Source organism: Paramormyrops kingsleyae, chromosome 25, assembly GCF_048594095.1.
Source record: "Paramormyrops kingsleyae isolate MSU_618 chromosome 25, PKINGS_0.4, whole genome shotgun sequence".
In the NCBI taxonomy this organism is placed as follows: Eukaryota; Metazoa; Chordata; class Actinopteri; order Osteoglossiformes; family Mormyridae; genus Paramormyrops; species Paramormyrops kingsleyae.
This window is the reverse complement of record NC_132821.1, coordinates 30,224,041-30,296,129: the sequence shown is the minus strand read 5'-3', so window position 1 is coordinate 30,296,129 and position 72,089 is coordinate 30,224,041. Positions and strand designations below refer to the sequence as shown.

The 72,089-nt window shown below is 43.3% G+C and overlaps 3 protein-coding genes and 1 long non-coding RNA gene across 7 annotated transcripts in view; all 4 read right to left on the bottom strand.

The window, feature by feature from the left end:
* LOC111853145 (uncharacterized) overlaps positions 1-19,300 on the bottom strand; it is a 23,189-nt gene extending 3,889 nt beyond the window's left edge. The window contains exons 1-5 of one of the 3 annotated variants that reach the window (XM_072707616.1): positions 19,259-19,300; positions 18,685-19,062; positions 16,778-16,899; positions 9,648-9,716; positions 4,541-4,692 (exon numbers count right to left, since the gene is read on the bottom strand). In XM_072707616.1, coding sequence (XP_072563717.1) covers positions 4,669-4,692; positions 9,648-9,716; positions 16,778-16,899; positions 18,685-19,062; positions 19,259-19,295 — 630 coding nt within the window. In that variant the 5' untranslated portion in view covers positions 19,296-19,300 and the 3' untranslated portion in view covers positions 4,541-4,668. Of the gene's footprint in view, positions 1-4,540; positions 4,693-9,501; positions 9,717-14,684; positions 15,429-16,777; positions 16,900-18,684; positions 19,063-19,258 lie in introns of those variants that run through there. The other 2 variants (XM_023829779.2, XM_072707617.1) reach the window with 2 other exon arrangements.
* A 19,548-nt stretch (positions 19,301-38,848) lies between these two features.
* On the bottom strand, positions 38,849-41,650 carry LOC140582960 (uncharacterized). The gene is made up of 5 exons (XM_072707475.1): positions 41,282-41,650; positions 40,713-41,093; positions 39,566-39,709; positions 39,325-39,377; positions 38,849-39,000 (listed from the first exon to the last, which is right to left on the bottom strand). Exons 1-5 carry the CDS (start codon positions 41,316-41,318, stop codon positions 38,932-38,934), a joined length of 684 nt encoding a protein of 227 aa, XP_072563576.1. The 5' UTR covers positions 41,319-41,650; the 3' UTR covers positions 38,849-38,931.
* A 5,126-nt stretch (positions 41,651-46,776) lies between these two features.
* On the bottom strand, positions 46,777-54,693 carry LOC140577627 (uncharacterized). Its single transcript, XR_011985871.1, has 6 exons — positions 54,565-54,693; positions 53,459-53,619; positions 52,970-53,326; positions 47,406-47,549; positions 47,186-47,238; positions 46,777-46,876 (listed from the first exon to the last, which is right to left on the bottom strand). It is a non-coding gene; the product is annotated as an uncharacterized lncRNA (long non-coding RNA).
* Positions 54,694-57,633: 2,940 nt separating this feature from the next.
* On the bottom strand, positions 57,634-69,169 carry LOC140577654 (uncharacterized). 2 transcript variants are annotated; one of them, XM_072707681.1, is made up of 5 exons: positions 69,120-69,169; positions 68,543-68,923; positions 65,733-65,876; positions 65,512-65,564; positions 57,634-57,828 (listed from the first exon to the last, which is right to left on the bottom strand). In XM_072707681.1, the coding sequence occupies exons 1-5, from the start codon at positions 69,154-69,156 to the stop codon at positions 57,703-57,705; spliced, it is 741 nt and encodes a 246-aa protein (XP_072563782.1). In that variant the 5' UTR covers positions 69,157-69,169; the 3' UTR covers positions 57,634-57,702. The 2 variants fall into 2 exon arrangements, with proteins under 2 accessions (XP_072563782.1, XP_072563780.1); XM_072707679.1 differs by lacking the exon at positions 57,634-57,828 and adding an exon at positions 65,209-65,348.
* Between the last annotated feature and the right edge of the window lie 2,920 nt (positions 69,170-72,089).

The window sequence follows — 72,089 nt, the reverse complement described above, 5'->3', positions numbered from 1 at the left end:
TCACAGGTACCAGAAAACAGGACAGTACTGACAACTCTGTAGGATAAGGGATCCTTTTCTTTGTCTTATTTGGAGTTCATACCTTATCCTCCCTTTTGTGACATAAAAGAATGCAAACCTTCCATACTTTGAAAAACCTCAAAATTGATTTATTTTAGGAGAAGAAGTCCTGACGTTGCTCATTAATACTTCTAAGGACATGCCAACCCATAGCCACTGCTGCCCCAAAATATACATTTTCTCTGGAGGTTCTGTGGAGTAATTATGACTGAATTTTGACCATAACATCAAAAACTAGCTGGCTAACATTTGATTATATTAAGAGAAGGTTTACAGAAGACACACATGCAGAGACTCTCATTGACCTGCTCTACGGCATCTCTTGCAACCGCGCTGGAATCCTACATTGAATTTAGACATTGATGGCATGGCTAGCATACACAATTAGCCTAATATGAATCCAAGCGCATGCATTAAGCGAAGTGTTGCATAGCTATGAGGCTTGGCACAGAGTCCTTCTTCGCATTGCAGGATATAAACGTGACGGTCGCGGCACTTAACGGGCCGTAATTTCACATTTGCGTTTCCTACATGCCTAACGGCCGAACGACGGGAGGCAAGCTGTGGTCGATCCATGCCGAATTCGGCGGCTCAGGCTGGTATGAGTCTGAACAGCGTCGCCCATCAGACTGCAGGGATGTAACTTAATTAGTTGAATTCAGAAATTGGAAAAGGCCTCCTGGCTGAGAGCCCTGTAAGTCCCCCGATGGTTTTCTTTGCTCCTGCACTTGATGTTAGTTATCCTATGTGGTCACTCCCACCAGATGCTTTTTGGCAAATTCTAGCCAAAAGTCTATAAAGATAATGCACTCATATGTGACGCAGAGCTTTTATGATTTACCTTAAGCCCAGTGCTTACATCGGGGTGCATGTTTCTGTCCCTTAATTGTTATCCCTAAAGTAATTAAGTAGAAGATAAATATATTGATTAACTTTATTATCTCCAAGGCATTCATTGTGTGTTAGCTTGTGTTAGCAGTCATTAATCAGACTGTAGTTAAGACACATTGTCTTATATCTGCAAGACTCGAGGAACATCAAGGTGTGGCTTCGACGTTTCAAATAAACTGATAAACTAATAAACTATGCATCCCCACTAACTGACCTTGAAAAAATATTTTTAACATTCCATTATGAAATGACTAATCTTGCGTCTTCAGTGTGAGTCTAAAAGCTTTATTTAGTTGAGTAAATGTCTTCCTAGCGATGCTATTTCTGTCTGTTATTTTTCTGACACTTAAATCTTTGCTCTTCGTTGATTGGAGGATATTTGGGGGAAAAAAAGCAAAACTCACTCTCCCTATAAATACGTAAGAAGAATCTATAGCTCATAGCTACCCGCGTGTGGGAAGATGGGAGCAGCAGACCTACAAAAATGTCTGAAATGCCACCCTTAAAAAAGACAGGGCAGCTTAATGGGTCACCAGCCTCACTCCTTGGTACTTGACTGTCCATCGAAACACGGTGTCTCCAGTCATAGCTGGCTAACGAACCCACACGACTGGCAGCATGCTCAGCATTGTCTAAATAGCGTCTTTAGTCAAAATATCGAAGTGTGTTAAAAAGGGAATGTGGATCTTCAACCAAGGACTCTGAAGACAGCACAGTGTCACCATGGATGAGAAGAAACTGCAGACACCAGTCAAACATCTGCGCGAAACTCTCCGGGCTCCTGCATGACTGGTAAACAGTACAACCCTTCAAGAAAAGCCATGAGGAATCTGGAGCTCTGTTTGCGCAGCAGATACCAATGACTCCAGGCTCATTTTAGACACAGAATACAAAAATGTAAGCCAGAATAGGGGTGCACAAAAGATGCACCCCATTTTGGATCCCTTCCTTATATTTCAGGGTTCCCCCAAATTACAGTTGTGCCCCTACTGCCCCTGTAGCTTCCTCGAGTATAGAAGGTTTATCGTGGCTGTCTGAATAAAAAGTGCTGGATTGCTGGAGGGCAGAGGTGGAAAGTTCAGATCCAGAAAAGCACAAATCCAGACCAAGGTTTTGTTTCAACCAGCCAGTTCAGCATAAAGAGTCACCGTCACAGAGAACGCACCTGGTTGGTTGGAACAAAACCTTGGTCTGGATTTGTACTTTCTGCACCAGAAGTTTCTACACGTAATTCCTCAGCCAGATAGTCTAGTGTTTGTTATAGTCAGAGTAGATATTGGTTAAAGTTGTTCCCCTTGGTTTTTAAATCTACTAACGTTAGAGACAGGGTGACGTGCTACGCTGTAGAAAAAACAACCAACATCTACCCGTGTTGCCATCTCGATGAATCAAAAAAGAGTGTCGTGATAGAGACAGTACGCTGGCTGGGATGTGCATCTTCAGCTTTGTACGCACGCCCTAACGCGCGATGTTCGTCGTCCCTTTAATGCTGACAGGGGTGGTCTGTTTTGTTGCAGGTCAGCCCAAGCAACCAGATGAGGATGAGAGCACCCCACAACAGGGTCAGCCCACTCTCTGAAGGGAAAAAATACTATAAATATAGAAAATGTACCTGGGGAGGAATGGGTAAGGAGCGAAAATGACAGTATCCAAAGAAGGAAGACAGGAGCCACTAAAGTAGTGCTATTTTAATATAAAAATAAGTGCCTTCTAGTTGATATGCTTCAGTGTTTTTTTAACCTAAGGCATGTAGTGAAAGCTTGTCAGTATCTCACATAGGTTATAAGAACACGTTTAATTTTAAATGCTTCTCAAAAATGATATATCACCTGTGGAGTGGAACTGCACATGGGGCTTAGATTCAGCATATTATTACATTAAGTGTGTGTAAGTGTGTGTGCGTCTGTGGTGCTGTAACCTGAGAAGCTCGCCTGTCCCATCAGTCGCACACCTCATTGCCGTTTGCCACGACATCAGGGTAGGTTTTAAATATTCGTGTGTGACGTTTCAAAAATGGCGACCTGAAAATGTGTGATTCGACCCATCTTATCATTTATATTGCCATTAAGCAGGAGCGGATATGGTCCGAGTGCGGTATTATGATGACAGAGTTCTCTAATTTTATATCTTAAGATGCCCGCTAGGATCACATCATTGAAGAACTTCTCTTGTTGTTTTTGCTTCATGTTGTCTATCCTCCATGTCATTGCTAGTGCGTCGGGGGGTTAGGGTTAGGGTTAGGGTTAGGCTGCTGCTACTTCGGCCTTTCAGGGAACGAGTTCCTCAGCGGTGCATCAGGGGCTCCGGAACCAAGGTGCAGCCAAAGACGTTCCGTGGCTGTGGAGGCTGGTGACATGCGCTCCTCTATTTGTGTTCCGTGTCACTGCGTTTCTTCGAGAAGCTGCGTTGGGGCTCCACCACTTCTGCTGTCACTGGAGGCAGTGTGAAGCTAAATAAGGCAGTGTGTTGTTAAACCCGCCTTGATGCTTCACTGCCGAGTAACGCAGTGATCATCTGCAGTCAATGTCTTCTGCAGGCAGACTTCAGGCATCCAGTGGACTTCATCAGCTTGCAGCAACAGGAAGGAGTGTCCTGCCAAGATTATAAACCGTGAGCTGCTCCGACGACTGCTCACTGCGGTGATGTCGGCTGATCTGGGGCAGCAGTAGACGTCACTCACTGCGAGATTACTCGCGGCTCCGTGTGAATTGTTTGTTGACATGTCGCTCGCACTTCGTGTCACCAGCTGTGTGTTCTGCTAGGCTGCCACATGGCGCGTAGATATCCAAGTAATCTGAACATATCAAATATTTATTTTCGGATCAATTTTGATATACCGTCTCAGGCTACAGCCAAGGTTTTCTCTGAACCCCTCAGGGTCTCTGAGAACTAAACAAACCACAGAAGCACCACCTATCCATCTTGCATAACCGGTGATCCCATACAGGGTGGCAGTCAGCCTGAAGCTCGTCCCAGAATGCTTAGGGGTTGGCGCTGGAGACCCTGAACAGCGTGCACTATACCATCATAATATGATCATATGCATCATTTACCATGCAATAGGAATATAGATTAAATATCTGAGATGCTGCAGAAACCTGTACATTTTACATAATGAGGTATTTCATACTTAGTGCCCCTGGAGTCTGTTCTAGGAAACAGGAGATTCCCTACGCAGGATGGGAGTCTGTCACACACATAGAGATACACAGATGTGCACGCAGTTTTGAGTCTGCAATTCCCCTTGACTTTTGGGCTGCAGGGGAAAACTACAATGGCCAGCATTCAAACTTACTAACAAAGTGTTTATCACATTTATTGCAGTGGTTGTAATTGATGTCGATTTTAGCGAAATCCTAAAAATCTGAGGCTGTCGCGCACACGAAACGCTGTGGGCCGCCGTCTCTCTCCGTCTCCGCACCGTCGTGTGACATTTTGACGTTTCCTTTATATGCCGCAGTGTGCAGTGCTGCCCTTTGCTTGAGCCAGACGTTGACATTTGAGCCCTCCACCCCCCCCCACGCCGAAAGAGATTAGCCACGCCCCCATCTTCATTATACCCGCCCGCTTTCCCACCTTCTTGACTTACCTCCGTGCTCCAAAGCTGCATCCCAGTCTCCACCGAGCCGACCTCGGAGTAAACAGCTTTCCTGCTCTCCCAAGACCCTTTCCGAGCTTATCCGGGATTTTAATAACAGCCTTGTTCCTCAAAGGAGCTTATAGGTGGAAATCTTTGACGTGCTGCTGGTGCAAGAAAAAGTAAATAATGCGCCGTCCAATCGCCCATCCAGAGGTGGCTGAAGGCCAGGAGAAAGCAGGTCTTCGAAAAACAAAGATCAGCCAGAAAGCGATTAGGGCTGCAACAATTAGCGAGCATCAATGAGCACTTTCACTGTCTGCAGAGTGCTTAAAACACCACAACTCACCACAAATCACAAGTACCCATAGTATTATGTAATAGTCAATGGTTTTATAGTGGCGTCTGCATTATGTACTCTGTGTACCGTGCTACGTGCACTTTTTCATTTTGTGTCTTCGTTTGATGAAGGCAGGGCACAGCACATTAAGGGAGAATTATTAAAATAGTCATTCCCTATGTAGCCAAGGAATTTCACCTCGGCAATCCGGTTTCATCCAGCATAGATACAAGCTCCTTTAAGAGTTAATAGTGCTGCAGAAGGGGGCATTGCATTGTTGGAGGCTAGTGTGGTGTGTTTTGGTCATAAAAGACAGATGTCTGTGTCTGGGGGGGGGGGAGGTTGTGCAAAACTTTGTGGGGAAAGTGAAGTGTCAGACACCTTAGCTATTGCAGGAATGTGTGCGTTCGCACTGTGTGTGTGGGGGGGGGGGGGAGGCAGGGAGTGTGGGGGGGGGGGGGGGGGGATGTGCATACTTGGCCACTGGTCTGACACAGGAATTTCTTGTTTATGTGTAAAGCACCCAGACTTAAAGGGGAGAGAAATCCCTTTAAGAGAACAGCTCTTGTTTATCCTGGGTCAGCCTCCTGGCACAATCCCCGGTCAGTCTGGAAGTTTTCTCTCTTGTGTTTATTTATACATTTATTACACATTGTTTCCTTTATTAGTCATTCTTAACAAGTAAAACAGACAGATAAGTAAATATTGAAAGTCCACACCCATGTTGAAGCCCCCCCCCCCCCCACCCCCCAAGCACACTGCTCAAGATGATCCATCGCTTCATGGAGTAGATAAAAGAGGGCGGCTGCATTCCTCTGACTCTCTGTGTGGCGAGGAGCCAATCACTGAGCAGGACAGTGTGTCATTAGCCAATATGGTACAGCCTGTGCTAATGTGGGCGGGGCAGAGAGGGATCACATCCCTTCATTGGCTCACAAGCTAGGAAATGAGTTTCCTCATGTTGACCAAGCAGCGAGCCAGCAACAGGCACCCTGGGCTCCGGCGACATTTAGCCGAAATGTGAGGTGGCTTCTGGACGCGAGGCGAAGAGCGGCGGTAATTGCCCCCACAGGATCCTGACATTTCGGCGGGTAATGCCAGCCCTTTGGACCCAGTGTCCCAGCAGTGTCCTGAATGATGAGTGCCAGGGTGCCCCCTGCTGACCAAGCTGTCAGTGCACTGAGCCTTGGGGGAACTACAGGACACAGCTGGTTGGTCTCCATGGCTACTGGAAGCAGGGAGTCAGCGGTGATGTCACTCTCAAAGAAAACTATTCCTGTTTTGATTTTACACAATGTGACAGGATCGATTGACCTACACATTTCGTTTAATTCGATTTTTATCCACGTGTTATATGGATGATCCCAGGTGAGATTGAGCTTGTAGACAAAGTTGATCTTTAGATGTTTCATAATTAATGGGGCTGATTAACATCTCCAGAGTGAAATATCCAGATGAGAGGGTGCCACTGCTTCCTCACTGCTCCAAGAGCCCGTGTGTTTACAGTTTTCATGCTGTCCCTGTGTGTCCAGAAGTTTCCTCTGTGACACATGTGAGCTGGTGTTGAGCGGTGATAGAAGGAAACCCGATTCTCCAACCTACCGTGACCCTGCATTCGACAAGCAGCTACAGAAAGTGTATAGAGCCCCACGTGAAAGGATGGAACCGTGCCTACGGGGTTCAGACAGTTTTCTGAGGTTCGTGCATTAAGGATGATCACTCTTTAGTAACAGTATTGGGCCTTCCACGTGCGTCAATGTGTGCTGACAGGAAAATCCCCCGCAGGGACGCCACTCACTACGAAGGACAATGTTTTCAGAAGGAGCGCAGAAGAGATTACTCCACCAATGCCGCTTACTTCACAAGACGCTCGTGTTCTTACAGTACGTATCTGCGAAGGTCACATGTTGCGTACGTCAACAAATAAAATGGACGACAGTAATAGTACATGGATGGATTCGATATTGCAATTACTTAAGTGTAACTTCTTGGAGTTTGTCTTTTTACATAATTCAGCTTTGCCTCCCGGAGCAAACTAACGTAGCATTCGAGCCCTACACGGGACGACTCGCTCGGTCGCCAATTTTCATCTGTGCGATTTTATCGTTTCAAGAGATTAAAGGCCGCATTCAGCAGATGGACGGCGGCCAGCGTGTACATAAGCCATGACATCTGCTTCTGCTCTCACACGGGCATTGACGCGAGGGGGGGGCTGTTTATCTCTCCGGGGGAAAGCCAGCTGGACCAAAACCACCCCCTTCGGGGGAATCTGAACTCTAGCAAAGGTTTCTCATTGCAACTTGCCCCCCCCCTTGGTTGACAGATCTCTCTTTTTCCATCTCTTTTCTGTACTCCTCCGGAAGTGACTAATCGTAACTTGTGCAATACCAATCGCTAATAAGCTACTTTCTGATATTTATTAAGCCTGAAATTAAAGCGTGAAATTAAAGCCCGAATCCCAGGCTGTGTGACCGATGGGAGCTGTCCTGTCTCCGGGGGAAACGACAGCAGATGGTGCCCATTTCATTGCATGATGCAGCCGTAATTTAAGTGAAAAATTAAAGCCCTCCTTCACTCGCTAATCGTGGTAAATTGCTAATGAAGTGAATTATATACCGCAGAAGCTAAAATGGTCAAATTGTCATCAGGGTGTAATTGTAGATTCCAACCATAAACAGTCACAGAATAAAGTATTTGCTCTGCTGAATTTAGCTGGGCTTTTTGTGGCCTGAAATTGTATGTGGAAGGAAAGGGAGAGAGAAGAAAATACTTCATCCATTCCTCCCCAGACTTTAAAGTATAGTTGGTAACACTTTGCTTGAATCTGTCATCTGTAATGCATTAGATATGTTCATAATGCCTTATAATGGTCAGTATAAGAATTAATAAGTATTACAGCATCCTCTATTGACAGTCATAATGCATTATAGTGTTGATTATACTTCATAAGCGCCAGTGAAGCTCTAATCTATAATGCATTGTAGATACCTTCATGATGCATTACAAAGCATCCTTAATTCTTATACCCACCAAGATAATGCATTGCTGATGTTTTGAAATGCATTATGAAGGTGTCTATAATGCATTACAGATGACAGCTTCAAGTTCAGTGTTATGCAATTCATAATGTATAATATACATAGCTATAATGTGTTATGCCTTTTTACAAGTAGTTCTAACCATGTTTATAATGCTTTATTAATACATTATAATGTGTTATGAATGTATTTGTAGATTCTTATAATCATGGCATTCAAAGAAAGTGTTACCGAATAGTTAATTCGGTTTACTTTAGTAAACTACCAGGGCTAACTTGAATAAGTTAAACATCTAGGCCAGATTCAGGATAACTTTGGTAAGCTACAAGGCCTGATGTGAATAATTATGATGTTTACCATCAGAGCAAAGCTTGGCGAGCTCAGTGAGATCACCTGAAGATCTCTGGTAGGCATTACACTTTACAATTAGAATAAGCAACAGCTCACTTGGCCTTAAAAACATTGAGGAACATTGTGAAAAATGCCCATATATCTGAATTCACTTCCGTCTTTATAACAAGGGGCTGATTGGACTGATTCAGTGTTTCACAATGAGGGCCCTTAAACCAGATTTCTCTCAAAGAATCACTCACATCTGAGGATAAAAGACGTTTTGTGTCCTTTAGAGCTGGAGAATGAACCATTCATCCTTTGATTTGGACCAGGAAGTATTGCTGATTATAAATGAATTTTCAGGAGGAGAATCAGCATAATTCAGTGCCTCAGTTTCCATGTTAGTACTTATGATAATCTCATTTTTCACAAGCAGCTTTCGGGCTGTTTTCACAGCTAAAGTTCTGCAACATCATTGTTTGGTCTGCATTGTCAGTTTAACATTTTCATCTCGTTCAGTAATAAACTGGTTACTTTGTTACACAGACTTAACACAAAGGAGTCAGGCCAAACACAGAACCACGGCTGGGCCCTGGTTCCTATTACATTCCCGCAAATTATTTTCCAGAAATATTACTCATTTACCAGTTTCATTTTCCCTCATACTGCCAAATCATTCAGCTTCCTGAAACACTCCACTATTCATATCAGACAGTGCCTGAGTCAGACAGTGCCTGTCAACAGGGACGTCTTTAATTTCACGGCAGTCGAATCGTCTGTTGCTAACTCACGCTAACACGTGATGACTGCAAGTGCATCGTGACATGCTAACGAGCGCAGACGACCAGGATGCTCATCTATGGGCCGATCTGTACAAACAACCCAGTCTGACTCACGTCCAGGCAGCACGGGACAAGGATGAAATAACTTGACTGATTGATCTAGCTAAATAGGAATGCCCGACTTAGCCCCCAACTAAAAGGTTTTGCTGTGATTTGTTCCAAAATCGTTGTTTGTTTAGTTGTTTTGTATTGATCGAACAAACAAACACAAAGGCATCAATTAGAACACTCGTGAGTTCATCCTGTGCGAGGCAGCATTCACCAGACTGTGTGCTAAACCGTCCTTTTTTCCCCAGAACTCTCACCCCGCTCACTCTGCCATGGCACGGGGGGGGGGGGCACCCCCTCTGTCTCCCAGCACCGTGGGCTGCGACAGAGCAGCTCCCCATTTAGAATGAACCCTTCCGCCGGTGCTGTCCCTGTGTCTGGGTACACGCGTGTAGGTCTGTGCATGTCTGTCAACCCGTGTCGGCCACAATGCAGACACTCAGAAGGAGACAATAACAGTCATTGGTGTTAACAGGCAGATGCAAACAAAAACGGCTGAACAGATAGTCGAATTTAACCTGCGGCCGGAACGCTGCTGTACTTTCTGCGTGGATGTAGAGATTCCTGCCAGCTGCCGCCCCCAAGCTCTGAAACATAAAAGGAATCACTGAGCTGAATGCCGGGTTTGGACTGACGGCCCCTGTTTAGCCTTTGTGCTAAAGTGCTGTGGTGGCCGCAGATTAATGTCTGCAATATGCAGGACTAAATAGTGCATAAATAATCAAAGGTGACCCCTCCCCCATTCTGCACATGTGCTGTTCTCCCTGCATCGTGTGGGTTTCCTCTGGGTTCTGTAGCTTCTTCCCACAGTTAATGACAGGCAGTCAACAGGTGAACCGTAGTCTCCGAAATGCCTGCGGTGTTTGTGTGAGTCGCCTGCCCGAACTGGCGTGTCATCTTCTTACAATAAATCACACCCTATGGTGCCTGGCATGCCTCCAGCCATAGGATGGACATAGGCTGCATGAAAAATAATTTCCTGCTGCTGGTGCCCTCTAGTGGCAGCTATCTGCATTGCTCTTTGCATGCTGTCAGTCATTGTTGATAAGATAATCCAAAAGGGCTAACCATTAGCACTGTGTAAAATGCGGTGTTTCGTGCTGTCTCAGTACTCTGGAGAAGTGGTTCTCAGTTGACAGCCTCATGATCCACATTTTACCTTGGTCATTAAGTCATGACTCAAATGTTTAAAACTTCGAACAAGATTTATTTCAGAAAACAAAGTAGTGCAGCTATAGTTCACCCCATATTGAGGGTCACATGGGGTCTGGAGCCTATGGACACAAGGCAAGGGACGACCCAGGATGGGCCACCAACCCACGGTTGGGCACACTCACACACCATTCACACTTATGGGCAATTTAACCTCAGCATGTTTTTTGGACTGTTGGGGGGGACATCGGAGCACCTGGAGGAAACCCCACAATGACACGGGAAGAACATGCAATCTCCACACACAGAGAGCCATGGCAGAGACTCGAACCCAGGTCCCAGAGGTTTGACAAAATGTTTTTTTTAAGCATACAGTCTGCGACCCAATGAAACCCCCCCCCCCTCCTCCACCAGTGTCTCCCATCACCTTGGGAACCCCTGCTCTACAGAAATAGAAACTACTAGATTGCTGCAAAAGCTAATTTTAGGGCAGGTCGTGTAGTAATGGGACGTAATACAGTGATATTTCCTAAGGGCATCATGTCTGCGAATAAGTGCTGAGATAATAGATGACTGCACATGGTGGAATGGCTACATCTGCTGGTCTTGGCCAGAAATTGAATTCCTCATCCTCGTCTTGCACAGGATCATGGGGAGACATATAACCAGGCCCAGGAAGCGTGGGGGTGCCCTGGATGAGATGTGGGAGCAGACCAATGAGAACAGACCCACGCAGTATGCAATTACCTCACACACCGGGGGGTCTGAAACACGGTGACACTATTTTCAACATCAGTCGGGGGGAATAATAGCAGTGAGTGGCCGAACGATTTTGGCACAAACTGGTGTTTAGATCAACTGGTTAAGATCACCGTGGCTGATTGGACTTAGCAGGCCTCGGCTGGGTTACCATGGTAATAAGACATTATGCCCAACATCCAATCTCCCTGTCAAATGGATGCTAAGTCATTTCCTCCAACATTCACAGCATTTGCCATTAAAGTATGGGAACTAGAGTCGGGCTCGGAATTTCTCAAAGCAACTGCATTTCGTCTGGTGATTATCTGGATAAAATCTGACTATTTTCTGTTATTAAAAACTGCGTCTATGAGCCAAAGTATAAATATTTATGAGCTTAGGTTTAATATAGATTCTACCCAAGCAGTCAATTACAGGTCTGGATTTTCCGCCCAACCGTTGGAAATTCCTTCACTGAGCACAGATTGAAATGATTATTTCAAAAATCATTTTGCCTAGTTTTGGCACCAGAACTTCACGGAAGACGGGAACCTTACTGCAGTGCCGGATGGGCTCACAGCTTCTGCCAGTTTGCTTCAGATAAAAGCGGACCGAACCGAAATGCGTAACACATGTGGGCTCCTTCGGAGACGGCCAGACCTGGTATGTTTTCACAGTAACCCACTGGTTAGGTAGCTTTTAATTACACTGTAGTAATGATGAGCTGCAATGCCTAATACCGTCATCGGCTGGTTTGTGATGGACTGGCATCCCGTCCAGGTTGTACCCCACCCCAGCCTTGTTCCCCGTGTTGCCATGAGACCCTGATCAGGATAACAGCTTTTGGCCTCCATCATGCCTGAAGAAGGGGCCAAATTCCCCCAGTTCCCCCAGTGCCGTTGAGCAGAGATGTTTGGGTAAAAAAACACAGTCCTAGTTGAAACCTGGCACGGGCTGAGCCGTGAGGTTTGTGGAGGACAAAGGTGACGGACTTCCACGTTCAGATTAAGGGAGGGACGTGAAGATGAAATGATACCTCTCAAAAACACATGATTACCCCCCTGCCACGGGTCTTCTGTGCCTCAATGGACAATAGAAGCTAAGAATTTGTACACTGAGCCTTCTGTAGAGTAAAGGGTGAAAATCAGCACAGTCCATTTTGGTCTATTTTGAGATGTTCTTTTGAAGTCGCTCGATGCAGACAGCTCACCTAACTATCACGTTGTGCAAACACAAGGAGACGCTCCCCGTCTCGCTGTCCCTTATGGTTTCCTCCCAAATATCCCTTCGGACCATGAGCTATAATTGACCTACTCTGGTCCTCGTGCCATAATTAGCACAATGTAATTATGGTTCACCGCTGGAATGGGAGGTGTGGTTTGTTGTGGCCCCCGCTCTCCCATTCACTGTTGCAGCGGCAGCCTCCACGATGAATTAAGCGGGGGTCCTAAGGGCCGTTGTTCGACTTCTACACCAGCTGGCTCTTTGCTGCCCCCTGCAGGAAGCATAAAATCGGCTGTCGACAATGATGTGGCTTCCGATCGAACCAACACACAAAGCCAGGAACCTGTTATGTTACTTAAAAGCTGGAACTGCCTAAAGCTCATGCAGTGTACTGGTGGATCCTGCAGATCAAAGATCCAATTCAATAAATGCCTTCCACACAGACAGAAAACAGAAAGTCATACAGACAAGAGAATATCACGGCACACTCCAGAGTCCCAGATATGCCTTTTAAATATTTTTGCCAGTTTATATAAGAAAACACAGTATGACATAGCAAGTTCCTCCCAGAAAAAATATTATATTCCACTAGCTTACACTTCCATGTTTTAGTAGAATGTTGATAGATGACATAACATTTAATAGCTCATTTCATGCTTTCCAACGGCCTGTTCTGTCACCCTAAGTCACCAGATTAGGGAAACCTTACTGAAGTTCGGGTTAGGCTTAGAAAGGTTAGGGTTAGGGTTAGGCTTAGAAAGGTTAGGATTAGGCTTAGAAGGGTTAGGGTTAGGCTTAGAAAGGTTATGGCTTTCAGACAGCAACCCCGTATAACGGAAAACCACAGTTTACATTGATTTAAAATATGTTCACACTAATCTTCTCTTCCACACTATTACAGAAAGATGTATCCATTTATTCATTTTGCGTACCATCTTGTCCTATTCAGGGTCGCGGGGGGTCTGGACCCTATGCTGGAAGCTACAAGCACGAGGCAGGAAATAACCCAGAATGGGGAGCCAACTCATCGCAGGGTGTCACACCATTCACCCACAGTACAGGCAATCTGGTGACTTCTGTTATTGGTTCACTTCTTTATGTCTAGAAATCTGGTTTATTAAATTGAAATATCGAGTATAAGAGGTGGACATAGCAGCGATGTGTGGATCAACATCTTGCCACGTAAAAGTAAGGCTTGTATGAAATGTACAAAAGTCAATGCTGCCACCTAGTGGATATATTAGTAATTTTACGTTAATTCCTGGTGTTAAGATATTGGGACTAACCAAGACATAAACCCTCCTTTGTTACACTGTCTCAATAGCCTTGTGACTTCTGATAAGATACTGGTAATGAAATGTTTTATAATGAAAATATTTTATGTTGTATTTTTGTACTGGTTCATCTTAAAATCTATTTTTTAAGTTACTTAAAAAAAAGTTTCCAATATTCCCGCAGTGCAGTCTGTTTGCAGTGATCAGCAATGTCTTCAAGACCTTCCCCTTCCCCGCCAAGTGTCACCATACATACTCTCTCACTCCTAGCAGTCCTGCCCTAACGGGCCAGGTGTGAGGCCCCATGTTTTCGGTAATATTACACCAAGTCACATGCAGAAGCTGCATACTACTGAGACCATCCCATAGGTCATCAGTACCGTGTGCTTGTTCTCTACAGTGGGTTGTGGGTTTGCTGCCAGTGCCCTGATAAAGTGTAGTAAGGGTGTGGCCATGGGGGAAAATGACCAATCAGAAGCTGAGGGGGAACACCTGTGGAACATCTGACTAAAATGAAATAATAAAGATTCAGAAGCACTGTTCTATTATATTATAAATAAAAATAAACAGTTGCCATGTTTTAAAAGGAGGGCAGCAAAGCAATGCGAGATTCCGAATGATCTGCGCATGGTCACGTGAGTTATTCTACCAAGAATGTGTTTGCACTTCCCTTTATTGTTGTTAAAACTTGTAGCGCCCATTCAGAAGTTTTTGTGGCTTAGGTTGTTTGAGATGTACTCTGTTAGTGTTCAGGCAGATATAACCCTCATGACTGCAAGGTCAAAGCAGTGATGTCACTCTGGGAGACGCTTAGCTCTTAGCGAATAGACAGAATGATAACTTATCCACAACTCTGTAAGTAGGAGAGAGTTTGTGTCCGAATGGCCGGGTTTGGGACGGAAGCTGACATACGGAACACTGTAGTCCGGTTCTCTAAGAATTGCAGCCACATTTCTTGGTATTGTTTACGATGGTTTGGAGATGAGGGACAGGATACACAGGTCAGCTAGCAGAACGTGGGCTGGAGAGTGGGAGGTGATGCTGCAAAACCACAGCGACTTCCTTTATGTTGCTGGTCTGCAGACATCTGCTCATGGCTCAAGCCATTAACGTCAAAAAACAATGATGATCTGTGTTTAAAAAAACGATTTAAGCAAAGGGCCTTTTTATTAACTAGAAATGCTTTATTAATCCATGTCGGATAATTTGCTTTGTCCCATTTTGTTCTTCATAAGACATACATACAGATGAAAGTAAGCTTTGGCTGGGGGGTGGGGGGTGGCACAGTAAAGGGGCAGCCCCCGTGCAGAACCCAAGGAGCCGTGGGTTAGGGGTCTTGCTCAAGGACCAATGGACATGTGACTATTCTGCCTCCAATCAATTATAATTTAATGTCAAATCAAATAATAATTTAATGTCTGTGATATTTGAACCGCTTACGTGTCAAAATGAACAGTGTGTGGTTAAGATGCAAGCAACACTGAATTTTTAAGTGTTTTCAAGTCTTATTATGAGTATTACGAGTTATGAGGAAAATATTTTCCATCACGCCATAGAACAGTGACGATCTGGACCGAAAAATTATTCAGCCAAAGGGGTTTTTCAGAATCAAACAAAAGTAACATTTTATTGCTTAATAATCATCCAAAATAAAGCTGTATACTCAATTTCGAATTCAACCAGACTTCAACGTGTACATGAAAATTGAAAAAAAAAAAAGTGAATCCCTTTTGTGTTGAAATGAAGTCATGTAGGGGTGTGTGGTTTAGGTGTGTAAGTGAGTCTTGGAGGGTGGGGTTATCGGGATCACATGACCTGTGGAGGTGTAGCTGAGGTCAGAGGTCACAGTGGGCTGTAATTGACCTCTGTGTAAATGCCAAGCAGTTGTCCTCCATCACTTCTGGCCTGCGCCTATGATACAGTATCACAGATTAATAAGACATGTATGACGCATGATGTCATGTGACTTTGTCATGTGATGTAAATGGAAGATCGGTGACAGCCAATCAGACACTGAAGTACCAGCAGGAAGCCGCTGTCGCTTCTCCACTGTCTTATGAAGGGCTAAAATAACAATGCAGTTTTTTTTATCATGGTTTGCCCTGTGTTGTGTTTATGGTTTTATATGAGGTTATGCAATAATACAGAGGCAGTGTGTTAGTTTAGTTTGATTTGAGACATAAACACAGATGCACACTAACCCAAAGTGTGTGCCCGTATGACTATTGGACTATTGCATGACTGGGATGTTATGCAGAAATGTGGGGGAAAGAGATGTGGTAGATCAGTAGATCTCTAAATACCGATATCTCATGCATTGGAAAATGTGATCTCCTTAATTTGACGTATTTTCTTCTTTTTGCTTTGGCTATCCTGTCATTTTTTAACTTGTCTTTAAGTCATTTTTCAATAGACGATATACAAAATATTGGTGCACAGGATATGGAAATTTTGATCAGTGTCTATATATAGATGTATAAGATCACCGGTACAAATTATTGGTCTCTGAGTAACAGCAAACCTCTGAGTAACCAGGGGGGCAGGGGGGGGTTGCTGGCGGTGAAATGTACTGAGCTTCCTAGTGTAGATTAGCCCAGTGAAAAACCACAACAACTTCCTTTATATTACTGGCCTGCAGGCGACAGCTCGAGGCTCATAGAAGTGATAGAAGTGAACTGACTTTATTTGCAGTTTTAGGTCTTGCAGAAACAAAGATGGATCTGCAAGCCAGGTTTAATTATTATAAACATGTTACAGGCCGGAACTTTGAGACTTCTTATGAATGGGGAATTGGGTCCACAAAATCCCTCCACTACAGAAAATGACTGATCCAATGTAATCATTTCCATTATTTTAATAGTTGTGTCTTTAGTTGTGGTGCTGCTACCTTTCAATATTGATAAAGTTGAAGTGTCAGCCAAGACCGATGCTGATACTTTGATTTTTTTTTTTTTACAAATATTGGCCAATACAGTATGTGCATTTCTACTACATATGCTGGCAAAAAAAACATACAGAACAAACAGCATCATTCTCCATCGTTTTGGTGTGGTGGTGTAGTTTTGTCGCTTATGAAGTTACATATGAAGTGTCACATGCAAAATATTGTGCCTATTTTACATAAAGGTCGCAGGTCCTCTTGTGCAGGGAAAGCAACATGAAAGTGGCCAGAAAGTACAAAAGTTCCCGATAGAGGCAGCGCAGGAACTCAGAACCTGAAGTTCCGGAACTTGTGCCTATTGATGCCCCAGGTTACTCACCCTCTGTGTATTTTTTCCCAGCCAGTACACGCATGCAGAGATGAGGATGCAGAGCAGAGCTACCGATAGGGTGACCATAGGGATAAACCCAGTTTCCTGGTTGGTGGCACATGTGGGCCCACCTGGAGGGAGGTTGGAGAAGCACATTACCCTTGATCTGTGCTTTACCACACAAACCCCATCACAGCATGGTGATGGGAATCACTGGGGGGCGCTGTTGAGCTGGAGGAGAAGCAGGATTAAGCTATGGGCGAACGCTGGTATAAATCTCTATGACGTAAATTTATGACGTCACAGTGTAACTTCAGGGTCTTACAAATGGCTTTCCTGCCTTTTCCAGACGAATAGGTACAACAAAGTTATTCATGAAATGATACTGATCGTGGCATTTGGGATGACTTGGGGCTTCCTTTGATGGCAATAGCCAGAGTTACTAAGATCTTCACCGGACAATGCTGGTCCAAATCAGGACAAAATATTTAAAAAGATTATTTCAGTGATTCATCTACTTGGCTTTTGCTAACTTTGGGGGTCCAATAAATTTGATAATTTCATGTTTGATTGCCGTGCACACAACCTGAGGAATGTGCACAGACATAAGGTCTGGCCAAATGTGAAAAGATGTTGAGCATTGACATGCTTTTAGGAGTTCCGTACTTTCTAGCTATTTTATATTTAAAAGTATTTAAAAGGAAATTAAAGGGATGATCATTACGATTCAAGACATAGTTGATTCCTTTCATATTGGGAACATCAATGCACCTGCTTATTTGTGCAATTATCCAATCAGCCAATCGTGTAGCAGCAGTGCATATGCATAAAATCATGCAGGAACAGCTCAGGGGCTTCGGTTAATGCTCACATCAAACATCAGAATCGGACCTCAGTGATTCTGACCGCGTATATTTAGTTTTAGTATTTCTGTAACTGCTGATCTTCATGGATCTCCAGGCACTGCAGTCTCAGGTTTGCTCAGAATGGTGCGAAAAACAAAAAGCATCCAGTGAGCCACAGTCCTGTCGACAGAAACAACTTGTTGTCGGGAGTCGGTGGAGAATGGCCAGACCGGTTTGAGCCGAAATACTTGGGGCTAGGTTTAAAATACTCGAGGTTATAGCCCTGAGTACTCAGACCAAACGACACCTATGGATTGAGCTGACAGAAATGCCATGGTAACAGAGATAACCATTCTGTACAACTGCGGTGAGCAGAAAAGCATTTCAGAATGAAGAATACGTTGAACCTTGAGGTGGATGGGCTACAACAGTAGAAGACCATGTCAGGTTCCATTCCTGTCAGCCAAAAACAGAAAAGTGGAGATGCAGAGGGCAGAGGCTCACCAAAAATGGACAGTTCGAAGATGCGGAAAATACAGCAAGGTCTGATGAATCCTGATTTTTGCTGAGGCTCACAGATGGTGGGTCAACCGCATGAATCCATGGACCCAACCTACATTGGCCAACATGGACCCAACGGTCCAAGCTGCTGGTGGTGTAATAATGTCAGGAATGCTTTCTTGACACACTTTGGGCCGGTTAGCACCAATAAATTATCACAGCCTATCTGAGCATCGTTGCTGAACATGCGATCGTTGCTGAACATGCCCATCCCTTCATGCCTACAATCGCCCCTCTTCTAACGGCTACTTTCGGCATAATACCTCATTATGCCACAAAGCAAAAGTCACTGAAATTAATGTCATGAACATGACAATGAGTTCACTGTTCTCCAAGGGCCTCCTGAGTCACCTTTGTACACATTTGGCGGTTAGGTAGAATATGAGATACATAGAATACTTGCACAGCGGACAGTTCTTCATCGATTCCAAATTATCAGGGCTACCTTCCCAGTCTAGAGCGACACATCCACATTACTGCAAGTATGAAGAATAATGTCAGCACTCTTACCTTCAGTCATAAGTCTAATGCTCATATTTCCAAAATGGTACATATCATCAGTATAGATGTGTTCTTTAGATCCAGTGAAATCTTTGAGATATTTTGTGGAACAATAGTAAAGTCCCAGGTCAGACTCTGTGATGTTATTAATTGACAGGCTATATGAAACTGACAAGGAGTTCCACACAAAAATGTATCGAGGATGAGAATTGCGTTCATGGTCTAGCCCAGACAGTTTCAGTGGAGGCTGGTTCTCATGAGAGCACTCTCTGTACCAGAAGGTATCAAACTCATATTTGACATCACAGTGCAGGGTAATATTGTCCCCCAGTCGGACGATCCTCAGCACAGCCTCCTCAGACCTCTCCTGAGAAGAGCAGCACAAACCTGAGGAAGAATCACACTGTGAGAAGGAGCATCACCAATTCAACATGACAGTCTAAGTTAAGACCGACAACATGAAGAAAATACACTGAGACACACAACTATTCCTTGAGACAAATAAACTATTAGTTCCTTAAGGTTCTACTGCTGGTCTGGAAATAAAGATCCAGTTCTCTTTCTACAGTAATCAGACACTCACCGAGCAGAACGATCAGAGAGATGCACGTCGTCTCCATGACTGACTTTGTTGTCTAGGGCTGGACCAATTCCTTTGCACTGTGGGTGGGGGCTAATTTTAACATGCACAGATGTAGGTGTCACCAGCTGTCCTCCCCGTGTGAGTTTTAAGAAGAAGTAGCCAGTTGACCTTTTTCCTCTACCTAAGAGTATTTGGCTCCTCTCCTTCATCTGCCTTTCTTTCTCTCATCCAATGTCTGTCCTGTTATATGACTTTCTATAAATGATGTACTACAACATAATCAAGTAAAGAACCTTGGGACAACTTTACTGTGAAAGGCGCTATATAAAAATGAATTGATTTGAAGTGAAAGACCCAACGTAAGAACTCGTCTGTTGTGAATCACATCTCGCTCAACACGGAGGCAGCATTAGCCTAATAGTAGTTTACAAATCTAAAGAAGTTTCTCGCAGTATTGTCACAGCACATCATGGCAGAGGCGGGACAAAGGTGGACAATCCGCTGGTGGCTCAGAGACAAAAAGGGGGTTTATAAAGAAAACTGAACACCACCGGGGAAACAGCAAAATAAAGGCACTGCAAGGGGTCAAAACAAAAACCGAAAAAACAAGGATTAACAAACTAAAGAATCCATAACTGAATGCAGCTAGGGAGCAGAGTAACACAGGGAGCAGAGTAACACAGGGAGCAGAGTAACACAGGGAGCAGAGTAATACAGGGATCAGAGTAACACAGGGAGCAGAGTAACACAGGAGCAGAGTAACACAGGGAGCAGAGTAATACAGGGATCAGAGTAACACAGGGAGCAGAGTAACACAGGAGCAAAGTAACACAGGGAGCAGAGTAACACAGGAGCAGAGTAACATGTACAGTGACAGTACATGTACGGGGAGAACATGCTAACTCCACACACGGAGCCATGGCAGCGTCGCAAATGCTGGTGCAAGAGGTGTGAGGCCACAGTGCTAACCACTGCACTACCGTGCTTCCCCTGTAATACAAACCCATAAAACTTTATTAATAAAAGCCTGAATTACACGTGCATTTTTTAAAAAAAAATTCTAGACGAGGCAAACAACCATGTTTAATCGATTTATATTTGATACGCTGATGTTAGATCAATAGTGTATTTGAGTATTTGTATTTTGACGTGTGCATGTTTTCATGGATGCTGATGAACAGCTGATGACTTAAGCCATTCAAAGCACTTCATGATGTTTGGAGTTTGTTGCTACAGGGAGGAATGTGGCAGAACACAGTGGCCTCCTACTGCATCAGTATGATGGAGATGGTCTTGAAGCACTGTGGAATAACTGCTTGGCTTGGGGAAGTATTGATGACGTCCATCTGAGATCCCAACCTGGGATGTTGTTGGGTCTGAAGGTGTTCAATGTATGTGAGGGAGGAGTCAGCATCATGGGTGTGTGCTCTCACTGCTCTGAATGCAGCGTCTCGGGTTTTCAGCAATTTGCCAACTTCTGCTGTAAACCATGGCTTCTGGTTGGAAAGTGTGGTGTTTGTTTTTGTGACTGTGACACCCTCAATGCGCCTGTTGATGTAGCCAGTCACTCTGGCTGCAGACTCTTTGAGGTCTGTGGTCTGGTCATCATTGGTGGTTGCTTCTCTGACGACGTTCCAGTCCATTTGGTGGAACGAGAGCATCAGCATGTCGTTGCTCACCTGCAGCAGGTCCTTGGTCTCAGACATGCAGGACTGGCTCTACACAGTCACAGAAGAGTAGCAACTTTATGTGTACAAAGAAACACTCTTGCATGCATTTTTACTAGTAATTTTGCAAATGACGACACCTGAAAAAAAACACAGTATACCAAATGGCAGGTCCGTCACGGAGTTCTCCATTGAATCGGGTGTTTGTATGACTGTCACACTGCAGCATTGTGGTCTTCAGAGGCACATGACCCAACCAGGCCTTTCTGCAATCTTCTACAAGCTATATAGAAACTCACAGGTTGCAGTTATAAACTGGACACTGTTAACAGTGGTACCGACAGAGAGAGGAGCGCAGAGCAGAACAGCCGCAGACACACTGACCACCAGCATCCAGCTCTGGATCATCCCTGCTGTAGAACCGCTGGGGGTCATTATGGACCCATTGGAATCGTCTATATCAGGGACAGTGGGACATTTTCATGGTCATATTCGCTTTACTGTTGCTTACAGAGACCCAATACAGACTGTCCTCGACTTACAACCAATGTGACTCACGAGGACCCATAATTATTAATGAATGTAATGAAACAGAAATCCGGCCCTGTCACACTCCCTAATATGTGCTGTTACTGCGGGAAAGTGCTGCACTGTAAGGCAGCAGACACTCCGGGTTTCACACCCCAGTCTCATCCTCACACCTCTAGGGTTAGGGTTAGAAGAGAACCTGACTGGGGACATGATGCCTTCCCCGAAAATGCGTTATCTTTTCAATAGTCATTTATATATTTTAGACAATTGCAGAATTACTGTCAGGTCTTTCCTGTCTCATTAAAATACAATAGGACGGCAAACACGTGTAAAGGATAATATGACAGGATTATAGCTACACTGTTACCTGTAATCAGATGTCTAGTGGTCATATTTCCAAAATGTTGAATTTCTTGAGAAGACATCCGCCCATTGGATCCAGTGAAATCTTGACATTTTATGGAATAACAGTAAAGTCCCAGATCCGACTGTGATGTTTTTAATTGACAGACTAAATGAAGACAATGAGTTATTCCACACAAAACTGTATAGAGGAAGAGGACTGTGCAGTAATCCGTAGCCAGACATGATCAGTAACAGCTGGGTCTCAGAGTAGCGTTGTCTGTACCAGATGTTTGTGTTACAAATAAACAGAGAACTTATTTAATTTAGTTTTATAATTTGTCCAGAGCTTCTTTCAAACTCAACCAGACAGCAGTGAGTCTGTTACTCACAGAGTAAGATGATCAGAGAGACACAGTTCCTTCATGTCATTAAGGATCTCGGCAGGTTCCGTTATCACGGGCGACTTTAAAGGACAGAAGCATTGGTGCGATTTACCAAGAGTTACATGGTGTCAGTGATAAGAGAAGGAGGTACTTCCCTGATAAATATCACCATGACACACCCACTGAGCAAGATGGCTGTAATTTTGTTAAAGTTGTTGGTATTAAACATTATTTGGGTGTTGCAATTGTTCAGACAGAGGGTGTTTTTGTGATGTGTAACAGGTGGTATAGCCCAAAGCTGGACATCATAAACAGGGAGCATAATGTGAAAATAATACAGTTAGAGGAATACTAGGGTTAGGGTTGGACTTAATACCAGCAAGAGCTACAGAAACACGATTAGAGTAAAGTCACACAGCTCTCCATACATTTTATGAAACTGCTTGTCATTTTCAGGGTGGTGGGGGTCCAAAGCCAATCCCAGAGACTGCAGGTGCAAAACAGGAAACAACCCGGGATGAGGGGCCAACCCACTGCAGGGCTCACACACCATTCACTCACAAATGGACGCTTATGGGCAATTTGGCAACCCCAGATTTTTTCACTTAATAAGAATTTATACCTGCAGTTAATCCTGTCACACACCAGCAGGGGGCGATCAGCACAATGCTGGTCATCGGTAGCTATGGTTTCATCACGGTCGGCTGCAAGAGTGCTAACAGGACATGGCTGTGGAAAAGGCCTGGGGGAGAACAAAGGCTCAGCGTGCTGCTTATGCTCTCTGTGCCCCCAAAAGTAGACAGACTGGGAGAAGACTGCCCCGAGCACAGACCACCTCCTGAGCAACCCAGCCGGAGCCAGTGGAACTGTGTCTGTCTGTATGAGGTGGGAGATGCTTCCCCCTGACCTGGGGGCCACCGCCCTTCATCACCACAGCCTGTTTATATTCCCCTCTATTCCCTGAATAAATCTCCCCCCTCCCCGAGTATCTGCCCCTCCATCACCACAGCCTGTTTATATTCCCCTGTATTCCCTGAATAAATCTCCCCCCTCCCTGGGTATCCGCCCCTTCATCACCACAGCCTGTTTATATTCCCCTCTATTCCCTGAATAAATCTCCCCCCTCCCCGAGTATCTGCCCCTCCATCACCACAGCCTGTTTATATTCCCCTGTATTCCCTGAATAAATCTCCCCCCTCCCTGGGTATCCGCCCCTTCATCACCACAGCCTGTTTATATTCCCCTGCATTCTCTGAATAAATCTCCCCCCTCCCTGGGTATCCGCCCCTTCATCACCACAGCCTGTTTATATTCCCCTGTATTCCCTGAATACATCTCCCCCCTCCCTGGGTATCCGCCCCTTCATCACCACAGCCTGTTTATATTCCCCTGTATTCCCTGAATACATCTCCCCCCTCCCTGGGTATCTGCCTGCACCCTCGTCTCCTGAGTCAATTGTTTGTTCTGATGTCAGAAGATAACTTGACGACACTATGATTTTATTATGATACAATAAAAACGCAATCAGAGTCTCTTCTCTGTCTTTACACACACAATCTTCTACATGAACAGAATATTTACATTTGAAATACAAATAACCAGTTTAATTTATTGCTGAATTTCTTGTTCATAACTTTCCATTCTCAACATTGTATTAATTTCCAAAGCAAATCAATGAAATCCTCAAGTCGTAGCAATAAACATAAAGACTGAAGCAGAGTACAAACCTGACAAACAATCAGCTCCCAACTCCTTCCATTGATCATGAAAATTTGCACTAGAAAACACCACTATGACTAAAGGTGATGGTTTACATACAGCCCAGTCAGAGCTCAATTTCACCAACTAGCTTCAATAATGATTCAATATACAGTGATCCCCTGCTGTATCGCGGTTCAGCTATCGTGCCCCCGCTATATCGCGGTTCAGCTACCGCGCCCCCGCTGTATCACGGTTCAGCTATCGCGCCCCAGCTATATCGCGGTTCAGCTATCGCGCCCCAGCTATATCGCGGTTCAGCTATCGCGCCCCAGCTATATCGCGGTTCAGCTACCGCGCCCCCGCTGTATCGCGGTTCAGCTATCGTGCCCCCGCTATATCGCGGTTCAGCTACCGCACCCCCGCTGTATCGCGGTTCAGCTATCGCGCCCCCGCTATATCGCGGTTCAGCTACCGCACCCCCGCTGTATCGCGGTTCAGCTATCGCGCCCCAGCTATATCGCGGTTCAGCTATCGCGCCCCAGCTATATCGCGGTTCAGCTATCGCGGTCCCCGCTGTACCGCGGATTTTCCCCCAAGGCATTACAGTTCTCTGCGTAAGTACCTTGCTTGTGGTCTGATTGTTGTGAGCAAACTTTTTGTGAACTTTTCGTTTTGTTTTAAGCCCTGCGATGACTCCCAAGCATCATGCATCTTCTAAGCCTTCTGGTAGTAGTGAGTCTAAGCGCCAGAGGAAGACCTTGGACATTTTTATATATTCCATTACATATACACAGAGAGAGAGAGAGAGAGAGAAATAAATATACATATACATTACATATTATTATCATCATTATTATTATTAAGTTATTATGTTATTATGCTCATATCCTTAGCCCAACATCCACATAGAATGTGTTTGCAATATTTACATGTGCTTAAAGCGTGTGGGAGGGGTATTTTAAGGCTTAAACTATAAAAAAAATATTTATTTATATGGTCTTTCTATATCACAAATTTTCACCTATCGCTGATGAGTCTGGAACATAATTTCGCGATAGGTGGGGGATCACTGTACTCAGTCGACCAAAATGGCACCATTTGGGAGCAACCGTGTCAACTGTGCAGCACGCATCAGTGTGTCACCGACTCAAATAAGCCGGACAGCTTTCCATGGCGAAACTCAGCTAGGTGTGTTCCAGGCTTTGTAATAGAATTTCAAAATTCATCTTTAGCATAGGTATGCATATTTTTTATTAACATAGTGTTTCTGTCTCGATTCTCAGATACACTGTTTAGTTTTTATTTTTTTTTCGAAATCTTCTTCAATATTTGTGTTCCATAAATGATTTGCTTCCTACAGATTACGCAGTGGAGCTCAGTACCAATACTGTAAGCTTATCACAGTTGACCTCTGTAGACTTCGGAGTAGGTACAGAAATCACTGTTCTGATCAGGCTTTGGCCTGGATGGCTTGGGTCCTTTACGGATATTCAGTGTAGCGTAGTTCACCTGTCCCTCCTCCTCCTGTGGATAAAAACAATTTATAAATACTGTATTTTTGATATTTTTGATTTAGGAATAATGTCACATTATGCCACATGAAACATATTTACCATTTTATCACATAATTTCTGAAAGAACAATAGCTATATTAGGAAAAGAATTTGTCTATAAAGCTGAACTACTTACCTCTTCACCATTAAATCTTGTAACTGTTTGTTTATCTGTGGCCTCTTTTAACCCTACAATAAATAAATAAATGTTTGGTCAAGGTCAACCAAGACACATAATGAAACATCCAAAGGAGTCTCTAGAGCAGGTCAGGAATAAACAGCATAGAGCATCTCAGCAATACCCCAGGATCTCAGACCTGAACATGCAGGTCATCTTTGGTGACCCAGGGGACTCACCCTGTCTTCTCCCCAGCCAGTAGGTACCGACAGAGAGAGGAGCACAGAGCAGAACAGCCGCAGACACACTGACCACCAGCATCCAGCTCTGGATCATCCCTGCTGTAGAACCGCTGGGGGTCGTTATGGACCCATTGGAACCGTCTATATCAGGGACAGTGGGACATTTTCATGGTCATATTCGCTTTGCTGCTGCTTACAGAGACGGTTAACATAATTATTCAGGCACATCTTCCAGTACAGTTATGATGTCAAAATTTCACAGGTCGTCCTGGTTAAAATATGGATCATATGGATTCATATGAATATGAATGTAAATCTGAACATCTGATCTATATCATAATGTCTAATATGTCATACTGTCTCAGAAAAATATCTTTGTAGAAATTAAGATTTTATATATGTACAATAGAAAGAGAAAATAATAAAAAGAAAAAGAAAGCTTTGTTTTTTTGTGGGGGGGGATAATAGAAACTGATTGACAAAATAAATTTTAAAGACCTCAGTTTCATGCTTCTTGTAGCAGAATTATAAAGCTTTCATCTCTCAAACTTGCACATTCTGCCTGCCTGAATCATTTTCACCTTGATGATCTGTCAGATATTGAAACACTGAGCCAGTCTTTGGTCTTTACAGTTAAAAGACAATATTTTATACAACAATGGAGAAACATTGGTGAGTATCGAACAAGACTGACACATTATACGAATGTGGATGCCTCGATTTTTAATAAAATCCGATACATTAACTGATATATCATGAATCTCATTCTTAATTTTTCTTTTTTTTTAAAGAAAATTACAGACTGATAGACTGAACAGTACCACATATATAAGCAAATATACTTGCATAAATATTTCCAGTTAGTTTTTTAAATTCTTAATGAACAAGGAAAAAAATCCAAAAACTAGGAATAACAAGTAATATATCTGATTAACAAAATCATTTTAAAAGACCCCAGTTTCATACTCTTGTAACAAAACCGTAAAGCTTTCATCTTTCAGACATGTATCTTCTGTCTGCCTGAAGTCCCAGGATCATTTTTACCTTGAACATACTTGAGATATTGAAGCACTGAGTCAATCTGGGGTCTTTACAGTTTAAAGGCAAAACAGCTTAAAATACTGGATATTTCAGCTAGGGAAGTTAACTCTAAGGACGAGAACGAAAACTTGTGTTGGAAAGCCACTTTAAATATAGTGATCCCTCAGAATTTTGTAAATAAATAGGCAAACATTATATTTTGAGTATTTAGCAAATAAATCCTGATATCATTTTATATCATATTATACATATTCATGTGTAACTAATAATAAGAATATTTAAGGTTCAGACATTCAAGGTTGTCCATTAATTCATAAATGTGAAAATGTACAATACAAATTGAATTGAATTGAATTTAACTGAACTGAACTATATTGAATTGAATTATATTGAATTGAATTGAACTCATCCCAAGCAGGATCATGGGCTGGACTTATTCAATTATATGTAATTCCTGTTTTTGAACTGAGAGCATTGGTGTCATAAAAATTGTATTTTCTTAAAGATTATAATAGGATTTATGCACGGCAATGATAACGACAAATTGGATGTTTAAGGCAAATAATGTTTCGTGTGGTTTCTTGTAATCAAGAATAATACAATAAGGTAATAACTTGAATTCATTGTTCCAATAATTTCACATCTTGTATGTTGCATCAAATTAGAGTAGGAAGGTAAACACATACAAAAGATAATCTGACAGGATTATACCTGCACTCTTACCTACAATCAGAAGTCTAGTGGTCATATTTCCAAAACGGTAGAGATCTTCTGTAAACATGCGGTCCCTGGATCCAGTGAAATCTTGATATTTTGTGGAACAGTAGTAAAGTCCCAGGTCAGGCTCTGTGATGTTATTAATTGACAGACTATATGAATTTGATGAGGAGTTCCACACGAAAGTGTATTGAGGATGAGGATTGTGCATTAATTCCACACCAGACATTTTCAGTGGAGGCTGCTTCTCATGAGAGCATTTTCTGTACCAGATAGTTTCACGCTCATGTCTGACATCACAGTGCAGGGTAATATTGTCCCCCAGTTTGACGATCCTCAGCACAGCCTCCTCAGACCTTCTCTCCTGTGAGGAGCAGCACAAACCTGAGGAAGAATCACACTGTGAGAAGGAGCAGCAGCGATTCAGCATGACTGTCTAAGGTCAGACCGACTACCATCATGGTCATTCAGTAAGACGTGACTCCTTCATGACAAACATAAAGAAATTACTTGTTGCTCTAGGTTCTACTGCTCATCTGGTAAAATTATCCAATTCTCTTTCTACAGTAATCAGACACTCACCGAGCAGAATAATCAGAGAGATGCACATCATGTCCATGACTGAGTCTGTCGTCTAGTGGTAGGGTCTATAGATTTCCTTTGTGATGGGCGGCCACTAGTTTTAATGTCGAAAGATGGAGGTGTCACTTACCGTCACGTCAGTGTGACTTTAAAAATATTTGCACGTCTGTGAGAAGTGTAGGAAGTTTTATCTTTCTTTTTGTCCTGTCCGGCAGCTTTAGCAAGCAGAGTCATGGTCTGAATGCACTGCTGTGTCAGACGTGTTTGCTTTACCATGAGGGGCTGTATAAACTCTGTATAGGCCCCGCAGGTTGATAGAAATTTTTTTTATTTTATTTATTTATTTCATTTTTAGCACGTGTAAAATATCGCAGTGGCTGAGCTGGCCGAAGAGGAACGACAGATTAGGAGGAGGAAGAAAAAAAACAAAAAAAGTAAAGGAGGAGTAAGTGAGAGAGATAAGGTAAGAATGATAGGAGTAAAGTAGGTGTTAACATAACAGGCCGCCGATTGCTGCATCTGTAAAGCAGAGGGAAAAGGCAAAAGATCAACAGCATCTGAAAGAAGTGCAAAAATGGATAAATACATAAACACAAACGAAAATAACACAGATAAACAAACATACGAAATTGTTGTGTGTGCTTGGAGGGGTGCGCGTAAGCGTATGTGCCTGCTCATCTGCGTAGGCGAGGTGTGAGGGCATGTGTGCGTGTGTTGTATGCGTGTGTTTTCAACGTGGAACGTACTTAATAGTGAGGGTGGGGGGCCGCAACCACATCCCACAAGAGCCAGAGGTCGGCGGAGACAGGCCCCGGAGGCCAAGGACGTCCGCAGCCCCCCAAGAGCACAGAAGAGCCGGGCCTCACGGCCCAATGACAGCCGCGCCCCCACCCCAACCGGAGGAGGAGGGAGGTCCCAGACACAGCCCCCACCCCCCGGTGTAGGAAGACCCGCCCACTCTCCTCCCCCATACACCTGGATGAGAGGTGGAGTGCTGGATGTGTGTGGTGATGTATGTGAGTGTATGTGGTGTAGGGGGTGAGTATGACTGTTGAGAAGCTAAGATGGATTTAAAAGTGACGGGGGAAGCGTGGAGGAGCACTGCTTGTGAACAGCACTGCTTGCCCCAAGCACAAACCCACCCAGATGTAGGATAAAGAGTGACAGACGACCCATCAGGCCTTATAGTTTTTGCATTGCTCACTCCTCCAGGTTTCGAGCTCCTTATACTAGGTTTGGTGTCTGCATGTGTTGGCCTTCAGAATGAGAGCCATGACATAAATTGCTACAGTGTGAAGCTCACAACATAGTTTCAGTTGAGACTGGTTATCAGAGGGGCTATTTCAGTTCTGTGGTCATTTTGAGTCTGACAGTAATGGCAGCAAACTGAATTTTTAAGTGTTTTCAAGTGTTATTATGAGTATTAAGAGTTATGAGGATAATATTTTCCATCGCGTCATAGAACAGTGACGATCTGCACCGAAAAATGATTCAGCCAAAGGGGGTTTTCAGAATCAAACAAAAGGAACATTTTATTGCTTAATAATCATCCAAAATAAAGCTGTATACTCCATTTCCAATTCAACCAGACTTCAACGTGTACATGAAAATTAAAATAAAAAAATGTTGACTGAATGAGAAAAGTGAATCCCTTTTGTGTTGAAATGAAGTCATGTAGGGGTGTGTGGTTTAGGTGTGTAAGTGAGTCTTGGAGGGTGGGGTTTTCTGGATCACATGACTTGCAGAGGTGTGGCTGAGGTCAGAGGTCACAGTGGGCTGTATTTGACATTTGTGTAAATGCCAAGCAGTCGTCCTCCATCACGCAGTGATGCTCCAGATGACTAAGCCTGTGTATCTCACAGCCAGGACGTGCAAACAGAGTAGTGAAGGCAGAGCAGAACACAAGCTGTGGTCACGGTCATCACCAGGATCAAGACCTCAACATCTGGGCCATCTTGCGGGAAGACAGGAGAAGATCATTAACAGTGATGAGCGCTTTACCAAACAAACCCCATCACAACTTGGCGATGGGAATCACTGGGGGGCGCTGTTGAGCTAGACGAGAGGTAGGATTAAGCCACATGTGGACGCTGGTAGGAGACTCTATCACGTGATTTTGACGACGTCTCAGTTAAGCTCCAGGATCTTAGACACGGCTTCCCAACCTTTTCAAGACGAATAGATTAAAAGCTCGGTATTCGGGAAATGATTTTGTGCACGGCATGATTGTGGCTAATTACCATGCACACAAACAATTGAAAGAAGCACCAAATTTGCTGCAATGGACCCTGTATATTCTAATCAAATCTACAATGAGGTCTAACCAAATGTGGAAAGATGCTGAGCATTTACACATAACACACTTCTGGGAACTCTATACCTTCTAATTGTTCTATATTTACAGTTTTATTTAATCACTAAAAAAGCATTTTTCCGTGCTGAAGTGACTTTTTCCAAAACTCTTCACAGTTTGCATTACCAACACGCAGGTGGGTGTAACAGTCAATCGCACCTCCACACTGCAATAAACCACAGAAACACTTTGTACGCTTCTCAAAATAAACACGGGCTACCAAAGAGCCGCAAACATTCTCAGCTGACAAGCAGACTATGGCGAACATAACATCATAACTGATAAACACCCTCAACAGGGGGCTGAACAAGATGTAGCATTTTGTATGAAGTATGTTTAATTGTTTAATGAAAATCAGTGTTCTATTGCAGAATAACACCTTTTCACTCCTTTTCATTCGCTATAATGTACTGCAGTAAACGTCTTAGGAATAAATAGATAATGTATAGAAGTATATATACATTTTTGCATATATTACATTCATTTCCAAAAGAAGAGAAACCAAAAATGAAAATGCTTTGCATTCCTATATGTTACAGCGCTAGTTTGACTCTATTCTGGATTTGGCCACATTCTCATCCACATCATGTCTAATGTTCTCCCTGGTGATACAGTGAAGGTATCTTTTACAGAACCATCCCTACTCCAACCTACCTGCGTGGCGTCCAGTAAGGACATTTGCTCATGTGTGATATTTATACACCTTCTGCCTCAGTGCAGAGAGGAACTCCCCCAATTTCAGGCCTAAGGAGTGTGTGTATGGTGGTAGGAAAAGTGAACTATGGTCTCGTCACGATCGGCTGCAAGAGTGCTAACAGGACATGGCTGTGGAAAAGGCCTGGGGGAGGACAAAGACTCAGCGTGCTGCTTATGCTCTCTGTGCCCCCAGAAGTAGACAGACTGGGAGACGACTGCCCCGAGGGCAGACCACCTCCTGAGCAACCCAGCCGGAGCCAGAGGAACTGCGTCTGTCTGTATGAGGGGGGAGATGCTTCCCGCTGACCTGGGGGCCGTTGCCCTTCATCACCACAGCCTGCTTGTATTCCCCTCTAAACCCTGAATAAATCTCCCCCCTCCCCGGGTATCTGCCCCTTCATTACCGCAGCCTGTTTATATTCCCCTGTATTCCCTGAATAAATCTCCCCCCTCCCTGGGTATCTGCCCCTTCATCACCACAGCCTGTTCATATTCCCCTGTATTCCCTGAATAAATCTCCCCCCTCCCCGGGTATCTGCCTCCTCTCGTCCCCTGAGCCTCCTTGTCTGACACATTGCTGTCATAGACAGTAAATTGCACAATGACATATCATATTCTGAGAATAGCATGATAACCTTAAAATATTATTGTAATACTGAAGGAAATGGATTCAGTGTCTCTTTTCTGGGGGTGATATGGTGGTAAGGTGGTTAGGACTGTTGCCCCACTCCTCTGGAACCAGGGTTTGAGTCTCTGCCAGGGTTCCATGTTTGCTGGGTTTGCATGGTCTCCCCGTGTCATCATGGGGTTCCATCCCCCCCCCCCCCCCCCCCGCAGTCGAAAAACATGCTGAGGCTAATTGGAGTTACTGGATCACCCATTGGCGTGTGAGAGTGAGCCCTGAAATGGGTTGGCACCCCATCCTGGGTTGTTCCTTGCCTTGTGTCCATATGCTCCAGACTCCTGTAACCTTAAACAGCATATGGAAGATGTCTCTCTTCTGTTTTCACACACATAATCCTTTATTTAGAATTTTAGTGATCAGTGTTGACACACCACAATGAAACGTGTCCTCTGCATTTAACCCATATGTGACATTGTGACATAGCAGGGGGCAGCTAATTCAGCACCCAGGGAGCAGTGCTTGGGGACAGCACCTTGCTCAGGGTACCTCAGTAGTGCCTTGCTCGTCAGGGATTCGAACCAATAACCTTTCAATTACAAGTGCGCTTCCCTAACCATTAAGACACCACTGCCCAATTCTTTGTTTATAGGACAAAACAGAGCACTTACGTTTGAACAATAAATAAATGTTTAATTTATCACTGAATGAACTGCAGAGTGACAAATCTTGTTCATAAAAGTCGTAGAATACGTTTACATTCTCAAGATTTTATTAATTTACAAAGCAACTTAATTAAATCAACAGGGACTAGGAATAAATGCTAAGACTTGGCTACTGAATTTCAAAACTCACTCTTAACGTTGGTATACATTTTTATCCATAGTAATGGGTAAGTTTAATATATTCTGAAATATTACTACATAAATTATTTCCATCCCGCAGATTACACAAGAGACATAGTGCTGTAAATTTGTCACACATGACCTCTGTAGACTTCGGAGTAGGTACAGATATCACTGTTCTGATCAGGCTTTGTCCTGGACGGCCTGGGTCCTTTACGGATCTTCAGTGTGGCATAGTTCAGCTGTCCCTCCTCCTGTGGATAAAAACAATTTATAAATATTTTTGATTCTCACACATGACATTACAAATATTTATATAATTATTCAAATATCCAATGATTCGGCAGGAAGAGGGTATGTCTATAAAGCAGAACTACTTACCGGTTCATCATTAAATCTTGTAATTCTTTGTTTAGCTGTGGTCTGTTTTATCCCTACAGAAAAATAACAAATGTCAGGTCAAGGTCAACCAATCATCTCAGCAATACCCCAGGCTCTCAGACCTGAACTTGCAGGTCACCTTTGGTGACCCAGGGGACTCACCCTGTCTTCTCCCCAGCCAGTAGGTACCGACAGAGAGAGGAGCACAGAGCAGAACAGCCGCAGACACACTGACCACCAGCATCCAGCTCTGGATCATCCCTGCTGTAGAACCGCTGGGGGTCGTTATGGACCCATTGGAACCGTCTATATCAGGGACAGTGGGACATTTTCATGGTCATATTCGCTGTGCTGCTGCTTACAGAGACGGTTAACATAACTATTCAGGCACCTTCCAGTACAGGTCATGGCGGTGAACTGGAGCCAGTTACAGCAACACAGACTGGAGACTCCATAGTTAGGATGGCAGAATATTACAAAAATATTTGTTAAATTGTGGATTATACATATTTATATAAATTTTAAATGTCACCTGAAGCCTTTTTTGTGTGTGTATGGGGGGGGGGGGGGGGGGTTATACAAATTATTAAACAAAATTCTTTTTAAAGACCCAGGTTTCATACTTTTGTAACAGACCTATAAAGTTTGCATCTCTCAAACTTGCACCTTCTGCCTGCCTGGGGACCCGGAATCATTAATAAACTGGGCCGATTTAGAGTCTTTGCAGTTAAAAGTCAATGGTTTAAAATAACGGATATTTCTGCTGCTAAAAGTCAATTTAGAGAACACAGATAAAGATGTTAAACTTTGTACATGTTGGAAAGCCACATTAAACTCCCTGATCCATCTATCATCGCAATGGCTTGAGAATGCAACAAAAATTCTTGAGAGTCGACCCAGTGTATCACACACACACACACACACACACACACACACAAGTTGGTCTTCCTATCTAAATGGGCACCGTCCATTCATTCCTATGTGAAAAACCCTAATCCCAATCACAACCCCCTTAACCCCTACCCATCCCTAACCTTAACCATAAGTAACCAACCCAAATACAAGACTTTTGGCATTTTTACTTTTTTGATTGCATTCACAGATTTTTATAAAACTGAGGTTATCCAAATGGGGACCTCAAAAGATGTCCCCAAAAGTAGGGAAATTTCAGGTTTTACTAGACTTTGGGGACAATTTGGTCCTGAAATGTGATCTATGCAAACCCACACACACACACACACACACACACATATTCTTCTTTTATATTTTATGAGAGTACTTAGTCATGATACTGATAATGTCAAATTGGAGTTAAGGTAGATGTCGTTTCATACATTTTCTTATACGTAAGAATCAAATAATATCATAACTATAATTCATTGTTACAATAATTTAACATCTTCCCTGTCGCATTAAACTAGAGTAGGAAGGTAAACCCATGCAAAGGATTATCTGACAGGAAAATAGCTTCACTCTTACCTGCAATCAGAAGCCTAATGGTGACATTTTCTAAATGATCAGTTTCTTCATCAGAGGTTCTTTCATTAGATCCTGTGAAATCTGTCAGAAGGAACAATATCAATTCAACATGACAGTCTAAGGTCAGACCGAACCCCATCATGTAAATCAAGTAACACGCACGAGTCTTTCATGAAAGATATAAAGAAATGACTTACTCTACCAGGTTCCACTGCTACTCCACAACACTCACAGAGCAGTATAATCAGAGACATGCACGTCGTGTCCATGACTCATTTTGTCATCTACAGGCCGTTTCCTCTGTGAAGGGCGGAGACTGCTTTTCATTTGCAAAGATGGAGGTGTCAATACCGTTACACTAGTGTGAGAGAGAAAATGACAGGCGCACCAGTGAAAAGTGCAGGAACTTTTATCTGAACATTAAACTTCATGGCCTGAATTGATTTTTGCAAGTCTGCCAGTTCAGTTTTGCATTTTGTTTACCTTTAAAAAACTTATACTGTAAGTCAGTTGTAAAAATCTTGGTACACAGGTACTGATGTGTAACACAAAGCTGGCCGGTGCTCAGTCTGTGAACCAGCTGCTCCCCATAAGATATCCTGCTTAGTTAGTAGTATATGCAGGCCGGCTAAAGCCCATCTGCCGCACTAGGGAAGCTGTAATGCACGTCCAACCCCCACCCGCGGCAAACTTCACCACCCACCCATTTCACTTTGTGTTGGACACCGAGGCACATTAATGTGGTCAGAGGCCTCTGGGGTATTTGAGGTTTCAGTGCCCCCCTATTTCCTATGGTGAGGTAGCAGGGGGGGGTGGGCCAGGAGGGGCGAAGGTGAAATGTGTTGCCAGGGGCGGCCGGGTTGTGCGGCAATGGGCGTGGCAGTTTGCTAAGTCGACACCCCTGGGCTTCAGACTGGGTAAACCCGTGCATTAAAGAACATCTCCATTAGTAATAGCTGTCGTCCCTGGGGGTGGCATCAGTGGTTTGCAATTACCCATCATGCCCCAGCCAGGGACCACCGCTGAATATGTGAGTTCATATTCCACAGTGTTTTATCACATATTTTTCATTCTGATCAAAATGTTAAGCTCATATAAAAACACAATACTTAAAATAAAATAAATACACATATCTTTGCGTTATTCATGTTTATGTGAGCACCGATAGCTCTGGTAAGCATTTTCTGTTTATAGTTTAAAATCTAATGAGCTTCTAGTTGTTTACATTCCAAACAAGACCTGACTTAAGAACTTTATCCCTCGTGAACCACATCTCGCTGAAAGCAGAGGCATTCACACGTAGCAGTCCATCTACCATGCTTGTGGTTCCGTAGAGGTGCAGAAAGGAGAGCATCAGCACATCGTCGCTCGCCTGCAGAAGGTCCCTGAGCTTCAAGCTGTGCATAGAATGTGTTCAGTGTGTCAGTGAGGGAGGTGTGTGGTCAACATCACAGCTGTGTGGTGTGGGTCTGCAGTCTGTGATGGTCTGCAGTCTGTGATGGTCTGTAGTCTGTGATGGTCTGCAGTCTGTGATGGTCTGCAGTCTGTGATGGTCTGCAGGCCCTTCCACATGCTCCATGTGTCTCATGTTGCTGAAGTGAGTGTTGATTTATTTGATCATGCTCACACTTCACTGGCCTGATGTCTCAGGACAGGTTGGCTCTTGTCTTCCTGAGTGCTGCCTCGCCTCCTGCTCTGAATGCAGCGTCTCAGGTGTTAAGCAGTTTGCAAACTTCTGCTGTAAACCATGGCTTCTGGTCGGAAAGAGGTTTATGCAGTGCAGCTGTTAGCCAAGCTGGGGCCCTAAACTCAATCTTCTTTTTGGCCAAGCCCCCCCCCCCCCAATCCACTACATTATTATATATTTTTTTTTTTTTAGAAAAATAACAAAAGTAAACAAACAAATAAGCACTTATCACAAACTTAACTCTGACTTCTTTCACATCAAACAAAATGAAATGGATATTTTTCCTATTAGCTATGGTTATTACATGGCAGCTAAGCTAACCATGATGTTGGGTTTATGTAGTTCTGTCTGTTAGTTCTGCCTGAATTACTATTCTACATATTTATTAATCAAATTTGCATATTCAAAATATCCACAATGCATCATTCATTACCATGTACTGAAGTTGTGCAAGACTCTGCTTGTTCCCTCTCATGTTAGCGGTGAACCTCTTTCCAGTGGCATGTTGCTTGGTATCACCGTAAACTGCCATGTGCGACTGAAAATGCTCTACACACAGACTTAAGCCATAGATCCTGCACTCCCACTGGAAGTGATGATGCTGTAAACGCCTCAGTTTTATGGGAGAACTCGTTAGAAGCAGAGGCTACTCCCTGCTAGCGCTAACTGGCCGCACAGTGGGCACCTACATATCTGGCATCCAACGCTCCATGATTTATTTATTTAGCTAACAGCTTTCCTTGTTTTCTTAAGGAAAAACAGATAAAACTGATTACAGCTTTTGATTGTATTAAAGTTGATTTTGACAGTCTCAAAGTCATGTTGTATAACATATAGAACAATTAATGTTTTGTGAAACAAGGAGCAAACAGCAACCCTAAGTGGCAATCGATGTAACGTTAGCTAGCTTACTGGAAGTCACAGAGATTTTCCAAACTGGTAAGTGCAGCACAAGCTGCCTTTTCATGCTTCATTTACTTATTTTCTGTAATGGTGTTGACATGAAAGTCTCTCTCTCTCTCGCTCGCCCCATAAAGCCCCCCCCCCCCTCCCCGCCATCCTGACTTGACCATGGGCCCCCACACCCAGTGTGTGATGTGCGTGTAGGAAGGGGCAGCTGTGGGTCTGTGGTCTGATCATCATCGGCGGTTGCTTCTCTGAAGATGTTCCACTGGCACGAGAGCATCAGCGCGTCGTCGCTCACCTGCAGCAGGTCCCTGATTTCAGTGACGCGATGCCGGCTCTACAAAGACACAACTAAGGAGCAGCAGTCTATCTCATGCAAACAAACATGCGTGTCCATGCCTGTATACCAGTCACTCAAGACAGCACCTGGAAAAAACAAATCTGACCGACTGTGTTTGCATGACCTTCACCTTTCCAGTAAGATTACATACATTTCACATTCACCCAAATCATCTCTTCACAACTTTGGTGTGATATTCGATCAGTCGTTGAGTTTTGATTCTCAAACTAGGTCCCTCTGTCACACTAGTTTAAGATCTATGGTCTCTTCTGAGGAGTTGGGAATGTTGGTTTATTTTGTTAACAAGGACTAAGAGGAAGGGATGGCATGGTGGTGCAGTGGTTAGCACTGTAACCTCATACCTCTGGGACCCAGGTTTGAGTCTCCACCTGGGTCACATGTGTGTGGAGTTTGCATGTTCTCCCCATGTTGTCATGGGGTTTCCTCTGGGTGCTCCTGTTTCCCCCCACAGTCCAAAGACATTCTGAGGCTAATTGAAGTTACTAAATTGTGAATGGTGTGTCACTGTGCCCTGCAATGGGCTGACCCCCCACCCTGGGTTGTTCTCTGCCTCATGCCCTTAGCTTCCAGGATAGGCTCCAGACCCCCAACAACCCAAAAAGGATAAGCAGTTTGGAAAATGGATCGATGAACTAAGTGGATGTCTCATATTACTCCTATTATAAATTCTCTTTGCTGGCTTCCTGTTCAGTTTAGGATTAAGTTTAAGATAATAGTCCATGCATTCAGAGCCTTACATGGCCAGGCTACATGGTACATAATGGACCTGGTACCTCCCTGTTTGGCTGGTCGTGTTCTAATGTCCTCTGATCAAGGATCTATTTGTGTTCCACAGAAAAGACTAAAAACACACGATGATTCGGCATTTCCAGCTGTTGCCACAGGGCTGTGGAATGATCTTCCTCCATTGTTGCATTATTGACCATCCGCCCTAAAGACACACTGTGCACTGTGGGCTGAAGGCATCCTTTGTCTTTCTCCAAGCATAAACCCACCCAGATGTAGCATAAAAAGTGATAGATGACTCTGAAGACCCTTTACCTTTCCACATTGCTCACTGTTCCAGCTTAAGTGTCTGGATTCATTGGCCTTGGCTACTAGTGATTTCACAATGGGAACTGTGATGTAAATTTCTACAGTGTGAAGCTCAGAACATACAGTATAGTTTCTGTGGAGACCGTGTGTCAGAAGTGCTGATTCAGTTCTGTGGTCATTTTGTAGACCGAGACAAACGCCAGCAAACTGAATTTAGCATCGACCCCATTCAGTTTAGCATCACCTCATACAACAATGATCCACTGACCTGAAAAATGATTCAAACATTTTCAGATTTAAACATCCTTAATAATCATCCAAATCAAAGCAGTATACCCATTTTACATTTCAACCAGACTTTAATATGTGCACAAAAATTAAAATAAAAAAATTCAAAATGACTTTGGAGGTCTGGCTGAGGTCAGAGGTCACAGTGGGCTGTATTTGACCTCTGTGTAAATGCCAAGCAGTCGTCGTCCATCACTTCTGGCCTGCCCCTGTGACACAGTATAACAGATTAATAAGACATTCATGATGCATTATGTCATGTGACTTTGTCGTCTGATACAAAGAGAGAACAACCAATCAGACAGTACCTGTTTCCTATATGCACCAATAGGAAGGCCCTGTTCCTCCTCCACAGTCTTATAAACCGATTACTTACCTCAGTCACAAACTGCCTGGTTTGTCATTCCCATAATGTCACAATGTATCAGTATCACGTGAAACATTTAAAATCTTAACAATTGTTTTCTGAAAGAACAATTGATATACTATGAAAAGAGTTAGGGTTAGGGTTAGGGTTAGGCAGAATTACTTACCTCTTCATCATTATATCTTGTGATTCTTTGTTTAGCTGTGGTCTGTTTTATCCCTACAAAAAAGACCAAATGTCTAGTCAAGGTCAACCAAGACAAATACAAGGTCAACCAAGGCACACAATGAAACATCCAAAGGAGTCTCTAGAGCAGTTCAGGAATAAACAGCATAGAGCATCTCAGCAATACCCCAGGATCTCAGACCTGAACATGCAGGTCATCTTTGGTGACCCAGGGGACTCACCCTGTCTTCTCCCCAGCCAGTAGGTACCGACAGAGAGAGGAGCACAGAGCAGAACAGCCGCAGACACACTGACCACCAGCATCCAGCTCTGGATCATCCCTGCTGTAGAACCGCTGGGGGTCGTTATGGTGCCATTGGAACCGTCTATATCAGGGACATTTTATGACATTTTCATGGTCATATTCCCTTTGCTGCTGCTTACAGAGACGGTTAACATAACTTTTAAGAAATGAAAGCAATTTTGAAAAGTAAAAGTTATTCTTTTTTTAGAAAATTCCAGACAGATAGAACAATATAACTAACGTGTGTAAGAAACTATTATTAGCCATTCCTTATTTTAAATTCTGTTAGATTAAGGGATTTATATTTCCATATTTCTGTGAATAATAGACACTGATAAACAAAATAATTTGAAATAACTCAGTTTTCATACTTTTTGTACCATCATTCAAACTTGCTGCCTGCCCGCAGACGCAGTTGTATTCTTACCCTGAACATATTTCAAATATTGAAGCATCGAGCCAATCTGGGGTTTTTACGTTTAAAAGGGAGAGTAGCTTAAAGTAATTCATATTTCAGCTGTGAAAAATAAGAGTAGGAACATGTTGGAAAGCAATGTTAAACTTAGTGATTAGTTGACTGGGAAGGACTGAGAAATTAACAGGCAAAATTCTGAAATGGCAAATGCTTGAGAATGTAACAAAACTCCTCAGGTTTTATTCAATTTTTAATTTCTATTCATATGTAATTAATAATTAGTATATTTAAACCTTTGGTACAAGAATAAAATTTATGTGGATGCATTCATCCAGCCCTCCATCATCTCCCAGCCATTTGTTCCGAGCAGTGTCACAGGGTCGATTTGTTCAATAAAATGTAAATCCTGTTGTTTATATTTACTGAGAACATTAAGGTCGTAATAATTAATTTTTCTTTTATATTGCATATTATGACTTAGTCATGATACTGATAATGACAAATTGGATACCTAAGGCAGATTTTCTTTCATATATTTTCTTTTATGTAAGAATCAAATAATATATATCATTTTTGCAATAATTTAACATCTTGCCTGTTACATTAAACTAGAATAGGAAGGTAAACACATGCAATGGATTATCTGACAGGAATATAGTTGCACTCTTACCTGCAATCAGAAGTCTAGTGGTCATATTTCCAAAGCGGTTTCTTTCTTCATCAGAGGATTTTCCATCCGGTCCAGTGTAATATTTCAGATATTTTGCGGAACAGTAGTAAAGTCCCAGTTCAGACTTTGTGATGTTTTTAATTGACAGACTGAATGAAGACCATGAGTTATTCCACACAAAACTGTATTGAGGAAGAGGACTGTGCAGTAATCCGTAGCCAGACATGATCAGTGGAGGCTGGTTATCATGAGAGCATTTTCTGTACCAGAAGGTATCAAGGTCATTTTTGACATCACACTGCAGGGTAATATTGTCTCCCAGTCGGACGACCCTCAGCACAGCCTCCTCAGACCTTCTCTCCTGAGAAGAGCAGCACAAACCTGAGGAAGAATCACACTGTGAGAAGAAGCAGCGATTCGGCATGGTCAGACTAACCACCATCATGGTCATTCACTGAGGCACATAACTCCTCTACTACACACATAAAAATATTACTTGTTGTGCTACGGTCTACTGCTGGTCTGGAAGTAATGATCCATTTCTCTTTCTGCAGTAATCAGACACTCACCGTGCAAAATGATCAGAGAGATGCACGTCGTGTCCATGACTGACTGTGTCGTCTAGTGGTGGGTCTATAGACCGTTTCCTTTGTGATGGGCGGCCACTAGTTTTAATGTACAAAGACGGAGGTGTCACCAACTATCACACCAGCGTGGGATATAAAATGAAAGGCATGTCTATGACAAGTATAGGAACTTAAGCCTAATGTCATACGCAGGTGGAACAGAGGACATGGGAGCAGGCATCAGGGCAAAAAAAAGGGAGCTTATTAAAGAAGCAGAACAGGTAAAGAAATGGGATTCTGGAGAATCAAAAGGGGTACAGGTAACAGGGGCAACAGAACTTCAATGATGGAACAGGGGATCACTAGACTGGTAAGCACTTAAATACTGGAGTAACAAAGGGTGTGATCAAGAGGAGGGCAGGAACGGGAGGTGAGGCTAACGAGCACCAGACGTGGCTTGTTAGAACCATGCCAGGGAGGAGACAGGAGGGTCGGGCAGGGCAGGTCTCACTATGTGAGAATTTAATGTTTTTTCTGAATATCAGACATCTAAATCTGTCAGGGGTATGAGTAATTTTGTGCTTAACTAGGTACTAAAAACTGACATTTAGGAAGTCAAAACAGACTTCAGTGTCACGATTAATTCTGTAGATAACTTTCAAGTCATTTGTAAATATTTTCATAGTTGTTATTTTTGTGTTAATTTGGTTGTTTGCATTGCATTCGACAACCCAAGTATGCTCTGTTGGTTGTGAAAAACAAAACTGACTGCTGCTGAGTTTGTGAACCAGGTGTTTCCATAAGATGTGATTATTGCTGTGGGAAATGGCTGAAGGAGGCCTGTGGGATTTGGAGTATCTGCCTAATGTTGGGGGCAGACGGGACAGGCGAGCATGAACTCTTCCTCCTCTTTCTTCTAGCCAGGCCACCAGTACCGCCGGGCCAGGAGGCACATGGTGGTGGAGATCGTTCCATGCGAGGTATTATTGGTCATGCCATGCCATTCTCACCCTTGTCGTTGTTACAGCTCCGCTCAGACCAACTCTCCCTACTCCCTCTGCCGGCGCCTCCTGATCCTTCCTGCCCCCCTCCAGCCCAGTCCTGATCTACCCCCGTGGTTTCTCCTCGTGTGTGTCGTCTCCGTCATCAGACAGGTCTCCCGGCTCCTCGACTTCACTGCGCCTGGCTTAATGACTTCCCCTTCCCTTCCCCTTCCCCTTGTTCGGACGGATTCCTAGTAGTGACCCCGCTCGTGATTTGGACCCAACTCTGTCATGACAGAATACCTCGCCGCCATAATGGCCATGCAAGAACAAGTGAACCAGCTTCAGGAACAGGTCCAGTCCATGTCTGAGTTGGTTGGACAACTCCTCTAAGCACGAGCTGCACCTGCTCCCCTCCCGAGCTCACCACCCCGAGCACCAGTCCCGGTGGCTCTTCCACCTCGCTATGAGGGCAATCCTGGCGCATGTCAAGCCTTCCTGATGCAGTGTGGGCTGTTTATAACTCACCACCTGACCAAATTCCAGTCAGAGGAGGACGAGATCCATATCATTATTTCCCTCCTAGGGGGCCGAGCGCTGACATGGGCCACAGCGTTGTGGGCAGAACGAAACTCCCTACTGTGATCATCCTGAGATTTCCAAGACGCCTTTCCGGTGGTCTTTGACCATCCCGCCGTCGGTGGAAGCCTAGGCGACCGGCTTCTCGATCTACGCCAGTTGAATCGCACTGCATTGGACTTCTCCCTGGAGTTTTGCACCCTGGCTGCTGGATTGAATTGGCTTGCAGGCTGCCTCCAGGAGATTTACCAGCGTGCTCTATGACCAGAGTTGCGGGCGGAACTGGCCTGCTGAGGAGCTGCTCGTTCCTTCGATGAGTATGTGACACTCTCCATATCACTTGACACCATCATCCATGAGCAACGGTGATCATCACACAACCCCGAACAATCCTTAACCACTCCTCTGCCACAATCGGATGACCCAGAGCCCATGGTCATGGGACGCACGCCCCTGTCGGCTGAGGAGCAGGAACGCAGAATGCGAAGGGGGCTCTGTGTTTACTGCGGAGAGACGGGACACGTGTCCAACCAGACCCTCTCGGCGCAACCCCGGAGAGACGCAGGTAAGAACCCTTCCGGTTCCCTCCTTAACTCAAACACAGATGTTGGTAGCAGCTGAGCTTATTGGGGAGAATGGCAGGGTTCATGGGCAACCTTAGTGGATTCAGGGGCAGCGGGGAATTTCATTGATAAGGAGTTCGCCCTGAATAACCACCTCCCGATACAGACGCTGCAACAACCCCTATATGTGCGGGGAATTGATGGGGAACCCCTTACATCGGGACTCGTTACCTCCCACACCAGACCAGTCTTACTTAAGGTGGGACAGTGCCATAGTGAGACCATTCAATTTCTAATCATTTCCTCTCCGAGAGACCCTATTATTTTAGGATTCCCTTGGTTGAGGGAGCGCAACCCGTGGATGGGGTGGAGAACAGGTGTGATCCAAGCCTGGTCCTCAAGGTGCTTCAACTCCTGCCTGTCTTTCCCATGTCGAGTGTCTTCTTTATGTAGTTCTGCATGTTAGCTCTGTCTGAATTACTATTTTCTATATTTATTAATAATCAAATTAGCATATTCAAAATATCAACGACGCATCATTCATTACAATGTCCGCTTTGGGTGATGAGTGAGGCACGAGAGATTCTGCAAGATTCTGACAGCTCCCTCTCATGTTAGCAGCGCATGTCTTTCCAACATCACCATAAACTGTGCAACATGTGCGACTGAAAATGCTCTACACACAGACTCAAGCCATAGATCCTGACACTCCCATCGGAAGTGATGATGCTGTAAACGCCTCAGTTTTATGGGAGAACTCGTTAGAAGCAGAGGCTATCCCCTCTCATGCTAGTGCTAACTGGCCGTACAGTTTGCACCTACATATCTGGCATCAAACACTCCATGATTTATTTATTTAGTTAACAGCTTTCCTTGTTTTCTTAAGGAAAACAGATAAAACTGATTACAGCTTTTGATTGTATTAAAGTTGATTTTGACAGTCTCAAAGTCATGTTGTATAACATATAGAACAATTAATGTTTTGTGAAACAAGGAGCAAACAGCAACCCTAAGTGGCAATCGATGTAACGTTAGCTAGCTTACTGGAAGTCACAGAGATTTTCCAAACTGGTAAGTGCAGCACAAGCTGCCTTTTCATGCTTCATTTACTTATTTTCTGTAATGGTGTTGACATGAAAGTCTCTCTCTCTCTCTCTCTCTCTCTCTCGTTCGCCCCAGAAAGCCCCCCCCCCTCCCCGCCATCCTGACTTGACCTTGGGCCCCCCACACCCAGTGTGTGATGTGCGTGTAGGAAGGGGCAGCTGTGGGTCTGTGGTCTGATCATCATCAGCGGTTGCTTCTCTGAAGATGTTCCACTGGCACGAGAGCATCAGCGCGCCGTCGCTCACCTGCAGCAGGTCCCTGGTTTCAGTGACGCGATGCCGGCTCTACAAAGACACAACTAAGGAGCAGCAGTCTATCTCATGCAAACAAACATGCGTGTCCATGCCTGTATACCAGTCACTCAAGACAGCACCTGGAAAAAACAAATCTGACCGACTGTGTTTGCATGACCTTCACCTTTCCAGTAAGATTACATACATTTCACATTCACCCAAATCATCTCCTTACAACTTTGGTGTGATATTCGATCAGTCGTTGAGTTTTGATTCTCAAATTAGGTCCCTCTGTCACACTAGTTTGAGATCTATGGTTCCTTCTGAGGAGTTGGGAATGTGGGTTTATTTTGTTACCAAGGACTAAGAGGAGGGGGCGGCATGGTGGTGCAGTGGTTAGCACTGTAACCTCATACCTCTGGGACCCAGGTTTGAGTCTCCATTGTAGGTTCCTCCATTGTTGCGTCACATGTGTGTGGAGTTTGCATGTTCTCCCCATGTTGTCATGGAGTTTCCTCTGGGTGCTCCTGTTTCCCCCCACAGTCCAAAGACATGCTGAGGCTAACTGGAGTAACTAAATTGCCCATAGATGTGAGTGAATGGTGTGTGAGTGTGCCCTACAATGGACTGGCCCCCCATCCTGGGTTGTTCCGTGCCTCGTGCCCTTAGCCTCCAGGATAGGCTCCAGACCCCCAAAAAGGATAAGCAGTTTGGAAAATGGATCGATGAACTAAGGGAATGTCTTATATTACTGCTATTGTAAATTGTGACTTCCTGTTCAGTTTAGGATTAAGTTTAAGATAATAGTCCATGCATTCAGAGCCTTACATGGCCAGGCTACACGATAAATAATGGACCTGGTACCTCCCTGTTTGGCTGGCCATGTTCTAATGTCCTCTGATCAAGGATCTGTTTGTGTTCCACAGATAAGACTAAAAACACATGATCATTCGGCATTTCCAGCTGTTGCCACAGGGCTGTGGAAAGATCTTCCTCCATTGTTGCATTTTGCAGACTCTATTGAAGATTTTAAAGGGCAGCTTAAAACTTACCTTTTCTCTAAGGCTTTTGGGGAAATGTGATCTTGTGAAATTGTGTTTTGTCATGTATTGTTCTCTACTTTTCACTTGTTCTGTACTTTTACCTGGTTGGTATTTTGTTTTACATATCTCACCATTTTAGTTTGGTACAGCCCTTTGTGACTGTTTGTCTGTGAAAGGCGCTTGATAAATAAACTTTCCATACTTCTTACTAACCTTTAGACTGCAGCATTGTGGCCTTCAGAGACACATGGATCAAAGCAGCCTTTTTACAATCTACCAGCAACAGAGAAACTCACCAGTTATAGTTATAAACTGGAAACTGCATTTCAACACATCCATCCCCAACCACCCAAGAATTAACTATATGCATTATTGACCATCCACCCTAAAGACAGACTCTGCATTATGGGCTGAAGGCATCCTTTGTCTTCCTCCAAGCATAAACCCACCCAGATGTAGCATAAAGAGTGATATATGACTCTGAAGACCCTTTACCTTTCCACATTGCTCACTGTTCCAGCTTAAGTGTCTGGATTCATTGGCCTTGGCTACTAGTGATTTCACAATGGGAACTACGATGTAAATTTCTACAGTGTGAAGCTCAGAGCATATAGTTTCTGTGGTTTCAGAGGTGCTGATTCAGTTCTGCGGTCATTTTGTAGGCTGAGACAAACGGCAGCAAACTGAATTTAGCATCGACTTTAGGGTTCCCATCCAGTTTAGCATCACCTCATACAACAATGATCATCTGATCTGAAAAATGATTCAAACAAATATTTTCAGATTTAAAAATCCTTAATAATCATCCAAATCAAAGCAGTATACTCATTTTACATTTCAACGAGACTTTAATATGTGCACAAAAATTAAAATAAGAAAATTCAAAATGATAAATGAATGTCTGAGAAAACTGAACCCTGTATGTGTCAAAATGAACACATGTAGAACTGTATGCATAAGGTGTGCAAGGGGGGGTGGGGTAATCTGGATCACATGACTTCGGAGGTCTGGCTGAGGTCAGAGGTCACAGTGGGCTGTATTTGACCTCTGTGTAAATGCCAAGCAGTCGTCGTCCATCACTTCTGGCCTGCCCCTGTGACACAGTATAACAGATTAATAAGACATTCATGATGCATTATGTCATGTGACTTTGTCGTCTGATACAAAGAGAGAACAACCAATCAGACAGTACCTGTTTCCTATATGCACCAATAGGAAGGCCCTGTCCCTCCTCCACAGTCTTATAAACCGATTACTTACACAAACTGCCTGGTTTGTCATTCCCATAATGTCACAATGTATCAGTATCATGTGAAACTTATTTAAAATCTTAACAATTGTTTTCTGAAAGAACAATTGATATAGTATGAAAAGAGTTTGTCTATTAAGCAGAATTACTTACCTCTTCATCATTATATCTTGTGATTCTTTGTTTAGCTGTGGTCTGTTTTATCCCTACAAAAAAGACCAAATGTCTGGTCAAGATCAACCAAGGCACACAATGAAACAACCAAAGGAGTCTCTACAGCAGGTCAGGAATAAACAGCATAGAGCATCTCAGCAATACCCCAGGCTCTCAGACCTGAACATGCAGGTCATGTTTGGTGACCCAGGGGACTCACCCTGTCTTCTCCCCAGCCAGTAGGTACCGACAGAGAGAGGAGCACAGAGCAGAACAGCCGCAGACACACTGACCACCAGCATCCAGCTCTGGATCATCCCTGCTGTAGAACCGCTGGGGGTCGTTATGGTGCCATTGGAACCGTCTATATCAGGGACAGTGGGACATTTTCATGGTCATATTCGCTGTGCTGTTGCTTACAGAGACGGTTAACATAACTATTCAGGCACCTTCCAGTACAGGTCATGGCGGTGAACTGGAGCCAGTTACAGGCAACACAGGCTAGAGACTTCATAGTTAGGATGTCAAAATTTCATGGGATGTACTGGTTAAAATATGGATTATATGTATTCATATAAATGTATAATCTGAAAATCTGACATAAAAATGACCTATATGACAATGCCTAATATGTCATACTGTGTCAGAAAAAAATCTTTTTAGAAATGAAGATATATAATAAAAAGGGAAAATAATAAAATGAAAGCTTTCATTTCTTTGGGGGGGGGGGGGATAATAGAAACTGATTAACAAAAGTTTTAAAGACGTCAGTTTCATGCTTCTTGTAACAGAATTATAAAGCTTTCATCTCCACCTTCTGCCCTGCCCTGATCGTCCACTGCTTCCGTGGAGGGAATTTGCGGAGGTTACTCCAGCTTCCCCACCCCAGCAGCTGGAGAAGGCAGAGGAGACCCTGAGGAAGCTGCTCCACTTGAGGAGGGAGCAGGCTTCCTCAGCAGAAGACGCAGTGCCTGCTGCCAAGGCGCAAACCCCAGCCACACACCCTGTGGTTCCTGTGCCGGCGGTGGATGCTGCACCCACAGAGGTTCCTGCCCCGCCCGTTCCGGCTGCCCCCCCGGAAGTTTCTGTTTTACCCCCTGTAGTTCCAGTTCTTGCGCCAGCGGTTCCTGCTCCACCGTCCCCCGAGGTTCCTGCGCCACCGCCCCCCGAGGTTCCTTACCCGGCGGCCCCTGCACCACATTCCATGGTTCCTGGCCTGATGGCTTCTGCACCGCCTCCCGAGGTTCCTGCTCCTGCACCCGAGCAGCCAGCCCCCATGGTGCCTCCGCCTGTCCTCTTTCCCTCCACCGGTGTCCCCTTAACTCCCTCCTCACCAATGGCACCTCGTCGATCGCCTGCATGTCCCCCACCTGCGTGTCCCCCGCCTGCGTGTCCCCCACCTGCGTGTCCCCCGCCTGCGTGTCCCCCACCTGCGTGTCCCCCGCCTGCGTGTCCCCCACCTGCGTGTCCCCCGCCTGCGTGTCCCCCACCTGCGACTCGCAGGTCACCTGAGCTGGCTGTGGCAGCGCCTCCGCCTGCCTTGGTTACGGTACCTTCCTCCTCTCCACCACAGTCCCCTTCTCCTCCCTCCTCGCCTTCTCCGCCAGCCCCTTTGCTTTCCTCCTTGCCACCCTCAGTGTCCTCTTCAGCTCCTGCCCCAGCCTCGCGGTCGCCTGCAGCCCCTGCAGCTTCCGCCTCACGCCCGTAGAGGTCCCTCCAGCTCCCCGTTTCCCTTTGCCCTTGGCTTCCTTGCCCCCCACGTTTACTCCCCGTCCTGCTCCACCGGTCCGCTACATGACACCTTCTGCCGATATGTTAATCTCATTTTTTTTTTTTTCAAAATTTCAGACTGATAGACAGAACAGTATCACTTACATATTAGCAAATATACTTAATATTTCAAATATTAATAATCTTTTTTAAAAAAAAATCATGATCAAGGGAAAATCAAAAAACCTGGAATTATGCAAACTGATTAACAAAATCCTTTTTAAAGACCTCAGATTCATGCTTTTGTGACAGAATGGTAAAGCTTTCATCTTTCAAACTTACATCTTCTGTCTGCCTGAAGTCCCAGGATCATTTTTACCTTGAACATACTTGAGATATTGAAACACTGAGTCAATCTGGGGTCTTTACAGTTTAAAGGCAAAACAGCTTAAAATACTGGATATTTCAGCTAGGAAAGGTAACTCTAAGGAAAGTTAAGTAAACGAAAAACTTTATATTTGTTGGAAAGCCACTTTAAATATAGTGATCCCTCAGAATTTTGTAAATAAATAGGCAATCATTATATTTTGAGAATTTAGCAAAAAAATCCTGATATCCTTTTATATTATATTATACCTATTCATGTGTAACTAATAATAAGAATATTTAAGGTTCAGACATTTAAGGTTGTCCACTCATTCATAAATGTGAAATGGCAATGATAATGACAAATTGGGTATTTAAGGTAAATAATGTTTTGTGTGGCTTCTTGTAATCAAGAATAATACAATAAGATAATAACTAGAAATCATTGTTCCAATAATTTCACATCTTGTATGTTGCATCAAATTAGAATAGGAAGGTAAACACATACAAAAGATAATCTGACAGGAATATAGTTGCACTCTTACCTGCAGTCAGAAGTCTAGTGGTCATATTTCCATAACGGTAGAGATCTACTGTAGACATGCGGTCCCTGGATCCAGTGAAATCTTGATATTTTGTGGAACAGTAGTAAAGTCCCAGGTCAGACTCTGTGATGTTTTTAATTGACAGATTATATGAATCTGATGAGGAGTCCCACACGAAAGTGTATCGAGGATGAGGATTGCGCATTAATTCCACACCAGACATTTTCAGTGGAGGCTGCTTCTCATGAGAGCACTGTCTGTACCAGATAGTTTCACGCTCATGTCTGACATCACAGTGCAGGGTAATATTGTCTCCCAGTCGGACGACCCTCAGCACAGCCTCCTCAGACCTTCTCTCCTGAGAAGAGCAGCACAAACCTGAGGAAGAATCACACTGTGAGAAGGAGCAGCAGTGATTCAGCATGACTGTCTGAGATCAGACCAACCACCATCATGGTCATTCAGTAAGACATCCAATTCCTTCATGACAAATATAAAGAAATAACTTGTTGCTCTAGGTTCTACTGCTGTAAAATGATCTAATTCTCTTTCTGCAGTAATCAGACACTCACCGAGCAGAATGATCATAGAGATGCACGTCGTGTCCATGACTGAGTGTGTCGTCTAGTGGTGGGGTCTTCAGATCGTCTCCTTTGCGATGGGCGGACACTACATGTGTAGTACATAGATGGAGGTGTCACCTACTGTCATATCAGTGTGACTTTTAAAACATTTGCATGTCTGGGAGAAGTGTAGGAACTTTTATCTGAATATCAAAATTCTGAACGTTTTAAATTGGTTTAAACTTTGTGCCTTACATTTTTTTTTAAAGTAAAAGTTAAGTTGTTCCGCATTTGATTTATGTTTAAAGAAATTGTAAGTCAATCGTGAAAGTTGTTACTGAGTAGGATGTATGTGAAAATCAGTGGTATTTATCTCAGTTAGACTATTTGCATTTAAACATGGAATGTGTTTGACAAACCAAGCATACTTGTTAGGTTGTGTAACACAAAAATGGTCAGAACTGATTATGTAAACTAGCTGTTGTCCATAAAAATGTAGGGTTACATAGTAGCAGATGGAGCCCATCCTAGTGCAAGCAAACATGCGTGTGCAGTTTTACCAGTGATTCTGCAAAAGAAACCACCTGAAAGAGACAGAACTGAGTGGTTCCAGCAGAGATTCTGCATTGCGGTGGGTGTTTGCCTAACTGTCAGGCTGTAGCCTTGTGGCCTTCAGAGGCATGTGGCTCAAACAGGCCTTTTTGCAATCTTCAGAAATCTATTCAGAAACTGATAGGTTTCAGTTATAAACTGGAAGCTGTGGTCACATTGTTTGCAATGCTTCCATCCGCAAACCCCACTTGAGAAAAAAAACTATATTGATCATTGATTGATTTATAATTCAGTCCTAAAGACTCCCACAGCACTGTGAGCCGAAGGCGTCCTTTGTCTTTCTGCAAGCATTAACATAAAGAGTGACAGATGACCCATCAGGCCATATACCCATCAGGCCATATACTTTTTGCATTTGTCACTGGTCCAGGTTTTGTGCTCCTTAAAACAGGCTTGATGACTTCATGCGCTGGTTTTGGGTACAAGTGTGTTTCTGAATGGGAACTGTGATCATCGCTGACACCCCCGAACTGAATTTACAGTACATGTGGTTTCAGGGTTTCGATCAAATTTTCCATCACTTTGCACAACAATGACGATCTGCACTGAAAAAGTCCAAACCAAAGTCATTTTTAGAATCAAAAAGTTTTATTACTTAATAATCATCCAAAATAAAGCTGTATACTCCATTTCCAATTCAACCAGACTTCACTACAAGAAAAATAAATAAATTAATAAATAAAATCAGAATTGAAAGAGAAACTTTAATCTCTTTTGTGTCACAATGAAGTCATGTAGGGATGAGTGGTTTAAGTGTGCAAGTGAGTCTTGGAGGGTGGGGTTTTCTGGATCACATGACTTGTGGAGGTGTGGCTGAGGTCAGACAGTGACAAACTGCAGAGTGACAAATCTTGTTCATAAAAGTCGTGGAATACGTTTACATTCTCAAGATTTTATTAATTAAAAAAGTAACTTAATTAAAACAACAAGGCCTAGGAATAAATGCTAAAACTATATAAATAAAAAACTATAACGTTGGTATACATTTTTTATCCATAGTAATGGTTTAATATATTCTGAAATATTACTACATAAATGATTTCCATCCTGCAGATTACAAAAGGGACATAGTGCTGTAAATTCGTCACACATGACCTCTGTAGGCTTCGGAGTAGATACAGATATCACTGAACCGATCAGGTTTTGTCGTGGACGGCCTGGGTCCTTTACGGATCTTCAGTGTAGCATAGTTCAGCTGTCCCTCCTCCTCCTGTGGATAAAAACAATTTATAGATATTTTTGATTCCATTATTTTCACAAATGACACATATTTACATAATTATTCAAATATCCAATGATTGGGTAGGAAGAGGGAATGTCTATAAAGCAGAACTACTTACCTGTTCATCATTAAATCTTGTAATTCTTTGTTTAGCTGTGGTCTGATTTATCCCTACAAAAAAGACCAAATGTCAGGTCAAGGTCAACCAAGAGAAATATAAGATCAACCAAGGCACACAATGAAACATCCAAAGGAGTCTCTAGAGCAGGTCAGGAATAAACAGCATAGAGCATCTCAGCAATACCCCAGGATCTCAGACCTGAACATGCAGGTCATCTTTGGTGACCCAGGGGACTCACCCTGTCTTATAATATTATACACACACTGCCCGACAGGAAGTATTCATGTGAGTGCGGTATGTAGCTATGCGTAGGTATGTGTGCGTATTATACACACACACACACACACACACACACACACAAATACATAGAGATACACACACATATATATGTATATACACTTAAATTTAAATTCACTTTACAATGATATGTATTTTATGATAGGATTTAGTCGTGATACTCATAATGACAAATTGGATAGTTAAGGTAGATAGTTTCATACATTTTCTTATACGTAAGAATCAAATAATATTATAACTATAATTCATTGTTACAATAATTTAACATCTTGCCTGTCACATTAAACTAGAGTAGGAAGGTAAACACATGCAAAGGATTATCTGACAGGAAAATAGCTTCACTCTTACCTGCAATCAGAAGCCTAATGGTGACATTTTCTAAATGATCAGTTTCTTCATCAGAGGTTCTTTCACTAGATCCAGTGAAATCTTTGACATATTTTGTGGAACCGTATTAAAGTTCCAGGTTAGACTCATCAGAAGCTGATGAGTTGTTTCATACAAAATCTTATCGAGGAAGAGGACTGTGCAGTAATTTGTAGCCAGAGATTTTCAGTGGAGGCTGGTTCTCAGGAGAGCATTGTCTGTACCATAAGGTATCAAGCTCATATTTGACATCACAGTGCAGGGTAATATTGTCTCCCAGTCAGACGATCCTCAACACAGCCTCCTCAGACCTTCTCTCCTGAAAGAAGCAGCACAAACCTGAGGAAGAATCACACTGTGAGAAGGAACAGCAGCGATTCAGCATGACTGTCTAAGGTCAGACCAACTACCATCATGTAAATCGTGTAATACGTACAAGTCTTTCATGAAAGATATAAAGAAATGACTTACTCTAACAGGTTCCACTGTTACTCCACAACACTCACAGAGCAGTATAATCAGAGACATGCACATCGTGTCCATGACTCATTTTGTCATCTACAGGCCGTTTCCTCTGTGAAGGGCGGAGACTGCTTTTCATTTGCAAAGATGGAGGTGTCAATACCGTTACACTAGTGTGAGAGAGAAAATGACAGGCGCACCAGTGAAAAGTGCAGGAACTTTTATCTGAACATTTATACCTTAAAATGAACATAAACTTCATGGCCTGAATTGATTTTTGCAAGTCTGCCAGTTTAGTTTTACATTTTGTTTACCTTATACTGTAAGTCAGTTGTAAAAGTCTTGGTACACAGGTACTGATGTGTAACACAAAGCTGACCGGAGCTCAGTCTGTGAACCAGCTGTTCCCCATAAGATATCCTGCTTAGTTAGTAGTATATGCAGGCCGGCTAAAGCCCATCTGCCGCACTAGGGAAGCTGTAATGCACGTCCAACCCCCACCCGCGGCAAACTTCACCACCCACCCATTTCACTTTGTGTTGGACACCGAGGCACATTAATGTGGTCAGAGGCCTCTGGGGTATTTGAGGTTTCAGTGCCCCCCTATTTCCTATGGTGAGGTAGCAGGGGGGGGTGGGCCAGGAGGGGCGAAGGTGAAATGTGTTGCCAGGGGCGGCCGGGTTGTGCGGCAATGGGCGTGGCAGTTTGCTAAGTCGACACCCCCTCAAAATATTAAACAAGGTTACTTGAGGACCCTTATTAGCGGAGACCCCTGGGCTTCAGACTGGGTAAACCCGTGCATTAAAGAACATCTGCATTAGTAATAGCTGTCGTCCCTGGGGTGGTATCAGCGGTTTGCAATTACCCATCATGCCCCAGCCAGGGACCACCGCTGAATATGTGAGTTCATATTCCACAGTGTTTTATCACATATTTTTCATTCAAATCACAGTTAAGCTTTATAAAAACACAATACTTAAAATAAAATAAATACACGTATCTTTGCGTTATTCATGTTTATGTGAGCACCGATAGCTCTGGTAAGCATTTTCTGTTTATAGGCAGTGTGTGGTTCAGTGGACTGTGCCTGTAATCATAAGGTTGTCGGTTCATACCCCTCTTCAGCAAGTCAGTGGGTCCTTGAGCAAGGCCCTTAATCCCCGGCTGCCTGGACACCGCTACAGGTGGTTGCCCTTCACGGACAGCTTACTCTACAAAGAGAAAGGGAGGCGTAAAGACAATTTCCCCACGGGGATCAATAAAGTATCGATTATTATTATTAGAAAATCCAATGAGCTTCTAGTTCTTTACATTCCAAACAAGACCTGACTTAAGAACTTGTCCTTTGTGAACCAAATCTCGCTGAAAGCAGAGGTCTTTACATCTAGCAGTACATCTACCATGCTTCTGGTTCCGTGGAGGTGCAGAAACGAGAGCATCAGCACATCGTCGCTCGCCTGCAGAAGGTCCCCGAGCTTCAAGCTGTGCATAGAATGTGTTCAGTGTGTCAGTGAGGGAGGTGTCAGTGTCACAGGTGTGTGGTGTGGGTCTGTAGTCTGTGATGGTCTGTAGTCTGTGATGGTCTGTAGTCTGTGATGGTCTGGAGGCGCTGCCACATGCGCCGTGTATCTCTCATGTTCGTGAAGTGAGAGTTGATTTATTTAATCATGCTCACACTTCATTCGCCCGATGTCTCAGGACAGGTTGGCTCTTGCCGTTCTGAGTGCTACCGCATCTCCTGCTCAGAATGCAGCGTCCCGGGTTTTCAGCCAGTGTAACCATGGCTTTCGGTTGAAAAGTGTGGTGATTGTTTTTGTGACTGTGACATCCTGAGTGCACTAGTTGATGTAGCCAGTCATTATTAGGTCTATGCTGTCATGCCCCGCTCCTCCGATCCTCCTGTGTGTCACACCCCCCTCGCTACCTTGTGTGGAATCCCCGTGTTACCAGCTGTGTCTAGTCTTGTTCAGTGTAGTCTGGTGTATTTTTTACCCCGTGTGCCTTACTGTTTCCTCAATAAAACCCTTGTTTCCCCAATAAATCCCTCGCTTCCCCGACTCCCTGAACTCCCGCTCCTCTATCCCCGCTCTGTGCCCATTCACCGCATAACAGAATGACAGGACTCCACAAACAAAGACCCGGCAGTTCGCCAACTCACCTGCTGGGTGATGGTCTTACCGGGACGCCCCATTCACCGCCAAGTGTCTTGGCTCTGTCCTGCTTGTCGCAAGGTGTCCCATCCCTTCCCTGCTCATTACCAGGTATCCTATCAAATTCAACCTTGCTCCTGGCTTCCTATCCAGAGAGGGCTAGTCTGTCTTGCCTTTGTGATGAGGTCCCGTCTGCACCTGCCTCTGCTGAGGTCCCGTTGGAACCCGCATCCTCTACTTCCGGCGACTGCCAGACCTGCTCCCCACTTCTCGGTTTCCTGATACTGTATGTTCATCCCCTCTTGTTTCTCTATCTTTCCTTGTCCTGGCTGGTTCCCTGGCCCCGTCTGTCTTCACTGTTGTGTGGCCCTTGGTCCACTCACCCTTTGTGCCCAGAGGGCATGCTTTGGGGGTAGGGGGGGGGTTGGGGTACTATCATGTCCTGCACTGCCTGACCCTCCCGTCTCCTCCGTGGCTTGACTGTAACAAGCCACATCTGGTGCTTGTTAGTCTCACCTCTCATTCCTGCCCTCATGTTGATCACGCCCAGCTGCCTCCTATTTGCTCCCTCGCTGGTTCTGTACTTAAGTGCCTCCCAGTCCTGTGTGCTTCTGTTCTGTCATCAATGTTGTGTCTCTCTGTCGTGTCTCTCTGTTGTGTCTCTCTGTTGTGTCCCTCTGTTGTGTCTCTCTGTTGTGTCTCTCTGTGTCTCTCTGTTGTGTCTCTCCGTTGTGTCTCTCTGTTGTGTCTCTCTGTTGTGTCTCTCTGTCGTGTCTCTCTGTTGTGTCTCTCTGTTGTGTCTCTCTGTTGTGTCTCTCCGTTGTGTCCCTCTGTTGTGTCTCTCTGTTGTGTCTCTCTGTCGTGTCTCTCTGTCGTGTCTCTCTGTTGCTCATGCCAGAACTGATTCCTTTTATAACTATAAATGTATAAGTGTGTGCTGATATTTTTACATCGTTCATGGATTCATAGCTGCATACTACAGTCACATGCATACTTCCTGTCGGGCAGCGTGTGGCTCAGCCTCTGTGCCTGCGGTCGGAAGGTTGCCGGTTCGAGCCGGCCTCGGCAGGATAGTCGCATGTCCGTGGGCCCTTGAGCAAGGCCCTTAATCCCCACCTCCATGTGCTCTGGTGCAGGTTGATGCCCTTTCCTGCTAAGCTTGTTCTCACCTACATGCGATGTGTGTCAGGGAGATCAAAATGGGGTAGGTGAAAGGAGAATTTCCCCATGGGGATCAATAAAGTCTTACAATAGAGAAAATGCAAATAGAGTGTGAAATCTGGCATGCACCACCAGGGGACGATCAGCACCATGCAGGCGAACGGTAACTATGGTTTCCTCATGGTCGGCTGCAAGAGTGCTAACAGGACATGGCTGTGACGGCAGGGGGGAGGAAAAAGGCTCAGCGTGCTGCTTATACTCTCTGTGTTCCAAATAGACTGGGAGACGACTGCCCCGAGGGCAGACCACCTCCTGACCAACCCAGCCGGAGCCAGTGGAACGGCATCTGTCTGTATGAGGGGGGAGATGCTTCCCACTGACCTGGGGGCCGCTGCCCTTCATCACCACAGCCTGTTTACATTCCCCTGTATTCCCTGAATAAATCTCCCCCCTCCCCGGGTATCTGCCCCTTCATCACCACAGCCTGTTTATTGTTATGTGCCGTAAGAGTTCTGTAAGGAGCTCTGGGATCATAACATTATATTCCCCTGTATTCCCTGGATAAATCTCCCCCCTCCCCGGGTATCTGCCTGCACCCTCGTCCCCTGAGCATAACTGCAGAATGATCTACTCAGAGGATAACTTGACACTCCTATAATAAAAAAAAAAATTGAATCGTCTACATGAACAGCATATTTACATTTGAACTTAAAAGTGTCACTCTGAGTAAGCATAATGACAAATCTTATTCATTCAAGACATGGAGTAACTTTTCTTTCTGAACATTTTATTAAGTTACAAAGCAAATCAGTAAAATCAAGAAACTCTAGGAATAAATGCAAGGGCTGGCAGCTTGGAATATCAAAATTCATTTTATATTGCATAAATGATTTACTTTCCAAAGATTATGCAGGGGGTCTCCATACCAATTCTGTGTGCTCATCACACTCGACCCCTGTAGACTTCAGAGTAGGTACAGAAATCACTGTTCTGATCAGGCTTTGCCCTGGACGTCTTGGGTCCTTTACGGATCTTCAGTGTAGCATAGTTCAGCTGTCCCTCCTCCTCCTGTGGATAAAAACAATTTATAAATATTTTTTGACGTAGGAATATTGTCATTGTCGCAATGTATCACATGAAGCACATTTATATTTTAGCGCATAATTTCTGAGAGAACAATTACTGTAGTAGAAAAATGTTCAGGCAACAAAGCTGATCTACTTACCTCTTCATCGTTAAATCTTGTAATTCTTTGTTTAGCTGCGGACTGTTTTAATCCTACAGAAAAATAACAAATGTAAGGTTAAGCTCACCAAAGACACATAATGAAACATCCAAAGGAGTCTCTAGAGCAGGTCAGGAATAAACAGCATAGAGCATCTCAGCAATACCCCAGGATCTCAGATCTGAACATGCAGGTCATCTTTGGTGACCCAGGGGACTCACCCTGTCTTCTCCCCAGCCAGTAGGTACCGACAGAGAGAGGAGCACAGAGCAGAACAGCCGCAGACACACTGACCACCAGCATCCAGCTCTGGATCATCCCTGCTGTAGAACCGCTGGGGGTCATTATGGACCCATTGGAACCGTCTATATCAGGGACAGTGGGACATTTTCATGGTCATATTCGCTGTGCTGCTGCTTACAGAGACGGTTAACATAACTATTCAGGCACCTTCCAGTACAGGTCATGGTGGTGAACTGGAGCCAGTTACAGGGAACACAGACTGGAGACTCCATAGTTAGGATGGCAGAATTTCATGGGATGTACTGGTTAATATATGGATTATATGTATTCATATAAATGTAAAATCTGAAAAACTGACCTATATCCTCCTGAGACCCAAGGAAAAAAGTGTCCTTCAATTTTAGGATATTTGTCTTTGGAAGGAATAAGACATCTTACAATTTTGATTTTTTCTAATTTATTTTAATTTTTAATTTGACAGCATGCCCTCTTTAGTGTACAAAAGGAATAAATATGTTTCTTTACATCAGTCAAAAGATAGATGCAAAAAGAAAGGGAAAATAATAAAATCAAAGCTTTAATTTCTTTGGGGGGGGGGGTGGGATAATATAAACTGATTAACAGAATAAGTTTTAAAAACCTCAGTTTCATGCTTCTTGTAATAGAATTATAAAGGTTTCATCTCTCAAACTTGCACTTCTGCCGATATGTTACTCATTATACACAGAACAGTATCACTAACAAATAAGCAAATATACTTACCTAAATATTTCCATTATTAATAACCTTTTTAAAAATTTTCATTATCATGGGAAAATCGAAAAAACCTGGAATTATGCAAACTGATTAACAAGATTCTTTTAAAGACCTCAGATTCATGCTTTTGTGACAGAATGGTAAAGCTTTCATCTTTCAAACTTACATCTTCTGTCTGCCTGAAGTCCCAGGATCATTTTTACCTTGAACATACTTGAGATATTGAAACACTGAGTCAATCTGGGGTCTTTACAGTTTAAAGGCAAAACAGCTTAAAATACTGGATATTTCAGCTAGGAAAGGTAACTCTAAGGAGCGAGAACGAAAACTTGTCTTGGAAAGCCACTTTAAATATAATGATCCCTCAGAATTTTGTAAATAAATAGGCAAACATTATATTTTGAGTATTTAGCAAATAAATCCTGATATCATTTTATATCATATTATACATATTCATGTGTAACTAATAATAAGAATATTTAAGGTTCAGACATTCAAGGTTGTTCATTCATTCATAAATGTGAAAATGTACAATACAAATTGAATTGAATTGAATTTAACTGAACTGAACTATATTGAATTGAATTATATTGAATTGAATTGAACTCATCCCAAGCAGGATCATGGGATGGACTTATTCAATTATATGTAATTCCTGTTTTTGAACTGAGAGCATTGGTGTCATAATAATTGTATTTTTTTAAGATTATAATAGGATTTTTGCACGGCAATGATAACGACAAATTGGGTATTTAAGGTAAATAATGTTTCGTGTGTTTTTTTGTAATCAAGAATAATACAATAAGATAATAACTTGAATTCATTGTTCCAATAATTTCACATCTTGTATGTTGCATCAAATTAGAGTAGGAAGGTAAACACATACAAAAGATAATCTGACAGGATTATACCTGCACTCTTACCTACAATCAGAAGTCTAGTGGTCATATTTCCAAAACGGTAGAGATCTTCTGTAGACATGCGGTCCTTGGATCCAGTGAAATCTTGATATTTTGTGGAACAGTAGTAAAGTCCCAGGTCAGGCTCTGTGATGTTATTAACTGACAGACTATATGAATTTGATGAGGAGTTCCACACGAAAGTGTATTGAGGATGAGGATTGCGCATTAATTCCACACCAGACATTTTCAGTGGAGGCTGATTCCCATGAGAGCACTGTCTGTACCAGATAGTTTCACGCTCATGTCTGACATCACAGTGCAGGGTAATATTGTCCCCCAGTTGGACGATCCTCAGCACAGCCTCCTCAGACCTTCTCTCCTGAGAATAGCAGCACAATCCTGAGGAAGAATCACACTGTGAGAAGGAGCATCAACGATTCAGCATGACTGTCTGAGATCAGACCAACTACCATCATGGTCATTCACTGAGGCACATAACTACTCTACTACAAACATAAAGAAATAACTTGTTGCTCTAGGTTCTACTGCTGGTCTGGTAAAATAATCTAATTATCTTAATGCAGTAATCAGACACTCACCGAGCAGAATGATCAGAGAGATGCACGTCGTGTCCATGACTGAGTGGTTCGTCTAGTGGTGGGTCTATAGACCGTTTCCTTTGCAATGGGCGGACACTAATTTTAATGTAGAAAGATGGTGGTGTCACCTACTGTCACATCAGTGCATGTCTGGGTGAAGGGTAGAAGCTTTTATCCAAATATCAAAAATCTGAACATTTTAAATTGGTTTAAACTTTGTGCCTTACATTTTCTTTTTAAAGTACAAGTTGTTTCGCATTTGATTTATGTTTAAAGTACTTCAATTTCAATTCAATCGTGAAAGTTGTTATGGAGTAGGACGTATGTGAAAATCAGTGATATTTATCTCAGTTAGACTATTTGCATTTAAACATGGAATGTGTTTGACAAACCAAGCATACTTGTTAGGTTGTGTAACACAAAAATGGCCAGAACTGATTATGTAAACTAGCCGTTGTCCATAAAAATGTAGGGTTACTTAGTAGCAGATCGAGCCCATCCTAGTGCAAGCAAACATGCGTGTGCAGTTTTACCAGTGATTCTGCAAAAGAAACCACCTGAAAGAGACAGAACTGAGTGGTTCCAGCAGAGATTCTGCATTGCGGTGGGTGTTTGCCTAACTGTCAGGCTGTAGCCTTGTGGCCTTCAGAGGCATGTGGCTCAAACAGGCCTTTTTGCAATCTTCAGAAATCTATTCAGAAACTGATAGGTTTCAGTTATAAACTGGAAGCTGTGGTCACATTGTTTGCAATGCTTCCATCTGCAACCCCACTTGAGAAAAAAACTATATTGATTATTGATTGATTTATAATTCAGCCCTAAAGATTCCCACAGCACTGTGGGCCGAAGGTGTCCTTTGTCTTTCTCCAAGCATAATTACACCCAGATGTGGGATGAAGAGTGATAGACGACTCATAAGGCCATATAGTTTTTGCATTTGTCACTGGTCCAGGTTTTGTGCTCCTGAATCCAGGTTTGGTGACTTCATGCGCTGGTTTTGGGTACAAGTGTGTTTCTGAATGGGAACTGTGGTCATCGCTGACACCCCCGAACTGAATTTACAGTACAAGTGGTTTCAGGTTTTCGATCCAATTTTCCATCACTTTGCACAACAATGACGATCTGCACTGAAAAAGTCCAAACCAAAGTCATTTTTAGAATTAAAGAAAAGTTTTATTGCTTAATAATCATCCAAAATAAAGCTTTATACTCCATTTCCAATTCAACCAGACTTCACTACATGAAAAATACATAATTTAATAAATAAAAGAAAGAGAAACTTTAATCTCTTTTGTGTCAGAATGAAGTCATGTAGGGGTGTGTGGTTTAGGTGTGTAAGTGAGTCTTGGAGGGTGGGGTTTTCTGGATCACATGACTTGCTGAGGTGTGGCTGAGGTCAGAGGTCACAGTGGGCTGTATTTGACATTTGTGTAAATGCCAAGCAGTCGTCCTCCATCACGCAGTGATGCTCCAGATGACTAAGCCTGTGTATCTCACAGCCAGGACGTGCAAACAGAGTAGTGAAGGCAGAGCAGAACACAAGCTGTGGTCACGGTCATCACCAGGATCAAGACCTCAACATCTGGGCCATCTTGCGGGAAGACAGGAGAAGATCATTAACAGTGATGAGCGCTTTACCAAACAAACCCCATCACAACATGGTGATGGGAATCACTGGGGGGCGCTGTTGAGCTAGACGAGAGGTAGGATTAAGCTGCATGTGGACACTGGTAGGAGACTCTATGACGTGATTTTGACGACGTCGCAGTGAAGCTTCGGGATCTTAGAAATGGCTTCCCAACCTTTTCCAGACTAATAGGTAAAAATTAGCTGCTACCATATAAAGACTCAATATTACATCTGCTGTTAATTGTCTTTTTGCTGTTAATTGTCTCAAAAGCTGCTCTAAAAATGCACCTCCTCACTTTACATCACTGTTATGGTCTTTTGCTGTTTTTATCCTACTGACTATTGCATATTGTATGTAATAGGTTTACTATTTTTAGCACTATTGGAATGTATCGTATATCTTATATATTTAAACTTTTTATACTTTTATATTTTATATTGTACTGCAAAGATGAGAGAGAAACAGCATTTCAATTCCCTTGTATGTTATGGACATATAGTGAATTGACAATAAAAGGTTATTTGATTTGATGTGATTGATTTGATTTAAGGCAATGATTTTGATCATGGCACAATTGTGGCTAATTAGCATGCATGCAAATGAATGGAGCATCAAAGTCATTGCAATGGACCCTGTATATTCTAATCAAATCTACAATGAGGTCTAACCAAATGTGGAAAGATGCTGAGCATTTACACATAACACACGTCTGGGAACTCTATACCTTCTAATTGTTCTATATTTACAGTTTTATTTAATCACTAAAAAAGCATTTTTCTGTGCTGAAGTGACTTTTTCCAAAACTCTTCACAGTTTGCATTACCAACACGCAGGTGGGTGTAACAGTCAATCGCACCTCCACACTGCAATAAACCACAGAAACACTTTGTACGCATCTCAAAATAAACACGGGCTACCAAAGAGCCGCAAACATTCTCAGCTGACAAGCAGACTATGGCGAACATAACATCATAACTGATAAACACCCTCAACAGGGGGCTGAACAAGATGTAGCATTTTGTATGAAGTACGTTTAATTGTTTAATGAAAATCAGAGTTCTATTGCAGAATAACACCTTTTCGCTCCTTTTCATTCGCTATAATGTACTGCAGTAAACGTCTTAGGAATAAATAGATAATGTATAGAAGTATATATACATTTTTGCATATATTACATTCATTTCCAAAAGAAGAGAAACCAAAAATGAAAATGCTTTGCATTCCTATATGTTACAGCGCTAGTTTGACTCTATTCTGGATTTGGCCACATTCTCATCCACATCATGTCTAATGTTCTCCCTGGTGATACAGTGAAGGTATCTTTTACAGAACCATCCCTACTCCAACCTACCTGCGTGGCGTCCAGTAAGGACATTTGCTCATGTGTGATAGTTATACACCTTCTGCCTCAGTGCAGAGAGGAACTCCCCCAATTTCAGGCCTAAGGAGTGTGTGTGTGGTGGTAGGAAAAGTGAAGACAGCCTGGAATGTGCAGAGTGGTGAAACGCCACGTCTAATACAGCACCGAAGAGTGTCATGTCACTCCCCCATTCTGCTCTGCTGGCGTAGCGGAAACATGCATATAGGTCACCTAGCAACTGCGTTGTATGGGCCAATGACTGGCTCATGCACCAGCAAACTGTCACTGCCTAATGCTCCACCCATTGTGATGCTGGTCGCTCTCTGGCCTGGGATATATGTTTTTATTTTCAACATAATTCAATATCGTAACTACAGAAATGTTGAAAAATCATAGCAATCGTGTGCAAAATGGGCCCTAAATGTGCAAAGTTTTCCTGCTAATGGAGTTTGAGTGTGAAAAGTATTCATGAACTTTTTAAGTTGTCACTTGAGCCATTTTGGGTCACAGCAATGAAAAAATTATCCATAATTTAGTTGACACTATTGTGATAAATGAGTTTTGGATAGAAATGCTTGTCAGTGATTGTGAAAAACTGTAAATTTATTTAAATGGTCAGGAAGGCAGCGATCATTAACATTCAGTACCAGTGTTGTGTCTCTCTGTCGTGTCTCTCTGTTCCTCATGCTAGAACTGATTCCTTTTATAACTATAAATGTATAAGTGTGTGGTGATATTTTTACATCGTTCATGGATTCATAGCTACATACTACACTCACATGCATACTTCCTGTCGGGCAGCGTGTGGCTCAGCCTCTGTGCCTGTGGTCGGAAGGTTGCCGGTTCGAGCCGGCCTCGGCAGGATAGTCGCATGTCTGTGGGCTCTTGAGCAAGGCCCTTAATCCCCACCTGCATGTGCTCTGGTACAGGTTGATGCAGCTTCCTGCCAAGCTTGTTCTCACCTACATGCGATGTATGTCATGGAGATCAAGATGGAGTAGGTGAATGGAGAATTTCCTCATGGGGATCAATAAAGTCTCATTATTATTACAGTAGAGAAAATTCAAACAGAGTGTGAAATCTGGCATGCACCACCAGGGGGCGATCAGTACCATGCAGGCCAAAGGTAACTATGGTTTCCTCACTGTCGGCTGCAAGAGTGCTAACAGGACATGACAGTCGAAAAGGCCTGGGGGAGGACAAAGGCTCAGCGTGCTGCTTATGCTCTCTATGCCCCCAAATGTAGACAGACTGGGAGACGACTGCCCCGAGGGCAGACCACCTCCTGACCAACCCAGCCGTGCCGGAAGAACTGCGTCTGCCTGTATGAGGGGGGAGATGCTTCCCGCTGACCTGGGGGCCGCTGCCCTTCATCACCACACCTTGGTTTCCCTGTATTCCCTGAATAAATCTCCCCCCTCCCCAGGTATCTGCTTGCACCCTTGTCCTCTGAGCTTAAGTTAATTCCAGAATGATCTACTCAGAGGATAACTTGACACTCCTATAATTTTATTATGAGACAGAAAACATTGCAGCATCTATATGAACAGCATATTTACATTTGAACTAAAAAGTGTCACTCTGAGTAAGCATAATGCCAAACCTTATTTGTTGATGACATGGAGTAACTTTTCATTTTGAACATTTTATTAATTTACAAAGAAAATCAGTAAAATCAACAAGCTCTAGGAATAAGTGCAAAGTCTGGCAACTTGGACTTTCAAAACGCATAAATGATTTGCGCTCATCACACTCGACCCCTGTAGACTTCGGAGTAGGTACACAAATCATTTTTTTGATCAGGCTTTGTCCTGGACGGCCTGGGTCCTTTACGGATCTTCAGTGTGGCATAGTTCAGCTGCCCTTCCTCCTCCTGTGGATAAAAACAATTTATAAATATTTTCTGATGTAGGAATATTGTCATTGTCACAATGTATCACATGAAGCACATTTATATTTTAGTGCATAATTTCGAGAATTTAGAGAACAATTAATATAGTAGAAAAAGGGTCAGACTACAAAGCTGAACTACTTACCTCTTCATCATTAAATCTTGTAATCCTTTGTTTATCTGTGGACTGTTTTAATCCTACAGAAACATAACAAATATAAGGTTAAGGTCAGCAAAGACACATAATGAAACATCCAAAGGAGTCTCTACAGCAGGTCAGGAATAAACAGCATAGAGCGTCTCAGGAATACCCCAGGATCTCAGACCTGAACATGCAGGTCATCTTTGGTGACCCAGGGGACTCACCCTGTCTTCTCCCCAGCCAGTAGGTACCGACAGAGAGAGGAGCACAGAGCAGAACAGCCGCAGACACACTGACCACCAGCATCCAGCTCTGGATCATCCCTGCTGTAGAACCGCTGGGGGTCGTTATGGTGCCATTGGAACCGTCTATATCAGGGACAGTGGGACATTTTCATGGTCATATTCGCTGTGCTGCTGCTTACAGAGACGGTTAACATAACTATTCAGGCACCTTCCAGTACAGGTCATAGCGGTGAACTGGAGCCAGTTACAGGCAACACAGACTGGAGACTCCATAGTTAGGGTGGCAGAATTTCGCAAGACATACTGGATAAAATGTAAATACTTTAATCTTAAAAATATGCATTTACAGTATATAAATATAAAATCTGGCCTATTTGACCATGCCTAATTCATTATACTGCCATAACAAATGAGAAATTTAATTTCACTTGAAATTATGGTATTTATTTTTTTTTAATGAAGGGAATAATGTATTTTTTTTTAGAAAATTATAGAATACATGGAACAATAAATAAATGGAACAATATCACTTTCATATGTAAGAAACCATCCATCCATCCATCTTGTGTAACTGTTGATATGATTCATGGTCCCGGGGGGTTCGGACCCCATACCAGATGCTACATAATAAGGCAGGGAACAACCTAGGATGGGGCGCCATCCCATTGCAGGGCACACTCACACGCATCATTCACACACACTCACACGCACCATTCACACACACTCACACGCACCATTCACACACACTCACACGCACCATTCACACACACTCACACACACACCATTCACACACACTCACACGCACCATTCACACACACTCACACACACCATTCACACACACTCACACGCACCATTCACACACACTCACACGCACCATTCACACACACTCACACACACACCATTCACACACACTCACACGCACCATTCACTCACACTCACACGCACCATTCACACACACTCACACGCACCATTCACACACACTCACACACACCATTCACACACACTCACACACACCATTCACACACACTCACACACACCATTCACACACACTCACCACACTATTCACACACACTCACACGCACCATTCACACACACTCACACACACCATTCACACACACTCACCACCCTATTCACACACACTCACACGCACCATTCACACACACTCACACACACCATTCACACACACTCACCACACTATTCACACACACTCACACACACCATTCACACACACTCACACGCACCATTCACACACACACACACACACACATCATTCAGACACACCATTCACACTCACATGCACCATTCACACTCACATGCACCATTCACACTCACATGCACCATTCACACTCACACACACACACACACACCTACAGTATGGCCAATTTGGTAAGTCCAATCAGCCTCAGCATGTTTTTGAACCGTGGGGGGAAACCAGAGTATCTGGGGAAAACCGCACTACTATTGGGGGAGAAGATGGAAGCCTCACCCCCCCGGAGCCCTGGTCCCAGAGTGTGAGGCAGTAGTGCTGAGCAATATTAGTGCAAACTATTATTATACAAATATCTGTGTCATTCCTTTTTAATGCTGTAAGATTAAGGTTTTTTTTTTTAATTCTTAGATGATTTTGTGAATAATAGACAGATAAGGGGGCGGCATGGTGGTGCAGTGGTTAGCACTGTTGCCTGACACCTCTGGGACCTGGGTTTGAGTCTCCACCTGGGTCACATGTGTGTGGAGTTTGCATGTTCTCCTCGTGTCATCGTGGGGTTTCCTCCAGGTACTCCGGTTTCCCCCCACAGTCCAAAGACATGCAGAGGCTAATTGGAGTTACTAAATTGCCCTTAGGTGTGCATGTGTGAGTGACTGGTGTGTGAGTGTGCCCTGCGATGGGCTGGCCCCCCATCCAGGGTTGTTCCCTACCTCATGCCCATTGCTTCCGGGAACCCTGAACATATTTGAAATATTGAAGCATCGAGCCAATCTGGGGTTTAAAAGGGAGAGTAGCTTAAAGTAAGTTCATATTTCAGCTGTGAAAAATAAATATGAAGTAAATCTTTTTGCATGAAGGGTTAGGGTAAGATTGAGAATGTAACAAAACTCCTCAGGTTTTATTCAGTTTTTCATTATTATTCAAATGTCATTAATAGTTAGTGCATTTAAATTTTTCATAAAATAATAACATTTATGTGGACGGGTTCCTCCAACCATCCATCTCCCAGCCATTTGTTCCGAGCAGATTCACAGGGTCGAATTCTTCAATAAAATGTAAATCCTGTTGTTTATATTTACTGAGAACATTAAGGTCGTAATAATTGGATTTTTCTTTTATATTGCATATTATGACTTAGTCATGATACTGATAATGACAAATTAGATACCTAAGGCAGATTTTCTTTCATATATTTTCTTTTATGTAAAAATCAAATAATATAATTTTATATCATTTTTGCAATAATTTAAAGTCAAAGTCAGCTTTATTGTCAATTCTGCCACATGTACAGAACACACAGAGAATTGAAATTATGTTACTCTCAAACCCTTGGTAGAAAACATTAAATATATAAAAAAAAAAAATAGAGTTTTTAAAAATACAAATAAGAAAATATGAATAAGTACAATATACAAGTAAAGGCACCTGGCAGAGAGTGCAAACCAGACATATAGTGGAAATAGAGCTTATAAGTATGATAAGTGATAAATGATTAACATCTTGCCTGTTACATTCAACTAGAATAGGAAGGTAAACTCATGCAAAGGATTATCTGAGAGAAATATAGCTGCACTCTTACCTGCAATCAGAAGTCTAGTGGTCGTATTTCCAAAGCGGTTTCTTTCTTCATCAGAGGATTTTCCATCCGGTCCAGTGTAATGTTTCAGATATTTTGCGGAACAGTAGTAAAGTCCCAGTTCAGACTCTGTGATGTTTTTAATTGACAGACTGAATGAAAACGATGAGTTATTCCACACAAAACTGTATTGAGGAAGAGGACTGTGCAGTAATCCGTAGCCAGACAGTTTCAATGGAGGCTGGTTATCATGAGAGCATTTTCTGTACCAGAAGGTATCAAGGTCATTTTTGACATCACACTGCAGGGTAATATTGTCTCCCAGTCGGACGACCCTCAGCACAGCCTCCTCAGACCTTCTCTCCTGTGAGGAGCAGCACAAACCTGAGGAAGAATCACACTGTGAGAAGGAGCAGCAGCGATTCAGCATGACTGTCTGAGATCAGACCACCATCATGGTCATTCACTGAGTCACATAACTACTCTACTACAAACATAAAGAAATTACTTGTTGCTCTAGGTTCTACAGCTGGTCTGGAAAAATGATCCAGTTCTCTTTCTACAGTAATCAGACACTCACCGAGCAGAATGATTAGAGAGATGCACGTCGTGTCCATGACTGAGTGTGTCGTCTAGTGGTAGGGTCTTCAGACCGTTTCCTTTGCAATGGGCGGACACTAATTTTAATGTAGAAAGATGGTGATGTCACCTACTGTCACACCAGTGTGAGTTTTAAAACATTTGCACGTCTGTGAGAAGTGTAGAAATTTTTATCTGAATATCAAAATTCTGAACGTTTATACTTTTAAATTAGCTTAAACTTAAAATTAAAATTATTTTTGAAACTAAAAGTAGAGTTGTTTCGCATTTGATTTATGTTTAGAGAACTTGTAAATCAATCGTGAAAGTTTTTATGGAGTAGCGCTTGTGTAAAAATCAATGGTATTTTCCTCAATTAGATTAGATATAAAATGAAAGGCGTGTCAGTGACATGAGCAGGACCTTTAGTCTGAACATTAGACGTCTCAACTCTTATTCCATTAAATGAGCTTTTTTTCTCGTATGGCTCAGTACCCGCGAAGTAGCTTTCAGTTTCAAAAAGGTTGGTGAACCCTGGTCTAGAGAATAAATTCCTCAACATGTGTTGGGGACAGGCAGAGCTGTGTGGTTTGGGCCCGTAGTCTGTGATGGTCTGTAGTCTGTGATGGTCTGGAGGCCCTGCCACATGTGCTGTGTGTCTCATGTTGCTGAAGTGAGTCTTGATGTATTTTATCATGCTCACACTTCACTGGCCTGATCTCTCAGGACAGGTTGGCTCTTGTCTTCCTGAGTGCTGCCTCATCTCCTGCTCTGAATGCAGCGTCTCGGGTTTTAAGCAGTTTGTAAACCATGGCTTCTGGTTGGAAAGTGTGGTGATTGTTTTTGTGACTGTAACACCCTCAATGCGCCTGTTGATGTAGCCAGTTACTCTGGCTGCAGACTCTTTGAGGTCTGCGGTCTGGTCATCATTGGCAGCCGCTTGTCTGAAAATGTTCTAATCTGTGTGGGGGGGGCACAGCATGGGGACATCATCACTCACCTGCGTCAGGTCCCTGGTCTCAGTGACACAGCACTCCCTCTTATGTAATAACACCACATTATGTAATAACGTCACATTATGTAATAACGTCACATTATGTAATGCCTTAATGAAATGTAACAAATGTTATGGCGCAGGCGGGAAAAAAGATGACAAAGGGGAGTTTATTAAAGAGACAACACACAGTAACAAAAGAACAGTAATTCACACAATGACCAACTGGAGAAATGAACAAAAGCAGGCACTTAAATACACTGATAACAAAGGCAGGTGTGAATCACCAAAAACAACCAATCAACAAGGAGAGAGGGCAATGAGACGCAGGTGAAGAAACTAACACTAATTAACACAGAACTAAGGAACTTACAAGACCTGAAACTAAGGAAACACAGGGAAATAATACTTTAGGAGAAAATCAAGAAACAAGTAAAACAGAAGATAACCAAGTCAGGGGCAGAGAACCATAAACAAGACAAATTAAACAGCGATAAATGAACTAACGATAAAACAATGAATAACTAACAGGAGAGGTTGGCCTTGAAGCCATAACTGTAGTTTTGCAGCTTCTGTGCCGCACACTCAACTCCCTGAGTCATTGGGCAGTAAAGGAACACAGGGTTAGACAGGCAGTGAAAAGGCGGGATTGCCAGCGACACCTGCTGGCCAAATGGTGTAGAGACACAGAGGGCAGGGGCGGATGGGCACTCACCCTGACGACAAATTTTCATCACATGATGCTGTTATTACATAATGCATTGTAACACACTGTATAACTGTGTAACAACACATTACGAAATATCACAGCATTATGTAATAACTCGACAAAATGTATCAAATGTGTAGCCTTCATAATAAGATCATGTGTAAAGAATCATGCATGTGCATGCATTTTAAGCAGTCATTTTCAAATAACACCACACGGGGGCAGTATTGTCTGACTGGCAGGTCCATCAGAGAGTTCTCCGCTGCGTGGGATGTTTGCATGACCCGCAGGCTGCAGCTAAAATGTGCAATTGTCATGTCCTGCCCACCATGTCTACCTAATCCTCCTGTTTCCTTCATCACCACAGCCTGTTTATATTCCCCTGTATTCCCTGAATAAATCTCCCCCCTCCCCGGGTATCTGCCCCTTCATCACCACAGCCTGTTTATATTCCCCTGTATTCCCTGAATAAATCTCCCCCCTCCCCGGGTATCTGCCCCTTCATCACCACAGCCTGTTTATATTCCACTGTATTCCATGAATAAATCTCCCCCCTCCCCGGGTATCTGCTTGCACCCTTGTCCCCCAAGCTTAAGTTAATTCCAGAATGATCTACTCAGTGGATAACTTGACACTCCTATAATTTTATTATGAGACAGAAAGATTTAAATCATCTATACAGTATGAACAGCATATTTACATTTGAACTAATAAGTGTCACTCTGAGTAAGCATAATGACAAACCTTATTCATTGAAGACATGGAGTAACTTTTCATTCTGAACATTTTATTAATTAACATAGCAAATCAGTAAAATCAACAAGCTCTCGGAATAAGTGCAAAGGCTGGCAACTTGGAATTTCAAAACTAATTTTATGCTGCATAAATGATTTGCGCTCATCACACTCGACCCCTGTAGACTTCGGAGTAGGTACACAAATCACTTTTTTGATCAGGCTTTGCCCTGGACGTCTTGGGTCCTTTACGGATCTTCAGTGTAGCATAGTTCAGCTGTCCTTCCTCCTCCTGTGGATAAAAACAATTTATAAATATTTTCTGATATAGGAATATTGTCATTGCCATATTGTCGCAATGTATCACATGAAGCACATTTATACTTTAGCGCATAATTTCTGAGAGAACAATTACTGTAGTAGAAAAAGGGTCAGGCTACAAAGCTGATCTACTTACCTCTTCATCGTCAAATCTTGTAATTCTTTGTTTAGCTGCGGACTGTTTTAATCCTACAGAAAAATAACAAATGTCAG

Bases quoted from the DNA above. Each gene is read 5' to 3' on its own strand.
- LOC140577654 (XM_072707681.1), bottom strand. From the start codon at position 69,156: ATGGACACGACGTGCATCTCTCTAATCATTCTGCTCG. The intron at 65,877-68,542 runs GTAAGAGTGCAG...TCCCTGATATAG, and splicing joins CACTAGACTTCTGATTGCAG to ACGGTTCCAATGGCACCATA. The intron at 57,829-65,511 runs GTAAGTAGTTCA...TTTTATCCACAG, and splicing joins CAAGATTTAATGATGAAGAG to GAGGAGGAGGGACAGCTGAA.
- LOC140582960 (XM_072707475.1), bottom strand. From the start codon at position 41,318: ATGGACACGACGTGCATCTCTCTGATCATTTTGCACG. The intron at 39,710-40,712 runs GTAAGAGTGCAA...TCCCTGATATAG, and splicing joins CACTAGACTTCTGATTGCAG to ACGGTTCCAATGGCACCATA. The intron at 39,378-39,565 runs GTGAGTCCCCTG...TCTTTTTTGTAG, and splicing joins CTGGCTGGGGAGAAGACAGG to GGATAAAACAGACCACAGCT.